Source organism: Anguilla rostrata, chromosome 5 (genome assembly GCF_018555375.3).
Source record: "Anguilla rostrata isolate EN2019 chromosome 5, ASM1855537v3, whole genome shotgun sequence".
Taxonomy (NCBI): Eukaryota; Metazoa; Chordata; class Actinopteri; order Anguilliformes; family Anguillidae; genus Anguilla; species Anguilla rostrata.
The window spans coordinates 18,187,320-18,259,408 of NC_057937.1; the positions used below are offsets into that span (position 1 = coordinate 18,187,320).

The 72,089-nt window shown below is 41.7% G+C and overlaps 2 long non-coding RNA genes across 3 annotated transcripts; one reads left to right on the plus strand and one right to left on the minus strand.

Moving 5' to 3' along the window:
- Positions 1–41,125: 41,125 nt before the first annotated feature.
- On the minus strand, positions 41,126–45,883 carry LOC135254899 (uncharacterized). The gene is made up of 2 exons (XR_010329985.1): positions 45,694–45,883; positions 41,126–41,810 (listed from the first exon to the last, which is right to left on the minus strand). It is a non-coding gene; the product is annotated as an uncharacterized LOC135254899 (long non-coding RNA).
- A 78-nt stretch (positions 45,884–45,961) lies between these two features.
- On the plus strand, positions 45,962–47,351 carry LOC135254898 (uncharacterized). Of its 2 annotated transcripts, XR_010329984.1 has the most exons (3): positions 45,962–46,119; positions 46,362–46,412; positions 46,501–47,351. It is a non-coding gene; the product is annotated as an uncharacterized LOC135254898 (long non-coding RNA). The 2 variants fall into 2 exon arrangements; XR_010329983.1 differs by lacking the exon at positions 46,362–46,412.
- The last annotated feature ends 24,738 nt before the right edge of the window (positions 47,352–72,089 follow it).

Sequence of the window (72,089 nt, forward strand, 5' to 3'; positions counted from 1 at the left end):
CCTTTTTTCAATTGTATGTTCTTTGACCATCCCCGTGTTGATGGATGACTAAGGTAGGTTGGCATGTGTGTCACCTCACATTTATAGTTTATAATTCTTTGACCATTAACTGTTGAAGATTTGGTTCTCTTTAGGTTGGGTGGTCTTGCCACATATGCAAGACCACATGTCAAGAGTTTAGGGGTTATCATTGATGCCGACCTTAGCTTCAAGCCTCATTTTAATTACATAATAAAAACGGCGTATTTCCATCTACGAAACATAGCTAAGGTCAGGCCTCTCCTGTCTCTTCAGGACGCCGAGAAGCTGGTCCATGCGTTTGTGTCAAGCCATCTAGACTACTGCAATTCTTTATACACAGGCCTTCCTAAAACAGCTATTGCCAGGCTGCAGACTGTCCAGAATACTGCTGCCAGGGTTCTGATTAAGACTGGAAAAAATGAACACATTACTCCTGTACTTTTTAAATTACATTTCCGTTCAGAATAGATTTAAAAATTCTCTCTTTGGTCTACAGATCATAGAATGGCTCAGCGCCCTCCTATCTTACCGACGGCCTAACACCTTATGTCCCTGCGTGCACACTCAGGTCCTCTGAGGCCAGCCTTTTGACTGTACCAAAGACCAGAAAGAAAGCTGGTGAAGCCTCTTTCTCCTCTTACCACCCTAAAGCGTGGAACAGCATACTGCCGTCTATTCGCATGTCACAATCATGTGACATTTTTAGAAAGGATCTAGAAGCATATATGTTTAATTTAGCTTTTAAATAGAGATTACGCAACTCAACCCCAGCTCCCAATTTCTTTTTTTATTATCACGTATTGATTCTATTTGTTTTGTTGTTTCAGGTTTTTCTTTTCTATTCTTGTTGTAGTCTTTGGTGTAAAGTTTTGTGTGCTTTTATTGAATGTTCTTATTGATCTGCTTAGATATGTTTTTGTACAGCACTTTGAGCTGCTTTTTGCATGAACGGTGCTATATAAATAAAAATAAACTTAAAACTTAAACTTAAAATTTTCTTGGCCGTTGCGATCACTGAGCTCACTTTCTCTTTCAAATTATGTTCCAAACTGTTGATTTTTGTAAGCCCAAGGTTTGGCTTACTGTTTGCATCATACTTCTCAGCCTTCTGATGGCTTCCTTGACTTTCATTGGCTCAACTCTGGTCCTTATGCTGACAAACGCAAATAACAGACTCCAAAGGCAATCAAAAGCCTTGAATCAAGAACAGATACTTATATCTGTCTTATATCTCCACTAAGGAACACACTACATGGTGAAATGAAAATGTATTAAAATATCCTTCAAGAAAAGCAGAGACCTGCACTTTAACCACATAGGAATTGTTTTATTACAAATCTAAAATTATGGAGTACAGAGCTTAATCAAGAAAAAATATGGCTTAGTCATATTGCATGGCACTCACTGCATAAATGCTATATGTATATATATACAGTATATATATATATATATATATATATATATATGTATATATGTATATATGTATATATATATATGTATATATATATATATGTATATATGTATATATATATATATATATATATATATATATATATATATATATATATATATATACGTAGGCACATACACCCCTCTCCAGGGTAGAGTGTAGAGGGGCGGTCATGGAGCGGTGACAGTCCGACAGCCCGGCCCATGCACGCGATGCCTGGTGGCCTGGCCTTCGTCACAGACCCCTCAATTAGTGTCCGCCCCGGCGCCGCGTCAGCGAAACGAAGCTCGCAGTGTTGTTTTCGGTCGCGCCTCCTAATCGGGGTTAATGAAGCGAGGCGGGTAAATTGGGAATACTCGAACAAGAGGAGAAAAACTGATGCAGGCCTAATTGGATAACGACGGCAACAGGATGCGACGTTGCCATGTGGCTCGGCGAGTGCACGCGTGCAGTCGGAGCAGGAAGTGCCCCCTCGGCTCGAACCCGCTGCCCCCTCTCAGTGACGCCCCTCTGCCACCCCCAACCCCTCCATTCCCCCCCACAGCCTACTCCACTCAACGGCAAGCCCTGCTCTGAAATGACATATGTGTGACATAAGTGGCTGACATTTAGGAATTGCAATGTTCCTGTTAGGCAGCGCATTTGAGACCGGGCGTCGGCCGCTTTCTTTAACAGAGTGAATGGAATTAGGACATTCTCTCAGCTGACAAAGTGTGAAATTGAACAGAGGCACACTGGAGCTGGGGGGCAAGGCGAGCCGGAGGAGTGAAACACTTAAAAACCACAGATGTGTCCGGCGCCCATCCACCCACGGAAGATGAAATGGCGAGATAGAGGGAGAAAGAGAGCAGGGGTGCAGAATGAGAGGGGAGGAGGGGGTGTCAATCAGATTTAGGAGGGTGACCCCAGTTCTTGAACCCGAGAGGCTGGAGGTTGACCCAGTCTGCCTTCCCCTACCCTCAGTAAACAACCCAGCCCTTCTGCTTCCAAGCTCCTTCATACAGTACCTGAGAATAGACTCAATAAGAACATCTATCTATATCTGTCTGCCTGTCCCTTGTACACAGAGGCACATCTCTCACAGATACTGAAACACATGCACAGTTTTACAAGTCATACTCACAGACGGGCACATCTCTCACAGAAACTGAAACACATGCACAGTTTTACAAGTCATACTCACAGACGGGCACATCTCTCACAGAAACTGAAACTCACACACGGTTTTGCACATCATACAGGCAGGCACTCCTCTCACGGAAACTGAAACACACACACATTTTTGCGCATGCACACTGACGGCAGTGCACCTGACCGTCCGTGCAAGCAGTCGATTGGTTCCCTGCTAGTGCACCAGTCCACACAGCATCGGCCTGCTAGCGGCCTGACCATTTACTAGGCATGTACCATCATACCCGCGTTGCGACCGCCACGCCGCGGCTGTTCGCCAGCCAGCTACCGTCGTGCCGATTCGCAGGAAGCTGGGGGACTGACAGCAGCGCTCGCTACGGGATGCTAGCGGGCGCTGCGTTCACTGGCTTGGACTGATCACAGGTGACAACATCCAGGAGAGAAAGCGGTCAAGGAACCCGAAAGGAAGTACTGCACCTGCCAACTCTTCTCTCTTTCTTTCCTTACATCTCTCTCCTTTCCTGCTTCCTGCCTTGACTTGCTTCCTTCCGTGTTTCAGTACCCATGTACAACAGGAGGTGGTCTGTTTTTGTGTTTTTAGTCAGATACTTTTTAGATGATTGCCTTTTGTTTTCCCCCCTCTTGCCCAACATCCACTCACCTCCCTCACCCTCCAACACCCAAAGCAGGCTTATGTTCAGTGCTAATAAGGAACAGGGCATCAATCAGGAGAGGGTCTTTGCACCTAGAGTGGAGGCCAAACTAATGACCAGTAGACCCAGGACACTGCAGGGGTCCTGCTGTGTGGGAGAAATGACGTCCCTTCCTGAGACTGCGCTGTGGGGGGGGGGGGGGGGGGGCGTGGGGGGGGGGGGGGGGGTGGGTTACGGGTTCCACTAGAGAGCCACACGCTGGGACTCTGCCACCCTGGGACTCTGAGGTGTTGATGAGTAGCAGCTCCTGCTCTGTGTGACATGAATATGCAGACATGCAGGGGCTGGTTTTTTTGCGGGTGGGGTGGCCAGTGGAACCGCCAAGCCTGCGATGACAATTAGGGGAACAGCCGCATAATTCACTTCAGGGAGTCTGGGGTAAGGGTGCCTGGCTGCTTGCTGCGTCAGGCTAATGGAAATGGTGGGAGATGATGGACAGTGTGTGCAGTGTGTGTGTGTGTGTGTGTGTTTTACTGGAGAGCTGTGGCACATCAGGCTGCTGAAATTTACATTCAGGAGATGTGTCATTCGGTTTCTCTCTATCTCCCTCTCTACTGAGGGCTGAATAAGCAGATCTGTCTGGAGATTAAAAACACTGTGAGCACTGATCTAGGGAGAAAGGAGTGTCTTGGAGAGGTGTATGCTGGGTAATGCGGTGTGGAGCGTGGCGGAGGGAGAGAGCGCCAGACTCAGCAGAGCAGGGGAGATGAGGCAGGCTGCGTCCTGATGACTTTGTACCTGTGTACCCAAGCAGATATTCTGACTCAGTTGAAAATAGCTGCAAACCAAAGTTTGTAACTTATTTGTCTACGCTCTAGTGTAACTTTGTAACGTTATGTTTTATGCCAGGTCCCCATGACAAAAGAGATTTCAATCTCAGTGGGGTTTCCTGGTTAATAAAGGTTAAATAAAACAAGACCAGGTTAAAACCTAGTATATAGCTGGACCTAACACACGTGATCCGGCTGACCGATTGTGTAACTTCATAACTCAGCCGACCAGTGGTGTAACTTCATCGCTCAGTCACTCAGTCACAGACATTCACATTTGTAGGGCTGGCCCCGCTGTTGCGGTCCAGCCAAAAACATGAATAAAAAAAGTTACTTGTACATGTGTGTGCGACTTCAGCCTAAGGAGATCCTACCTGCTGATCCCCTGTGACCTGGGGCTTCTGCCCCTATCCCTAACCCTGAATCCCTGGACCACTCCAGCCCCAACCCTCTCCTGGCTCGAGCCCATGCTATGACACAAGCTGGAGGCCTAAAGGTATTGTGTTGCTCTGACGTGCCTGCTGGTGCCGCAATTCAAAATGCACCGTCAGATACAGGGAGATTTAGCATTTAATTATTCATGCTATCATTTCACATTTTATTTATCTATCTGTTTAATTATTTATCTATTTATTTATTTTATTAATTAATATTCGAAATAAATTTGCCTCCATACCGGCAGGCCAACGGAAGATGGGCTCCACTTCTAAGCCAGGCCACTCCTGAGATTTCTTCCTATTTCTTTTTCTTTGATTACCTTACTTGCTGTTTTTTTTTTGGGCGGTTCTGGCTCAATCTTTCTCAAATTTCCTATTTTCCTGCCTGTCAGATGTACGTGGGTGTGAGGGTATGCCATAAGGCATGATAGGGTCTGCAACACCCCTCCAAAAATGATGGCTCAGTCACCCGCACTTCTGGAGGAATCACACGTCGCGCGGTAAATCACCGGTGCACTTATGTGCAATTGTGGCTGAGCCCTCAGTTCTGGGCCGTAAGACCAGCCCTCGAGCCCACGGTGTCTTTGAGACAGTGTCTCTGTAAAAAAAAAGCACTACACAAATAAAATGTAAAAATACCTGTTTCCATTTCGCACCACAAGTCAAGTGTGTGATCAGTAAACAAAACATTCCTTGGGCTCTTTTTGGTTACTCGTCGCACGCTTGATCTGTAGAGTCAAAATGTCAGAAAGTATTTTATCTCCCCGTACCCACTTTTTTGATCCCTAATACCACGAAGGACTCATTCTTAAAATGAAACAGGAATTCATTTTTTTTTTTTTATACTGCAGGGGTTTTTATACTTTTTACTCAGCAATGAATTGAGCAATTAAAGCCAAGAGAACAACAGTTGTCACATCACACCTGGTACTTTAATTGTGAATCGATGCTGAAAAATGGATGCTAAAAAATAAAAACCTCAAGACCCAGCTTTCCATGAACCATAGACTCCTGCTCTCTGGCAGTGGTTCTCAGTCTCAGTCCTAGCCACCCCTGTGCATGCTGGTTTAGCTACAGCCAATCTCTTGCGTAATTAAGATTGTTGAATCATTTTCATAATTTTTTCCCCCTAATTATATAATATAAACTTCTTAACACAATGCAGGTTTGACTTGTTATCATTTATGTTGTCTTTAAATTCTTCATTATCTACCAATTATTATTGTTTTATTTTGTGTCCACACTTTCATCTATTAGGAGTCTGTTGATTCACTCCAGTCTTTAAGAAAGAAAAAAAAGAAAGAAAAAAAAGACCAATTTTAAAAATAAGATTATGTCATCTTTTTTGCAATATAGCACAATGTGAATGTGGGACTTCTGTCATTTATGAGATGCATAGCTATATCTGGCAAAATGTGGCTTAACAGGGTAAATAATCCTTTAAAACATGAAAATTATCTTAAAATGAGAAAAATGAACAGCTTGTTGAAATTCTTGGATTGCCACTGTGGTTGGAATTTGAAACCAGAGGTCCCCAGGACCGAGTCTGAGAACCACATCTCTAGAGAATTGCTTGTTATGAGAAGCCAGTTGAAAGTGTTCTGATTTATTTGCTTTTTTGAAAGTTTTATTGGGGGCTTGTTTGGTTGACAGTTGATGTCACACTGGCTTGGGATTGTGAAAGAAGCCTTTTCCCCATCCACGTAGTGCCATGCTTCATGACACATAACGTCTAACTCAAAATGACAAAATGGCGCTGGCTACCTTGACCATTCCTTTGTGCTTGACCAGAAAGATGGTCTTCATGACCAGATATCTGTAAGGTTGGGGCTGGCGAGCAACGTCAGAAGCGGACAATAAATCCACGGGGAGTCTAAAAGCTGGCTGCGAACAGCAGTCAACCACTGAGCGAGGTAGGAGAAAGGAAAAAGGGGAATAAACCCTGGCAAAAGGCCAAACAAAAGGCAATCCTCAAAAACAGGACAAAAGTCTCTTCACTGAGAACAAAACACAACACACACTTAAATAGGCCAAGTAAGATCTCCCAGCTCAAGCCTGAAATTAGCTGGAGATAACTCTATCCACGAATACCTTCTATGAAAGGTGACCACTCTCAAGTGCCCCGGTTGCTACGTGTTTAGCTCCCGTACCAGATAGCCATCGAGTAAGTCACATCGAGCTCTCGAAATACCCAGAGCGTTACCGGCTGCTTGTGCAATGCAAGAGCACCAAGCAGAGGGAGTGAGGTCCCTATAAAGGGTAGACTCCAGGTGGCCCGAATCAGCAATTAGCAGGTAATGAGAGAGCGAGGAGAATCGCCTCTGCTGCCACCCAGTGGCAGCACCACTGCAAGCACAGGCACATTACAGATATCACATGCTGTCATTTGTGGCTTGACCTGTTGAGTGACCACCAGACCTGGATCAAATACATATTTGTTTTGGATTCAAATACTTTTATATGATTTACTGATCTTGTCTGGTGTATTGGAACCAATTAAATACTCTCAAAAAGTGCAAACCCCACCTTCTGGTCATATTGGCAGGCTCAATTACACCAGGCAAGATCAATAAATCAGAAAAGTATTTGAATCCAAAACATGTATGTATTTGACCCAGGTCTGGTGACTACCAGGTTTAAAGTCCGTTTTGGGGTTGTGGTCACTTCCAAGCCTATTGCTTTGGAAAAGACCTTCATTCAGTGCTTCTTCAGGTCTGCGGAGTGAACAGGAACCCAACTGTGAGTATGCTAAGCTGTCCCATTTTTCCTCACTTCTCCAGTGCACTTGGGTGCTTTCCCACTTTGGTGATGTATTGTGATGTGGAATGTAAATTTTAATATGCTGTGCAAGTATTTATCTGGTGCTCAAGTGTGCGTAGAGTTTTAAAACAATTGGGACACACTTTTTGTTCCAAGGCCCAAATAATTTATTGTGTAACATCGATATTAAGTGCAAAGCTTGATGTGGGCTTGCTAATTACAGATAAATTAACCAAGCTTGCTAGCATTATATTCACATTAACAATACCATCATGATGCTACCATATGACTAAAATAAAAATTTACAACCTTTGCATATTTGCAAACATGTTTCTTACATTGATATTTCATAGCTGGCATTTTCAGTGAACACAAAAGCTGGCAACCTTGTGACTGGCATCAACAACAAACATCATCAACTTGGTGCTTTGTGGGTCTGTGTACTTGGCCGAATACCGGTCTGGAGCAGTCTTAGCTAAAGCCTGGTTAAGGTGCACATCAAGCGCACTGCACTTAAGATTTCTTTTAGAAATGGGTCTCACGTGTGCACTTACATTAGGCACACGAATGTGCACCCCAAGTGCCCAAGTGTGCAAGTGTGATTGCGTGAGGATATTGGGACAGCCTCTGCGTCACATGTAAAACAAAGCAGGTGGTGGATCAGGCCTTAATGGGAATTAATAAGGGGAAATGATGTCTGTCAGGAGAGAGCCACTGAACAAATTATCAGTAGTAGCCTACAATGACATTTCCCTCCCCAACGGCTGTGTGCCAATTTACAATTCAGAAACAGGAGCAGGCCACCTGTTGAATAGACTAATGTTCAGTTGGAAAATCAACCCTATTGCTATTTTATAGCGAGGTCAAAGTATTTGACTGACGTAGTACAAAGGAACGATATTTACGGAGTCATGGAGCGTGATGGGGTAAACAAGAATGAGAAAAAGAATATAAAAAAAAAAACTGAAAATGGGAAAGGCAAGCAGACAAACTACAAGAACAAAAAGGATGAAAGGATTGAAATCACATCCATTAAAAGAGGTTTTGAGTACTGGGTGCACTTACAATTTGTTTGAACTGTGATTGTATCAGTAATAATGTGCATTAAAGTAGCCATGGTTGAAATTACTATCAGTACTGAAAAATAAGTACTGGAACCCAACAACATTATTTACAAACATTTTACTATAATTTCAGCAAGCCAAACTTGAACGGAAGCTGTAATACTTTTAGCTGATAGAAAGTTAAATGATCAGTTGCTCATACATTCTAAATATAATATCACAATTTACATATTTTATTAACATATGTATATGTAATGTTTGGATTTGCATTCATATCTAGAAAATACATTGAACAAAAGCATCAATGAAACCCTTTAGGCTATATGTTTGTTGAAATGATTTATAAAATAATGTTTTTAAGACTTGTTTATTGTGATTAACATCTGTATTGTTAATCTCAATTACACTGTGTAGAGCTCTTCTCTATTCTCCACTCTGCTCTAGTGAAGGTCTTTTGCTATTGATTCTGCCGGCTATGTTGCTAAGCTCCTGGCCTTCAAGGATAAATCCCAGGACTGCTGTTCATTTATTTATATTTGACATGACTAAATATGATTCCTATCATATTTCTCCTTGTTCAGTTTTCTGAAGGGTGAGTGGATTTAAGTGGGCAGCTCTGGAGCATTTAAGTAGGGTTGAGGATGATACTTTAAAAAACGAAATAAATAAAAGCCTACAGCATATAATGTTCCCAGTGATATTCACTGCAGTTACATAATCTCTCTTTACAATGCGCAAATTAAATGCAAGGTTTTTTTTCCAGCTTTTAAGTCAATATTTAGTCTTTATATTTTTTTAGTGACAGTGAATTATAAAGTTATAAAATTATAAAGCTAGCGACTGCTTTATCACGATTTAACAGTGTTTTGTCTGCGGTTTTTGCAGTTGTCCATTTAAGAGAAGGAAAGGGCGATAGATTAAGGTGGGCTCTTAAGTAACTTAATATTGAAAGTAAGAAAACAAGACAATTAAAATAAAAAGAGAAACTAGCAATCTTGGCAGATGCAAACAGAATAGATTGCACCATCAGTGGATCATGTTTCATCCCTTTAATGGTCTTAAATGTATGTGTGATTATGATAATCAGTCTTAACCCTTGCTTTGACCGGTATTGTTAAAGATCCATCTTTCCTCCAGCTCGTTTCCTTGCTGTTTTCTTTCTGAAAATTGCCATCTTTTATTCAGCCTACAGAAGATTCATCATTTGGCATTTCTTTTGTGCTCTTAAACACTTAAACACCCCAAAATAAAACACCATTTTCCCAAACTCATACTCGTTTGTGTGTGTGTGTATCTGTGTGTATGTGTGTGAAAGAGAGAGAGAGCGAGAGAGAGAGAGAGAGAAAGAGAGAGCTTCTTAAAAGGTCTTTATTTAAACTGAGATTATTTACAAAACCCTAACAAGAGAAATAGCAAGGATACAAAACACCATTTCGGAACAGAACATTGCTTTTCTTAGCATTAGTCACACCAACACCAACACCTCCATCCACGTAGGGATAACTCATAGAACCCTCTAATGCCCACCTTTTTTTCTCTCCAAACATTTCCAGGCTATTTTAGTGTGTCTGTATCCTGGCAGAAGTCTTCATTTTGAAATTGCACCTGAATCTTTACAGCGTCAGCCCTGCTGTTTTTCCCCCTGCAATTTCAGGATGTCCAGTTTTTCTTTCCCAGAAATGCAAAAAAAAGAAAGAAAAAAAAGAAAAGAAAAAAGAAATAATGTGTTGTACCAACGTGACCTATCAGAAGAAAAAAAAAAAAAAATCCAGACAACATTTTTCATTTATTGAGCGGGAAGAGAGTGCAGACATTCACTGGTGACAGGTGAGATGCAGGCGTACGCAGTCTCTGTTTTCCATCCCTCTCGTGTTTCATGTTCGGCTTTAAAATGCTTGTGAGGCTGGGGACGTGTGTGCGCGTTTGATCTCAGCTGTGAGAAAGGCAGACGGCGCAGGGTTTCACGCATGAAAACAGTCTCAGGTGCTAAGTGTTGGAGGTGGGGGAGGGGTGTGTGTGTTACCACCATTTATGTACTTATTTCTTTATATAGACAGAGTGAGCAAAGAGCTTTCCGGTAGGGACCATGTTGCTTCCCAATTTCATCGTGTTGTTGCATGCCCCCCTGCTTTGCTTACCCTCTTTCTTGTTTCTCTTTTCCCTGCTTGCCGGTTGCCAGTGGTTATCCATGATTGGTGCACCTATTTTATGTTCCTGGATGCCTGGAAGAGGGGAACAGCAACCCACCTGTGCAGCAACTCAGCATTTGCTTCTGTTGAGCTTTAATCAGTTTCTTTCTTTCTTTCTTTCCTTCTCTGCTAGGAGATTACCCCGCATTTGCTCTGTTTGGAATGATCCCTGGACTTCTATTGTTTCTCATACTAGTTCTTTTGTATTTTGTCAGAAAATAAATGTTTATAGCATTGTTAAATGGGTTCGGTTTGAGTACATAACAGTGTAATAGAGTATCCATTTTCTGTACATTACAATGCTCTGCATTTCACTGTCCACCAGAAGATTATTAGTTTGCTTGCTGAAGGCACAAACTGCTGTTCTATAAAATCTTTAGGCTTCTCAGGCCCGAACTTTACCATGGTAACTTCTGGGAGAATTCCAGTGCCGTTGTAGGCTAATCATAACGGTAGATAGATTTGGCCAAATACATTTTACCGTCTGACATGAACAGAACTGGTTCTAGCCTACTGCCAGAACACATAATTTTAAGTACTATGTTACCTACAGCTTGCCAGACACTTACTACTACTGCAGTTTAAAAAATTGGAAGTTGCCTTCTATTTTACTATTTCAGAGCCAGTCGAGCCTTCAGTAAGTTTCTTCTTCCTCTAGTCTGAACTTATTGATTGCTGGCTAGTTAGCAAACCATATATTTTGGACAATTGTGCATGGATTTTGGACTCCTGTGTATAGATTCTGGACTATTGTGCAGCAATTTGAACCTTTGAGTCTTCATCCGCAGCTTTCTGCAGCTCCTGCAGTGCCTATTCTTCCTCCCCCACAAGTGGATTGGCTTGGGGTACACCATACATGCAGTCATTTCAGACTGATGTGGTATATTTGATCCCTGTTTGACTCAAGTCATATTATCAGCAAACACTTTACTCTGCATGAATGCCTTGTGTGAACCCAGTTGTACCACAGTGGAGAGCAGGAGAAATATAGGGAGAGCCGCCTGCTCTCTCTCTCTCTGTCTCTTGCTCTTTCTCTCACTCTCTGCTTGTCTCTGGTGGTCTGTTAGAGACAGCTACGGCAGGAGCAGTAGTATCTCCCACCTCTAATCAACAGGTCTCTTTCCGCACGAGGGTTCTGACCCCACCATTTTACATGTGCGCTCCCAATCAGCCGCTCCTCTTGATCTCAGCTGGACTGTGGGAGCAATCAGTGCACACTTAAAATGGTTGTAGTCTTGGGCGTAAAGGCTCCATGTTGACTGAAGATTGATAATCCAACCTCCAAACGGAGCTACACCTGCTCTGACTCCGAGTGTGTTGAAAGAGCTGAAAGACTTTTTTTTGGGGGGGGTGGGGGCCCAAATATCTACATGACTTGTGGCAGAGGGGAGACTGAAACATGCAGAGAAGCCTCACCAATAACTCAGAATTATATCTGCAAAATAAGAGGGATTCGTGAAGAAGAAATAAAAATTTGCCTTTGGGTTTCGGCTGTGTTTCCAGGCGAAAATTGTTTGTGATCAGTACGGAACAGCGTGGAATCAAAGGAGGTGTGGAGCGCTCTACGAACCTGTCATCATGTTGCAGAGAGAGAAGTGGTGAGGGGACGGAGAGAGAAAGAGGAGCGCTCCGCGCTCAGCTGAAGGCTTCTGCGATAATGAGAGTAAGCAATATGTCTGACGGCACAAAGTGAACGAGGGAAACATTTCATCTTTTCTCTTCTCCCGACCGCCTTTCCCGGCCGGCAGCATTTCTTTTTTTCTAAACTCGCGTTCAACGTGCCTTCTTTCCGCCGAGACATCGGAAAACGCATCTGGCTCAGAAAAGCCTTCGGACCACACGCGGAGGCATTCCCGCCGTCTTTCATTCACTTTAAGAATCTCAACCGCTCAATTTCTGCTTTTTTTTTTCTCTCTCAAATGCTCCTTGATGCTTTATTTTTCCATTTGTTTATTTCCCCCAATTTGTGACGCCCGCTTGTGATTTGAGGCACGTTCCCTAGCTGCGGTTTTGTTTGTTGGTTCTGCGGGGCACATGCTAGCAAATGTGCAGCCTGCCTTCGCTTCTTTGAGATCTACAATCCACCAGCTAAGCCGCTACTGCACCTGAGAACTGCTCACCTGCTTCCTGTGCTATATTTGGAAAGACTTTCTCAACTTTTTCTAATAATTTGTACTTTAAAAGTTTAGAAGACCTTCGGTCCAGAGGGGGTTTCGTGTAGAGTGCAAGTGCGTGGACTTTCTTGGGGTCAAAACCCCTTGCGAGCCTCCAGGTATTTGTACGCTGGTTGAAACAAATGTAGGTTTCTTTTGGAGTGCATAGGAGTTGTAAAATGCTGTCAGTTTCTCTGTGGCTCCTCTGAATGTGTCGACACATTGGCTGTTTATTGTTCTGACTGTTTGTTCTGACTGTTTTATACTTGTTTACTCTTAATGTGTGTTTCATGTTTTCCGATTTCTTTTCTCTCAAATCAGTGGATCATTTCAGCGAGGTGGATCACTTTTGCCACGTTCCACGATTAACGTGAGCTGTGTTCCCAAACTCCTGTCCCGGATCAGCTCCCTGAGCTGCACCAGCAGAGCAGTATTTGTTGACCACCTTCACGTCTACAAATCTGGAATAGGAACTGATGAACTGGGAATTGTAGTCCACAGCAGAATACCAACTGCCTCATCTCATTTTGCATGGCTCAGGTGGGAGTTTTATTGGTAGGTCTGAGCCTTGCTCTGTTATTGCATTTCTCAGAAGCGCTGCGTAGTGCAACTTTCTGCATGGAAAATGCTTATAAACCGTTTTAGAAACTTCTGTGAGTTTCTCAACTTTAGGGAAATTGCTTGGCCAATTGCCACTGCCCCCCCACCACCCAACCCTCACTCTGAACAATGGTGGCTAAATGGACTCCATTTGGCATCAAGCTTGTGGGGTTTCCTGGTACGCTTTGTGCATGTAACTGGCATTATCCAAGATGCAGCGATATGATGAAACCATACCAGGAAACCTACCTCAAAATCTGCAAAAATCCATAAGGTTTGTAATGCAAGCTTAAATCCCAGTGAGTCACATCCTTCAGAAAAAAGAGTGACATTTCTTATGACAGAAACGAGGCCCATAGTGGAGTATTTGTTGGCACTAATTGTGCTGGGTCAATTAACTAATTAGCTGAGTACACCAATGGCAGTTAATTTGCTGATTATCTCTCAGGCGAATGTTTCACAAACAGCAGAGACACGCTCCCACCCCCGGACAGCCCTGGGGCAGCCAGCATCCAGTGCCAAACTCCGGGGCTCATCACTGTACCCAGGGATAATGCTTTAGCTGGATGTGTCACCCAGGAGCCCCAGACAATGTGCTGCTGATAGTCCAGGTCACGCGTGTCACTCCAGTCAAGGAGGGCTGCAGTGCCCGCAGTTATTTGGCTTCCTTTCAGTCAGCAGCCAATTAAGACCTTGAGAGCAAAGGGCTATGGATTCTTTAAACAATCGCCGATTTAACCGAATCACTGGTGCTGAATGTGCTGAAGAACCGGCAGACACTGTGCCGCTCCAGCACCGCGTTCTGACTCCCGTGCTCTCGCTAATCGTAATTACAAGATTACAAAGGTAATAATTCCTTTTCATCTGATGCGTTATGAGTTTCAAATGGCTACATTTCATAAAATAAAAACCTGTCATTTTTTTGTGTGTGCCGTCGTTGTTGAAACATATGACGAGCTGGACAGTACCCCGCTAGCAAATAATACCGTACCCGCTAGCTGCCCATTAGCGGCCTGCTGTCAGACCAGCTGTCGGTCTTCCGGCTCTTTGCAGATCGACACTGCGGCGGCTCGCTAGCGTACAGTCGAGGCGCAGGCAGTCAAGACGAGGATCAGCTGTTAATACAAAACAGACAGCGGATGATCCCGCTACAAGCAGACTGCAGTGGAGCCAATTTGCAAAATGCTAGCCCACCTACAGCTGGCATGTCTATGCTGTCTCTCACTTCCTTTTTCTTCAAAAATGTGTCACAATATCACATCCTATTCATTGTGTTTCCAGACTTTCCACCCATATATATATATATATATATATATATATATATATATATACGTAGCATGAATAAGCTTTACAGCGTTTCACAATTGCTGAAAACAATCCTTGAATGACCACCAAAGTTATTGAAGAACTGTGTGAAGTATTCTGACTGCTCAGCTCCCAACACTAGAAACATTTCTCATTGTTTCACTCAAAATGCAAATGTTGAGGCGCATTTATATAAATGCATAAGTACAATTCCCTACTATTTGCCCAATAATTGAGTAATCCTTGCTGACCAAAATGGATTACATATTTTTTTTTTTGATGAATGCTATCACTCTCACATGTTCATTGTTTAAATCCTTACACGTGAAATTGTACATAAATCAACAGTCAATAAATGAAACCTACTACGTATCTTATAGAAATTGTACAGTGATCTGGCAAATACTTGTCAGTCAAGTCTCGAAATTCAGTTAATGAGTTCATTTTTTCACATTTCGGAGCAACCAATCACACATGCTGTCAAATTTAGCTAACAGATCCAAATCATGAGCTATCAGCTCTCAGACATATTTATACTGCTACAGTACAACTGAATTTTAAAAGACTTCCTGAATGTGGAACATGAACGCATCAGAAAGGGGAAGAGCTTGCTCTTGCCAAATAAAGGGGATTGGTAGGGATAGGGAGGGCCACAGAGGAAGAAAAAGATGCAGAAGACGGCAAAGTTATTTCAAGGACATATTGGGTCTAGCTCGTAGATACAATATTTCTTCATGGCACACCAGCAAACTCAGATTATGTTATAGAATTCATAAAGAATACATTGACTTTGCTATATTCATCAATTCCTATTGTCTTTCAATGTACTGCAGTGTATTTGTAGGATTGAGCTCACTAACCCAAGCCAGTGGCAGAAGAACAGTTTTCACATCTCAGCATTATGTAGAAATCTGTAATATGTTGACAGTAAACAACACCATCAGGCTAAGAGACTTTCAGAGTGCACTCATAGAAGATGATGGGATCTTTGAAAACATCAACACTGTCAGTCTCACCACAATAGGAAACTGAAGAAAAAACAAACATTAAGAAAAAGAAAATGAAGCAGCTGTACAAGGTACCTCCTGAAAGGAATTGTGCCAGAGTGAAGGAGCTAAGGTATCGATATTGTAGCGATTTCAGCCAGAGACATGCCATTTTTGAGCCATTGTGCTCATTTTTTTATGCAGAAGAAACACAGCTTCAGACACAAGCACAGGAGCATGGGTTGTCTGCTCTTTTTATGTTACAACCTGCAGCCCACATTCAAATCTGCCAAACACATAACAGATAAAGCCCAACTAGCTATCTCACAGTTCAATCCCGGACTAGTTTCATCAAAACAAGGAAGTCATTCGTGACCATCAAACTATACACAACAAGTTGCGGCTAGCTAGTTTGCCAGCCACCGTTACAATATGTACAGGCAAGGCCTCAACAGCGTACGCCACACAGCACGTTTCCTTTCAGTATCGCCGAGTATGACCTGCATGTGCTTACTTAAAAAACATACAACAAAATGTGTGATATAAGTACTTCACTATAATTGTATGATTTACAGCATGTAAATGATTTCCTAAACTGCTTTGTATCTCTTGTACTCTTGTAGAGAGTGATGGAGCTGGAAGCAAATTCAACTGGACACATTTTGTGCATGTGGACGAGACAGTTTCAACTTGACCAAAACCAGGAGATGTGCATAGTTGAAACCTAACAGGTCACTGAGCCACTGTGGATGTGCCAGGCCAACACGGGGGGAACATAACAATGTGTGCAGCCACATCTGAGAATGGAATAATTTCCGACAGCACCATCATTGGACCCTACGACACACAAGGTTTCCTGGCTTTCTTGGAGACACTTTACAGGGTGCTCTCATTCCTGAGAACAAGGGGAGGTTGGTGAGGAATGACTTGCCAGTATTTTAACTTTTACTGCACAAATCTCATCAGGGAATGGTTTGCTGTCCACCAACGGATCCAACGGATTTTGGTGCCATTCCTCCCAGGCTACTCCCCATTCTTAATTCCAAAATTTTTGATTCCAGCACATTCCAGAATAAGCGTTGTCACACTTTGTCTCCTGTAGCATTTTGAAGTACGGTTAAAAGGCTTAGGCCTATACAAATCACACAGTAGGTTATGTACAGGTTGACAGTTACCATCTAAAACTGGCGGAAAATCACAGAAAGTGGTAAAAATTGAAGAAATCGCTGCAATGGAAAAAATGGAGAAAGTCACTGAACTGCCAAAAGAAGGGGAAAAAAATCATGAAATCCAGTGACCCGTGAGTTCCACAACAAACACCCAGCCATGCTTATGATCACTACTCTCTACCGGGTACAATGAAGGTTGCTTGTGACGACATCATAGCAGAAGCTTGGAGGCAGCGGATGGTTGCACCATTTTTGAAAAGTTTTCCCTCATTGCACTGCAAGGGAAAATATCAGGTTTGAGGCAGAAATTACAGCCTTTGTGTAGCATAGTTTTTGACACTACTATTCAGCTGGCTACATAGGAAATGTCAGTGATTTGGCAGCGCTGCATAGTGAGTTATTGTATCGGTCTCAATGTGAAATGAGGTGGAGGCACACACTTTCAGGGTACGCTGTCATGTTCATGTTATTTGCTAGCACTTTGACTGTCTTGGCTTAAGGAATGATAAAGGGAACTTTCATTTTGGTGACATTGATTGTATTCATTGACGGATTTATTCAATTTTGAAAAATGAGTTAAACATTTGAGTGTGGGCCTTTTATGAGTGAAGTATACTATTTTGTGTTGTAGTATAATCTGATGTGGGGATTGCACTTGCAGTTCTGGGAGTGTTGTCAATGTTTCATAAAATGTGTTAAAGCACTTGAGAAAAACTATAAAAGTCAGAGAACATTCAGAGTCATCAATTGCATATTTCTGTCCGCAATGCAAGTATTTGTTTTTGCTCTCAAGATCCAATAGAACTGCCGCTCAACGCAAACAGTCATTGCTTGAAGCAGACTGTACAGTGACAGAACTGCTGAGGTAGCAATGCACCAGTATTAATTGTTATGAAAAAAAATCATGTTTAAAAAAGCTTTCCAGGTGCTGAATTGAAATGCTCTCAAATGGATTTGTCGCAGCCTTGGAAACACTATGATGAGGGCGGGTTGAGTGGGGGGATGGGCTGGCATCATTGAGACACTGTGCAGCTACAGTACTTATATTTAACTTGCGAGCAACAAAGTAAGCACTTTTTTAAAAGGGAAGAAACTTGTATGATATTTCCAAATTCAAGGCCAATGTCTCAAACATAAAACGTCATGTACATAAAACCTTCTGCAATGAAAATATATTGCCATACATTGTACTGTAATACAATTAGTTAAGTTTGTATATACGTGGAATATACGTTGCAGTATATTTGCGCATCCCAATATATAGTCATTTTTGCCTAATACATTATTATTTATATTCTGTTATGTCCCAATGAGTCCAAAGTGATAATAATTTATATATATATTTTAAATATGAAAACGACAAAGCACTGCCCCTTCTCTGGATGCGGAAAAAGCAAATACCCTTTTTTCTTTTCACTAAAATAAAGAGACCTACAAGAAATGGGTTTTATTTCTGGAGCCCATGTGCACTGCAATATTACAATAACCCTTACAGATAGTAGTGCCCATTTTCACTTGGAACTTTTCGCAGAACATGGTGGATCGGTAAGTAGGCCTACTATCAGCCAGCTATGATTAAATATCTTTTGTGCTTAGACATGCGGAATCAAAGCCTTTCTTTATCTGGGTGTAATGTCCGTAGTTTGAGACTGCTATAGAGTCTAATGTTATACAGTAATGGTATACAGTAGCTCAGTATTGCAATGTTATTGGTTGATTTTCATGTTTAACTATACAATGGTGAAGCCTAGTTTATGTTGCTTTCTTTCATTTTGTCTGGTAGTGTAAGGTTACTACTCTAACCGGTTCTAACCTAGCTAGCGATTAGGAATGGTCTACATATGACGTGCCTTACAGATATGAATGTTAACGAGTGCAGGACACATGCTCACCCTGTCCTTGTCTGCTGAACAGGTCACAATAATCTAATTGTGTTAATTACAATTTAATGGTTATAATTAGGTTAAAAACTTGAGAAAATATAAAGAAGACAATAAATTGTCACTTCTGGGGAATATAACCACAATCCAGGTTCCTAGACCTTTCATAAACACAAATGACAAAAGTGACTTTCCATAATGCTGGGATATGTACAGCATGTTAACAGTCCAACTCGTGATCAGATCAAGAAATGGGATATTCTCAAGGGGTGAGAGGGTAGTGTAGAGTCACATTTCCCGCTCAGTCTTTCGTTTGTAATTCACTGTGTAGTCACTTCACGTGCAGTCACTGTGGTATGAACATTACAAGAGTGTTTGTTCCTCTCAGGGAAATCACATTTTACTGAGTGGGAAAGCCTGAAAACAGCTTAGCACATACTGTATGTGACTGTGGCCAGGACAATTCACACTGGTAAGGTCATGTCAGGTGACTATACCCTTAATGAAATTAAATGTACAACAATACATTGTAAATAAGTAGACTTTGGAGAATATGATAAATGCTTTATATTTCTTGCAAATTGATTTTTTGAAAAATGTGTAATACATTTGCAGTATTTGAAAGCATAAAAAAGAGAGCTGTGGTCCAGCTTTGGCTAGAATATAAATGTGTGATGGTCATAAGTGGCCCGCCATGGGCAGAGCTGTCGGCTTTGCCAGGGTTCATCCAGACTAAAGCAGCTGCTAGCGCAGTCCAGATGAGGATCGGCTGTTTGAAGAATGCTAAAAAGTTGGGCAGTAGCGGGCGGCTCTAGTGCCGGTTTGCAAAACGCTGGCAGGCTAACAGCTGAAGCTGACATCGGGCCAATAGGTGCTTGCTTGCTGGGGTGTGTCAGTGGCATCCTGGAGTGGAAGAAGATATTCAGCCTGGAGACGCTTCCGGCAGACAGCCTGCGGGGATCTTACACATGGGCGGCGATGTGCGGCATGAAAATTCAGCTCCCGATTAGCTCCTTCCCATTGAACTGAGTGCCATTTTGTTTGATGCATAATGAGCGTGACCTCTCTCTGGCATATTGGGCCTGCTGTCGTGAGTGCAGAATGGTGTGAGAATTACCAGGATCACGTCCGCATCGGTTGACATCCTGTTGGATCGTTGACTCTCTTTGACTGTTTTTCAAAGACCCCTCTGCTTTGGAGATATAGCCAACCTTGTCTCAGTCGGTACACTGGGGAAAAAAACACACTGCTGTGATTGTAATGCATTCAATATCTGTGCATGGAAGGTTTCTGCACATGTAAGTGATTGTTGTGCTGAAGTTGAATGGATTTTTTTTATGTTCAACATCACAGCAATGAAAGGGCAGTGGGGGTGGGGGGCGTGATGTGTTCAATGGTGGTTGCCAGGGCAACGGGACAAAATGTACGTTTTAATATAGCTGTATCCCCCCACCCCCCACCCCCCCAAATACCACCTTCATGCACTTCGGCAGGAGGGACAGATAGCACCCTACGGCAGTCCTTGTTGAATGAACTTTCTATCTCGTCCTAAACGTTGACAAGATCAAATAACTCCTGTCTCCTTCTGAAATATCGTCCTCCCCGTCCACTCCGCTCCTGCTGATAGCGGAATTGAATCACCGTATGGTGAAGACGGAACGGGCGGAAGAGAGAAGCCGGAGAGATTTATTCCGCATCCTCTTCCCTCCTCCAACCAGAGCGAATGACATCGTGCAAATCGCCGCCCCTCGCTGGCCGACCTGCGAGGAAACGTTCCCTTTGTTTTTTTTTCACCCGGGGAGAGCCAGTGCCGCGAGCGTCCGCAAATAAGCGTTGGCGGGCGAGGCCGTGCGTCTGCCCGGCATGGCGAATAATGTACAACAATGAAAAATAACAACAATGGGAAAAGAGTCCGGTTATTTCCCGGTTCTGGAAAGAGGTGGGCTGGTGACCGTTCTCCCGCGGGTCCCCGAACAAGCTGAGGAGCCGCATGCGCTTCAGGCCAATAACTGATGAGCTATTATGGTCTGTCAAAACCATCCGCGCGTGCGTCACCAGTGCTGCAAAAAAGACACCCCCCGAGACCAGCAGCCAACAGCCAACATGGCGGCGGGAAGACTAGAAGTTCTTCGCGAGCACTGAGGTTGGACACACAGGTGTCTGTTTTCAGGTTTTTTTTTAATCAGTCGGTGTCAAGGTTCTATGATAATCCGAGTGAAAAGGTGATTTTGGGATTCACAGACAAAGCCCTTCAGGTATTGTTTTTAAGGAGAGAGCATCCACCACCCTGTGGCGCAGTGCTGGGGTTGGTCACTGAGTCACATGGTGAACAGACCAGGTAGATGCAGGAAGTGGTCATCTGACTGCCTTTTATTATCTCCTTAAACTCAATAAAGTAATACACCAGAAAAGAAAAGATCATGGAAATATCAAAAGGCACCGGCTTCAGACAGCATGTCTCTAAAGAGCAGCAGCCTCTCATGATCACTGGGTTTTGAGGAGGGGTGTGGCCTCTCATAATTAGACATTTGGAATTGGGTGCTCTGATTGGCAATGAGCCACAGCTGATACTATGCCGGTGAGTGGGGCTGACGCTCTCCAAGGTCCTGCAGCTCTCCCAGGTCACTGAAATATTTGAGGCGCTGAGGGGACAGCTCACCACACACAGGAGCAGAGACGCAGCCCTGCCACCCCCGTTCCTGGCGCCGTAATGCCAAATACTGCTTTTGATCATGCTCAGGATTAAATTTGAGGCATTTGTTATATTTGTAAGAGTTATTTACAAGCCATGGTTAATGTCTTTGGTTGGATTTTAGAGTGAAGAAATGTTTGTCTCCTTTTTTGAATTTATATAGTTTGAGAACGAAGTCACTGTGGGAGCATTCAGGCTTTACAACCAAATAAAACAGAAAGCACCACCTTCTGAAACAGACAGTTTATGTTTTATGCTTTCCCCCCAGTAACGATGACTGGCTTAAAGCCCTCTGATTAAGGACCTTGGAGATACTAAGATTCAACCGACTTTTCATACAGACGCATGTTCTGCGGCCTATTCACCGACAGGAGTGCGAAGAATAGATGGTTCTTGGGAGATAATGTAAGATCCCTCTCTCTAGCTCTTTCACCATCTTTCATTCCCTGGCTGTTTACTGCCATTCTGCTGTTATATTTATATTCTTGTCCTTTTCACCCCTTCCATCTTCTTTTCTTTTCAAAACCCTTGTAAGGCACTCACTTTTCACTGAATTGTATCTTACCGTGACTCTCACCGCCAGGCAATTGTTTCAGGTTGTCTTGCTAAATAAGCCTTTGCTTCAATCTCAACAACAGGGAGACAGAGCATAATGACTCTTGAGCGAATAGCACAAACTTATCCGTTAAAGTGTTTTTTAAACTGACAGTTTAAATGTTTCTGGGTTTGTTTCAAGTTCAAGTAATTTTTTTTTCTTTGCTGGGATGGGTCGACTGGTAAGTTGACGCTGCTCTGTTTTCCATTTCAAAAGGGCACAGGCTGAGCTGTTTTTATATGCCTTAAACAATTGAACAAGGAGAAGCTTTCCAGAACATATTTCTAATGAGACAGAGACATTGAGACCAACTGTTGCTTTCTGACTTGCTTTGGGTGCCAGGGCTATCTGTCTGCACAAAATGATCAAATAACTACCTTAGCATTGTCATTATGAACATTTAGGTATAATTGGTGCGATTGACTTTTAAGTTCCCTAGAAGAAGAAAAGTCGAATTCGCAAAGAATGTGAAAATGGAAGTGATTTGAACATGCTAGATGTATTCACTCTTACAGGTCGGATCTGTGGCTTGCTAGTGTCAAACAAACGTCTTTTCCAGCATTTTAATCCAAGAACACATTCCTGGTCAAAGGTGTTTTGGACATAATAGTCCAAGTGTACAGATTTGCATTATCTCAACTGTGTTGGCATAGTTGAGGTATTTCAGATATATCACATGAAAAAGTCTATAAGGCTACTTGCTGTTCTCCCACTCTAGGTTAACTTTGCACTGGTTAAGAACCACTATCTGTCACAATGGGATATTGGTAAGAACAAACACTTTGTATTTTAACGGCACACGCAACAAAACAACATGATTGCAATCTGGGATTATTAGTATAGTTGAGTGTCATAACCGAAGAGAAAACAATATATATTAATACAATGCCTTATACAGTGCATTATATTATATTATTATATTATAATATATAATATAATTATTATATAATATTATATTATATTAGCCAGGCAATGAAGTAGCACCAGTAAAACTTTAAAAACATTCTAAATGAATGTGCATCAACAGTCTAACTTGATAAAACAAATGATAGTATTTGTTGTAAATTTTTATATATTATATATTTGTATTATATATTCCACCAAGCTAACAAGGCAACTGTTACAATTTCATACTTGTAACAGGACTAATGATCACCAAACCACATCTCACATAAGGGATGTTCATGAATAACTGTAGACCATTACAAGGATAAATATAACAACAGTTCTTAAATATTTTAACATTATACTGCCGACAGTATTTCCCTAGCAGACAGTGACATGCATAAGACATTCTTTGTGGCACTTACATAGTAGTGACATAGTAGTGACGCACACCGCATATAATAGCCTTTAGAAATTGTTCATTCTGTTTGTGTCAGGAATTAGGGGTAAAGGACCCAGGTGCAGAGTGGGAAAACAGGACTCCAAAACGGAAAATAGAAACAAAGACTTTACTTCCAATACAGGGAAGAAACAAAGGCAGGGAACCAAAAACGAGGCCACACAGGACAACTCTCAGAAAACACAAATATCTTCAGAACAGAGAAAACTCTAAATACAAAACACGCAGAGCAGAACTCGGGCAGCGCGGAATGCAGGCTAGCAGAAACACAAGCAGGACAAAACTCACAGGCAGATACAGATGAAGATACGTACACAGATACACTGGCAGAAACGCAGGCAGAAACACAAGGAACCAGCACCCGAGTCAGGGAAACAAAGACACAGCAGAGATGGACAGGTCAGAGGGCCTATCATGACCTGCAGTATGAAACGGGAAACCTACCAAGCAGGTTTTAGAGTTGGGGAATGGATAGATAGTGACTCCAAAGTACAAACTGAGTTCCCTTTGTGACCCTGTTATACAGCATACTTATTTATAAACTGTGACAGCATACAGTATGTCAAGTGGGTTGTTAGGACTATGAATTTGTATGGGGCAAGGTTGAATAAAAACGAATTTGTCTGTTTAAGGTAATCCTAAAATACAGAGCTTGAAACATTGCTAAAACTGTCAACTGTTATGCTTTAATTACATGTGCTGAACCCCATACATTGTTGTCATGGTTTGATGAGTTAAAATTTTAATTCCATATTGAACATAGGTTAAATTACAATAAGGGATCACAGAATGTGAATTTGGCCATTATGCAAGTTCTGGGCTCAGAGATTTTGGGAACAGGTCGGATATAGAGGCTGGTTTTGAGACAGCAGAGAAGTCAACCTTGCAAAGGCGACTAGCTACAAGAATGAGAGTGCCACATATATTGCCGGAGTTTGAGAGTTAGTATACAGCAACATAGTGCTTGCATTTAATAAATCATTATAAGCCTCTTTGTACAATATTTGAAATGAAGTGATCACATCAACATAGTTGAAAACAGCCCTCCCCTCTCTTTCTCTCTCCCTAATCCCCCTGTCCCTCTTTCTGCCCCCACACTATCCCCCCCCCCCTCCTTACACTCTCTATCTTCCTCCCTCTCTGCAGAATTGGTCCCAATTATAAGCTTAAATGTGCAGCTTTGTCTGAATGGCACCCCTGCATTTCCTCAGTACATGCAGTATTTATTGTTTGGAGCTTCATGGCAAATCTTTTCTGACATTAAGAACTCTATCTTCTCAATGCAATGTCCCAGGGTTTTTCCTTGATAGTGCTGGCCTGTGTCTGTGGGCTTTTCGTGAACAATACTGAAAATCCTCTCAGTGTCCGCATTGCTATGTGGACGTCACCATGGACACCAGGGCAAACTCTGATCAGTCGGAAGCTGCATGTGTAGTCATGCCTACCTTTTCCCATGGTTGCATCATTTTTATTTTTCATTATTATAGATTATTTACCATGTCTGACAGACATATGGCTTTGTCTTTCAATGCTTTGGCTCATAGTATTGCCTCTCACTGGAATATAAACATTTCATTGCGGGTCAGCCATTGAGGGATGTCATGGGGAACCAGCCAATAACAATAAACAGACCAGTGCACCAAGCATGGAAAGCAGGAGAGAAGCTGCAAAACCAGAGAGGGGAGTTGAAGGAGATTAAAAAATGTTGCTTTGTGACCTTTCACCGCGGAACCATGGCAGAGGCTCACCATCATAGCCGCTGCGGCCCTATCTTAGTTAGGCTCTTAGGGACAGGAAATGCAATGTGTTTGTGGGCACTAGTGGAGCAGCAGCTACAGCGGGCAGAGTGTGTTGTTTGGTGTTCTTTAAAGCCCCAAATTCATAGAAGGTTAGGTCTAAAAGAACCAGCAACCTTCATTCTAAGGAGGTCTAATATCACAGTCTTAGCTAACGCCACTTAGCTTCTGCCATTAGGCAACTGAAGGCTGTAGGATGGTTAGACATGCGATTAATTCTTTTGAATGCCTTTCCCCATTTTTTTTTCCCAATTTGGAATGCCCAGTTGTGTTCATCAGCTGTGCACTCATTGCTACTCCCTTCTCTACCCATTCAGGACAGCATGGACATGCATGTGCCCTCCTCAGAAGCACGTGATCTCAAGCCGCTGCTTCTGATTACACTGTAGTCCATAATTCAAGCTTGTACAGCTTTAGCAAGAATACTACAGGAACTTTATTGGCCGCCAGGGGTTGCCAGGGAGCGATGAGACATGGTCATCCCAGTCAATGGAATCCCTCACTCCCTGGGCAATGGCACGGCTAATTATGTGTTGCCTCATTGGGAGCGATGGAGCGGCCAGCCACAGTTGGACAGGCTTAATCTGAATCTGATATCAAGGGCACGGGGCCTGTCCACACACTGGAGCAGTGCCTTAACAGGATGAGTCACCCAGCAGCCCCAAGGCTGCAAATACATCTCTGATTCTTGGAGGAAGTCCTGTTGTTCAAAACGCTCCCCAGCCAATCAAAGAAAAGAGCAAGGGGGTGCATATGCAACACTAGCCTGACGAACCCTGGACAGCATAAACCCAACCTAAACCTGGCATAATGAAGCCAATAGAGCATCACAAACAGGGCCTTGTGGTCTCAGTTAGCAATGGTGTTACCTCCCCAGACTCTCACTAGCAGTGCTTAGCATGGCTGTGCTTAAGTGGATTGTATGCTGTCCTGCCTGTGGAGTTCTTTTTTTCCTGGCTTGGAACATCGATAACAATTACATGCACCCCCATTTGTGTTCCTAGCCATGAGAGCCATTGGTCAGTTAATTGTGCCTGCTGTATGGAGTAACAGAGCAGGAGGGTGGTGGTAATAGAATGCATTGTTAAGGAACCAAAGCTTCCTTCTGTGGAACCAAGGACAGTGTAGGAATTCTCCACAAAAACAAGCACTTCACAAAACAAAGTGAAAGTCTATTGCATGTCACACCGGTGTGCTGGAAGATCACTGAAGCACAATACAAGTTTGCGCTGCAGTAACCACTGATGCACTGGTCTTCTATCCTGGTTTAAATGTCTGTTAAAGGGCCTGATGAGCCTCCCTTGTCCACTCCTCTGTGTTTAGGAATGGCATAGGCTTTGTTCATAACAACACATCCCCTTACGTCTTGTGACTCACCCAGTACCGTATAGCTCAACCCAGGCCCCTGTGACCATTCCATACATGGTCTACTAAACACACACACACACTCACACGCATGCAAGCACGAATGCGCACGCACACCCGCGCACACATGCATGCATGAATGCACCTGGAATTCTTTACCTGTGCAGTTTAAAACCGACCATAATTTTGAGCATTTTAAGTATAAACTGAAGCAATTTTTAAAATGCACTCAGTCGAGTAATCATATGATTATGAATTGCTAGGCTTTTATTACATTTTCTGATATCTTTACTCAATTTGAATGTATATAATAATGCTCTAGTAGTTTATTGTATGTATTTTATGATTATATGATTTGTGCTGTATGTGTGTATGTTTGAAAAGCCCATCTAGGGACAAGCATCGGAAATTAGCATATGCTATAAATGCTGTGATACATTGCATTGGATATTGTTTGACAATAAGCTATGTTTAAATGTATCTGTCCCTATCAAATAAACATTAAATAAATGCATGCACACAAACACATGCATGCACAAACATGCATGCACACACACACACATGCATACACAAACGCACGTGGGCACACACACAGACACACACACACACACATTTAACTTGTATCACAAGACAAAACTGCAAACCCATTAGTGTCACGGCCCTGTAACACAGTGACATTGGGCAGGAGAAGAAGCTGTTGAAGGCAGAAGAGAGATGACCGAGATCTCGTGCGTCTAAGCGTGACTGCTCACCCCACACTCTGAAATTAGAATAATCTGCTTGTTCATTTCTTGGGGGAGGTGGGGGTAAATAAACACGGGCCATCCTATCAATTCTGCTGTTTATATATCTCCTGTCCAAAGGACACATTGAGCTCCGCAGCTTGAAGATTTGCCTTCATGAAATTCAATTATGGCAAAGTTTGTCAAGCACTGGACTGGAACTCTGTCTTTCAGAAATCCTGTAATTGAATCAAACAAACCAGGTGTCTGAATTTTGTGATTAAAACCAACAACCCATTTTTTTCTTAATTCTTTTTGATTATGCTCTCTTGCATACCACCGACCGAAGGCAGACCCGTCTTTATGCCCAGTTCATTTGCCTGTATAATCCACATTAAATCATTTCACAGTCATTTTTTTTCAATCCTTTTCTCCCATTGATTTTTTATTTTATTTATTTCATTTAGCTTTTTTTGTAATGAATGGTGACAAAAAATCCCCGCATCTCACCACAGAAAGCCCATGCTGGATAGAATGGATGGGGAGGGGGGTGGGTGGGGGTTTCAAAATAAATTCGACCGCCTAATTCACACAATGTCTGGGTTATTAACTCGTCCTGCTGCTGCGGTAGGCTACTCCAGCTCTGGCAATTTGCGAAAAGTGTCACAAGCTGAGAAGCAGGCAAACACGGCCGTAATTAAAACGCAGTTTTGGGAAGGAAATTGTTCCTGCCGATCAGTGACGCAATACCACAGGTCTTTAAGAGACTCGTAGCCAGCACTGCGCTGTTTACCGGATTCAATCACACGCACAGGGTGCATTTTGTATTTTGCTCTATGAAAGGTTTGTGGCCTTCCTTTAAAATATATATTTTTTCCACACAGAGACATTTTTGTAGGAGGCTAAACAAAATCACAGGTAAGGTCCTTGTCATAATTATGAATGGGTTAGCAAAGGCACCCATGCCTATCCTGCGTTTTAGTGGCCTGTAAATTGGAAATTTGGAAAAACTCTGGAAATTGACGGGAAAGCGCTGGTCTGGTTTTCGTCCTCTCATAGCCGTTTTTGCGCGGCGTCTAATTATGCGCTTTTGGACATTAGACAAATTGAAGCCCGGGCTGTTCCGCCAAATATTAAAATATTATCCCCACTGTCGCCGAGCAAAGAGCTTTGGAACGTGCCTGCCGCATACTTCTACATTTTTCAATTGCACCCACGTACATCCGTCCCTAACCAGACACATACTGATACCCGAAACGCCCTCAGAAAATGAAAATGCCCATGTACTCAGACTACCTATTTATAGCATTATCAAGTTTAATTAATCCCACTCCCAGTATAAATTGTTCTCTAAAAGTTTTACATTACACGTAATAGCTTGGATCAGTTTCCTTCCGCATTTGCACTTGCCCATGACTTATTTTCAAGATCACAGACCGTCTTTCTCATTTTCTGGTATTGATATTGATATTTAATTTTTAAATATTATAATCCGTCACGGCGCTGCAGACATTTAAACCGTCGTCCAGCAGAGCTGCTTATTATATGCCTGGGGTGTATGAACTGCTGCTGGTGGCTATAGCTGGGTGATGAACAGGAACATATTGTTTAACATTTTTTAACCAGGGTTTTTTATTTTTTTATTTTTGAATTTAATATGTGTGGGTGGGTTGGGGGGAGGGGGTATGATATCTTGCTCTTGAAAGAAAGAAGTACAATGAGAGAGAAAGTGAAAGAATGTTTCTTGGTGGCAGTAGCATACATCATTTACAGGTTACATTTGGGATGTACACAGTAAAATACCCAGTGTAAATTCAGCTCTTACAGAATACATATGAATCCAATAGGGACCAGAATAGGATATATGTACTCTGTAAGAGTTGATTAAACACTGAACATTTTACTGTGTGTGGCTAAGAAAACTACTGTCCTCAAAGTTTGCTTGTCCTCACTGGTTGCTCAGTGGTGGAAGGACGTTCTTAAAACCCCAGAGCTGTGGAATCAATCTCTTAGTCTTCTGGCAGTAACTTAAAACCCACTTGTTTTGTCTACATATTGTTTACCAGAACCTGGATGCACCCTACAACTTTACAGTAAAATGTGCAGTGCTAACTGAACTCTTACAGAGTACATATGAGCCCAATAGGAGTTTATTTATTACTGAACATTCTACTGTGTAGCTGCTACTGTTTGAATACACAAGTGCTTCGAGCACAAATTGATTCAGAATGTAATGACACTCATTGTTAGATGCCAAATTGCATGCTGCAGGGTAAGTGGCCATATTTTTATTCTGCTTTTAAATACTGTTTTGTAGTGACACAGTTACAGAAATTATACATCACCCTTGTTAAAGCTTGATGCCCAAACTTTATGAGATATTGCCATTTTTCCTGTAAGTCTTCTGAAATAATATCTATATCACTACAATACAGTAATGTAGACTTGATGGACTCACACCCTCCACCTAATATCCTATATATGTATATACAATGAGCCCCATATTATTTGGGACAAATACTTTTTTTTGGCTCCACAATTGTAGATTTATAATAAAAAATTCACATGTGGTTAAAGTGCACATTCTCAGCTTCTATTTCAGGGTATTTTCTATGCATTTTGCATGGACCATATAGAAATTACAGTACTTTTCATACATAGTCCCTCCATTTCAGGGCTCGATAACATTTGGAACAAATGACTTCACAGGTGTTTCTGATGAGTCTGGTGAGATAAAGTGCTTCCATAGTATATGAACAACAGAGCTTGCAGTATCGAGGCTTTTGTTTGCCTTTGGAATCTCTTACTGGCATTTGTCAACATAAGGACACAATTCTACGACAAACATGACTACTTTCATTTACATGACATTAATATGTCCCTGAAATTGAGGGCTATGTATAAAAGTGCTGTAATTTCTACATGGTAAGAGTCAAATTAATAAATATGTCTTTGTCCCAAACATTGTGGAGCTCACTTTAATTAACTTTTTATTGAAATGAATGCTCTTGACTTACAGAGGCGTAACTAGCGGGGTGCGGGGGGTGTGGACCGCACCGGGTTTCACCATCAGGGTGGGGTGACACCGAATTGACTGTTTTGTGTAGCGACGGGTTGAAACCGCTAATTTCTCCGATGCAGTTAACTGCCGGTTCATTTGATTAGCGCTATTAATGTAAGGAGAAGCGCTTTGTCGTTTCAACATCAGGTGACACCAACGGTCGACCGCACCGGGTGTCACCAACCCTAGTGACGCCACTGTGGACTTATGCATTATTTCGTTGGGATTACACCCCTCCCGTTGTTTATAAACATCTAGCATCAGTTCCAGCAAGGCTCTTCTCTGTGTCTTTGTGTCTGCCTGTTTGTGTGTGTGTGTGTGTGTGTGTATTTAAGAGCATTGTGCAGACATACACCACCAAAATGCGAAGGGAGATCAATGTTGAGACCCATAAGTCTCTTCTGATAATACCCATATGCTTTTTTGAGGAGCAAGAGCGGAAGGAGTGTGGGAAAGAGAGAGAGAGACAGAGAGAGAGAGAGGGAGAGGGGGGGAGAGAGAGGGAGAGATTGTGTTCTGAGCTCATCACTCGTTAAATCTCCCTTGAATTACAAGGCAAGGTATATGATGCATTGTACACAGCCATTAATCTTTCCCCAATTTCCCTCTGAACAGCTTTCTCCGTGCACTGCTGGAGACAGACTGGAACCGAAACCTGACAACCTGAAATCCCCGGCTTCTGTGTCAACTTTCCTGCTCATTGCCATTGTCATGTTACCCCCTCCAGCTCCAATCATGGCGGTGGGGGAGTAACGGGGGGGTGATTACATCTTATCAACAAGCTTTTCCTGTTGTATTGCTATTCTTCTCTCCGCTGTTGCCCAATATTCCTGTTTGTTCTTCAGCATAAACACGGTGTGTCCCATCCTGGGGAGTACTCGGCCTTATCCAGAACCTTCTAGAAGGAGAGGGTTGCTAATAAGAGTGCGAGTGTAGCCGCAGTTTTCCTGCTCAGATTTTTGGAAGGCAAGGCCAAGTGGAGAGGGGACTGGAAGGCAATCTGTTCTGATCAGCAGCACTTTAATATGGAGCGCAGTCATTGACTTGTGTTGACCACACCAGCTCGTTAGATAAGATGCTGCTCGACCCCTGAACCCTCCACATTTTTAACTGACGGGATATGCAACATTAATGCTGCTAAGACAAATAACCAGCACACATATGTAAATGAATATAAATAATGGAAAAATCTCAGTTTGCCAGGACAAAGTTATTTTGGACAAAAAAAACCTTGACATTATAAAAGCAGAGATATCAAAATGTCAGTAGGAATGAGGAACTTTATTGACTTTTCCCAGCATCAAGTGAAAAGACTGCATGTGTGCTGACCTTTTTCATTGTGCATAAATTATGACACATAATGACACTTTCAGCAAAGTAATGTTATTACTGGACACAGTAGGAATGTGCGAAACTGCTGTTAGGTGCACTGCGGGTGACGATCCAATACGTTCTCAAAGTGTATTTTTTTTTATGACAAATGAAGGCTCTTCTAATAATCATTGGTATGTGTAGTAATTTAACTACACATTACCAATGCTATGAAGACATGACACAGACTTATATGTGAAATAAAAGCTGTTGGTCAAAATGGAGAATATATTGTAATGTGCACCGAGGAATGATTTAAATAATACATAGCAGTATATTACAAAATCTACTGTGCCAACTGTTTCCACTTTCGTATCATTCATGACAGACTGTATTATTAGTAGGGGTGTAATGGTTCTCCAACTCCACAGTCTGGTTTAAAACTTGATTAAAAATTTTTTTAAAGTATTTTTCTTGTTAAAAGGTAAAGAATAAACATGTTTTTTTTAAAAATTTTTTTTACTAATGTGTTTTATTCAATCATTACTTTAAATATAAATAACATTTTCTGACCTTATTTAATACAGACACAAATAACTGCTTTGTTTATATTGTTCATGGCTTCAAGAAAAATTCTCATGGAAACTAAGAAAAAAATCTCACTGAGGACAATCAGAAAAACAACTGTGTTGTGTTTCGTGTCCAGCTAACCGCCCATGGTTCAATTAATTCTCAATCACATTCCCTGCTGAAAGGGTCGCTCTCTTTGCTGTGACAATATCCGCTGCTGTCGGCGTTTCTTTGAATAGCCGTCTTTGAGAAGAGAAGCCAGTGTTGGCAAGGCTGCTCGACTCTTGTAGCTGCTGAGTTTCAGATTTGTCGCTGGATTATGTGTTAATGTGCGTACTAGAGTGACATCACAATAATTTCAGAGTACAGCCACAGATCATTATATTTCTGTTGCACATGAGATGGAGCCTGATTTAGACTAAGTACTGTATTTGCAGACAAATACAAAAGTATTGAATGAAAGCACTAATTAATGAATGGAGGAGCGAGTGAAAACTCAGCTGCGGCTGTTCAGTGAGAAAAGCAGGCACAGCTAGCCAGGGTATTCCCAAGCTGGCTCTAGCCCTCCCCCATCTACAGTGTGCCTCTCTTTCTCTGTCTCTCTCTCTTATTCTCTATTTCTCTGTTTCTCTGCCTCTCTCTCTTTCTCTCTCTCTCTGTCTCTCTCTTTCTCTGTCACTCTGCCTCTCTCTCTCTATCTCTCTCTGTCTCTCTGCCTCTCTCTCTCTTTTTGTCTCTCTTTCTCTGTCTCTCTCACTCTCTCCCTCTCTCTCATGGGCAGGTGCGCTCGGCCCAGGGCTGGCTACCTGGCGGGGTCTGACCAGGCAGCTGCAGCTGACAGCTCTCACTTGCTCCTCTCCGCTCATTCACGGCACCAGTAATTGAAAATCTGAATTGTCACAATGCCTCTGCTGGTAAATAATAACATGGAGACAACAGTGTGGTCTTACGGTGAACCGTACTTATCTGAAAACTGCTCTCTAGGCCAGCCTCGATTGTTTGTGTTTCACCGAAAGGAGGAGACAAGGTATTAAGGAATATGAAAGAAGAGAAAGAGAAAAAAATAAATACAAATAAAATTGAAATGCCAGTGGTACGGAATGTGGAAACTGCGATCTTGGTCCTGTAAGTTATAGAATTATAGTTGGTTTTGGGTCCAGAATCATTATGCCCTTAATAATGAACTACAAATGAAAACACATGACAATACAGCGGATACACTGGGAAAGCTAATGGGAACGCCTCGATACTAAATGTAAATTAAGATGCATTATTCAGTGTTTTACAGGACTTACTTCAATATATGGCGATGCATTTCCATTGTGAAAGGGGCGCTCTAGGGAGAGGAGGCGCTTTGCGAATGTCAGCTTCTGCCATTGAAGCCCATCATATTTCACGAGGCCCGTCAGAGAACGCTACCAGGGGACTACAGTCTACAGTCTCGGGCACAACAGCTTCATTTTCTCCTTTCTTAAAAAAAAAAAAAAAACGGAGGCTCCAGGGGGATGATGATGATGTCGTATTGATCGACGCCGCGGAGCGAGATGCGGACGCCTTGCGACCGGGTTCGGTAACGGGCTCCGAGCCTGTCGCTTTGGCGGCCGTTCGATCCGGTTAGAACGAGCTCCGTTTTCTGTTCTCCGAAGCCGCCACTGTAATCACTCACGCTGACGCAAAAACACATCAGACTTTTTATCCAAGGTCCTGAAGGAGCATTTTAATGCCGTATTCAGTGTCCTTAAAGCCGCAGGACGGGATGATTGTGCTGTCTGAGTCACTCGCGCTATGTCTGTGGGTTTTGCCGTCGCTGGCAAAGGCAACGGCATCCAGTGCAACAGATTTTAATTTCAATCTGTCCTGAACAGTGTTGCAAAATGGTGGGTTATATTTAGGCTGCGTTTCCCACTCTTGTCCTTAGAGACGTTGCACAATCAATATGATTATTTTTGAAGGAGATTATAAATTTAAAAAAAAACAAAAACAAAGAAATTATACTCAATGATATTAACAGTATTTTATTCACCTGAAATTTTGTACTGCCTACAAAGCTGTACTGCCCGCTACAGTTGGAATTTCTGTTGGTTTAACCCATGAGCACTGCATGCATTTAGTGGGCTGCAATTCAGCAGTGAACTTGAAGTGAATGTACGTTAGAGATTTGACATACTGTCTCAAACCTTCAGCTTTCATGTTTAAAAAGGACACACTTTACATTAAAATGTTTTTGTTTTTTTATTTTTTATCATTGCCCAATTTATATATTTGAAAAAAAGAAGTAATCACAGGTTTACATGGCTTGGCTGGTAGCTTAATGAAGAATGAGTCTGAATTCAAACAGTTCCACCAGTGTGCAAACTGTTAGGCAAATTACAAGTCATGGTCAGGGAAGGTAAGATAGGCATAGGGCATGGCTGCATTTCGCCTCCCCCCAGACACTGGTGTTTAATGAAATTGTCATCGGGGGTTATACTTCATCTATTACTTCAATTATTACTATTACGGTTATATCACATGCTTGTCGGTGGAAGAAAACACTGTGGGGAAAAAAAAAAAACTTCTGGAAACTTCTGTGTTTATGGATGTGTCGTACCCAAGCGTCTCCCAAACACAGCACTGGCCAATACAGTGGCGTCACAAGGTTGGTGACATCCGATGTGGTCGACCATTGGTATCACCCGATGCTGTCGACCAGGGGAGGAGGGGGGTGCTGTTGGATGTTGTCGACCAGAGTTATGCATTCAAACAACAAAGCGCTTCTCGTCACAATAATAGAGCTAATTAAATCAACCGGCAGTAAACTGAATCGGGGAAATAAGCGGTTTCAACCCGTCGTAACACACAACATTGCACAAAAAAAAAAATTATTGCCGGTCATTTCGGTGTCAACCGCCTCTGATGATGTCACCCGGTGCGGACTGCACCCCCCTAGTGATGCCTCTGGGCCAATACTGGTATTTATATGGTGGTATAATGTTTACATTACGCAGAAAATACATTGTGAAACTAAATATTCAATTACAATATACATTAAAATTGAATCTTCATTCATTGAATTTTCTAAAGGTTGATGGCACTTGTCATAGCTACCCTGGTGAAACCTTATGAAAATCAACCCATTATAATATGAGTTGTATGATCTAGATGTTAAAAGCCCTCTACACATGCTATATAAATGTGAACATTTGCTGATTATACAACGTACAGTATATTTGGGTGTTTTGGTAGGCTAATCTGTAATATGAGTCACTCTTTCACAAATATAGAAACAACTTTAACACAAACAACTTTAACATAAATAAATTCAATTCTTAACAGATAACAGATTGGGACCAAATGTTACCTGTTAAGAGTTGAATTAACACTGTTAGTACTGTGAGCCCTTTTGAATATTAGAGTTTTTGAAAAGTTATGTTCATCATTTCAATATACAATACTTTCATATTTTATATGAACATCTTAATATAGCATAAATGGAGAACAGCAAAGGATGTATTTTTTTACCTCAGGCAAAGGCACAGGTGGGATTTTTATTGACCTGAGGCAAGGCACTTTATCTTTGTTGATAATCATGTTCAGATAAAATAGAATACAGTTTTTAATCTGTTAGTCTGTTAAAAAGTTTTTTTTAGACAAACAATTTTTCATGCTAAGAGTGAACCAATCAAAACTATTATGTGGTGTACCTTAGGGTTCAGCAGGGCCTAAACCCCAGGGTACCCCTAGGCCCCATGAAAAGATCGCACATTGGGCCCCACCACCTCAGGCCACCCCATTCCTTCACAATTATAGCACTATTTCTTGAGGGGCCCTTTCAGTCAGGGCCCGTGGACTCATCCTAAATTCCCCCGGTCCGTACTAAGCCCCTGAGGTTTAGTTCTGGGACTTCTGCGTTTGCTAAAAATCTTACTTCAGAATTCAAAAATAAAAAGGTAATGAATATTCAGATGACGCATAATTATATACCGCAGATGAGAAATATCACCGGTTGTTGCCTTTTCTAGACTGATTTCTGACAGTTTGCAAAAGTGGTTTGTTGTAACTAAGCCTTTGCTGATAAGACGAAATTGCACACCCTGTTCAGACACATTTCTCAAGTATGTTCAAAGTATTAAATACTGAACATTTGAGAGTGCGCTGACAGCAAACTGAACTAAGCTAAACTAAAAAGTAAACTAATAAGGAATGCCTGAAAATATGACAACAAGGTAAATGTTTATGCCTGTTCTGTATCATGTTATATGAAAACACGTTTGGTTTAAAATTACAGACTGGATATTGTTGTATAGTAACATGTGCAGGTTTGTTTTTGGCTGCTACTAGCAAGCTACTGTGTTATCCAATTCAATTTTATTTGTATAGCAATTTTTACACAGAACTGTTGCAAAGACTCTTTTTACGGAGTAGCAAGGCAAGAGACAGAGCAAACAGAGCAAACACCAGGCCTGAACAACCAAATAACAAGCACATGAGATAAAAAAAAAACTCCCAGTGGGGAGAAAACCCTCAAACGGTGCCGAGAACAAACTCCCCAATGAGAAGAAATCTGGAGTGGAACCTGGCTATAGAAGATCCTCCACTGGCCACCCTGGTGTAAAGTTGTGGTAGAATAGAATGTAGCAGAAATGCTATAAGATCTATCAATGCTCAGCTACATAACCGAACCCTCTCAAGAAGATGGCAGTTGAATTGTACTAAAAATGTGTCTACATGAATGCTTCCAGCGATTTAAAAATATTCATAATTCAGCATGACAGTGATTATTATCTGAAGAAAATTTGAATAAATGTGTCATTCAATGTCCCAAGGGTATGCAATGAACTTGAATGAGTCAGTCAAGCCATTATAAATTTGGCCATAATCCTTTGTTACCTTTTGGATGTGGTGTTCTTTTCTATGGAACAGGAAACCTGTAGCTCATTTATTATATAGCACAGTTTCTCTTTGTCTGCGTGTATTACGCACAAAGAACTTCCTGTCAAAAAATATCTATTATCCAAATGGTTCAATGAAAAAAATAAATAAAAAATCCCTCCAAGATTTCACATTACCTTAACAAGGAGGCAAATATGTCCCAGCAGATTGTCAAGATCCATTACATTCAGGCTCTCCAGGAGAGGAGCGCATGGTCCATTGGAATAATTAAATAATTACACCGGGTAATAGACTTCAGGACAATAGGATGAATGTCTGTGCCTCAGATGCTAAACAGGGACAGGGAAATATCGGAACGGGTTGCAAATCCTGCCTGCGCTCACGCGCCATGCCACCGACGTCCCACGAGCGTGATTAATTACCGAAATCCCTGAATCCATTCAGGATTTCAGACCGATTTATGGATTATCATCATCCTTGTTTCCTTCATTTTTAAATAATTTTGAGAGACGTATATGGTGAGTCCTGGAACAGGACCTCCTCTGCTTTAGAGCTGGCTGTAATGATCACGGTGGTTCATCTGTCCTCCTGCCAATGTCCCCTCCCTGATAGGCTCTTATTATCCTCCGGCCGGTGAAGTGGAATGACTGATCCGCGGTTCGCTTGCTAACTGAAATTTCCCAGGAGAACATATCAGAGCATTGGGGGTGGTGGTGGTGGTGGGGGGTGGGGGGGTGGGGGTTGTGGGGTTCAGATGTCAGGCAGATCCAGAGAGAGCCCAGTGGCCCTGCCTTGCATCACGCAACCGTTGCCGGGCAGCGGGGTCTGAATGTTAATAGATGTCGGGTGATCAATGTCGGCAAGAATCTGAGAACAGGAGCAACAAGGTCTCGTCATAACAACGCAATTAAATAAATTGGAAAAACAATTGAACCCATCTCTCATTTTGACACTCCTGGAGAAAGGGAGGAGCGGGACCGAAGAGGATGGCCCCTGTGTGCTGGGGGGCGCTGTCCATTCAGCACCACGGTTGTTCCCACTACCTGGGAGGGCTGCAGGACCATGGACAGCATTAGGCCCCACTCACAGTCAGGGCAGCAGCCTGTAGGTGGCCTAGTTCCCTCGCACCATAAAAAGGTGACAAGACACAACTGTTCTCTTGTGTGTTCTGTTACTTCACCACCTGACACAGAAGCCACCCCCAGCACTGTGCCATACCACCGAAAACAAGAAATGCACTGTAATTATCAAACAAAGAATTCACCAAGGTCTGGATGCACTAAACATTTGACATTAGCTGACTTACTAAGTGGTGCCCCCCTCAAACTTGCTGAACTGTTTGCTGATGGGAGGGGAGACCAAATGTACTTGTAAGGCAAAGTTAAAAAGACCATTTTAATTCAATAACAGCATACAGAGAAATCTGAAAGTAAACTATTGTCAATATTTTTTTCCCAAATTGCCCTGTTGCCATGGTTTTAGGCAATTAATCTCACGTGAGGAACCATGGAGTTCTGCCACAATAGGTAGAATTATTAGGCTGGAGAGAAATTATAATTCTTTGCCTGAAAGCATTTCTTTCTCTAATTTTCACCATGATGCTTTTAGAATAGCACACACATATTACAGGCAATCAAAGTTAAATGGACTCAGGTAAGGGTTGTAATTTAGTTATGTTGAAATTGACCATTTTTTGCACACAAAAACAGATGGAGCCATTCTAACAATGCCATATCTATATTTCTAACAAATGCCCACAGAATACCACTGGGTTGTCAACGATTCTGCAGGAGTGGAGACATTCAGCTGAGACAATGCACATGTAAGTGTACGAGAGTGCATGTCCAATTTTATGTCTTAAATTATATGCGTGCGGTACTTTGCGTGCAAGTGTGAGAGATAGATCAATATATGGAACAAGGTAGAACGATATGAGAAACCTGGCCATATTTTGTATAGCTTTTCTTGTTGAGCCTGTTCCCAAGTACAGTAAGAAGGTATACAGGAGCATGGCAGAGGGAAGAATGTGTGGGCGTATGTGTGGGTGGGGGACAGGTTACCGGATCAAATGCCAGCTTCTTGAAGCATAGGGGTCTTCCACCCAGCTTTGATTGACACAAAGAAAACTCCTCCTCCCTCCCCATCATGAACCCCCACTCTCAAATTCAAGCTGCTTTGTCGGCTAGAAATTCATTTATAGATGTTGCTAATGCATTCATGAATCGGTCGGTTTATGAATATCTGCATATGAATAACTGTAAACAAAAATCTCTTACCCCGAGGCTTGCTTTTGTGGGGGTACGCATTGAAGCATGTGGTGAAAAACATTTAATAAAATTGGCTATATAAATACCTCTTTAATCAATATATATAAAAAAAACAATGAGCAGGATGGAGGGGGGCATCGTAATCGGCGGAGCAGACTCATTGTGGACGTCAGCTGAAGAAAGCTCACGGAAGCACCCACTGCCTTCTCGTCTCAAAACCTTTTTAAAAGCCGTTAAAGAGGGTTTTTGGCGCATAATTTGCTGGAGCAGCCCATGCGTGACTCCGTAGGAAACGCTTGGGTCTCTCATTTATGTCATTCATGCCAGTCATAGACATTTCAGCTGCAGCCCCTTCACCTTGCCGTTAAGTCTCCAAAGCTGACACTGAGTCATCTCACCCTGGTGGCTCTCTTCTGCACACACAGAAATTCAGCTATGCACATAAATGGCAAAGTTTTGGGGCAGCGACACAATTTGTGTTGTTGTTTTGATTTTGGGATTTTGGATATGAAATAGCACAGGAAATTAGCTTTAATTTGAGGGTATTTACATCTATATTGTGTGATTAAAGGGGGCCTTTTATGCATGGTCCCCACATTTTAGGAGAGCAAACATAATTGGACAAATTAGCATAATCTGAAATAAAGTTGTCATACTTAGTATTTGGTTGCAGATCCTCTCTTTTTGATGACTGCCTGAAGTCTGCAACCCACAGACATTAGCAGATGCTGGGTATCTTTCCTGCTGGTGCTCTGCCAGGGCTGTACTGTAGGCATCTTCTATTTCTGTTTGTTTCCGGAGTTTTGCCTTCAGTCTTACAAGCAAAACACATGTTCAGTTGGATCTGGTTGGGTGATTGACTGGGCCAGTCGAGACTATTCCACTTGTGGGCCCTGAAAAACTCCACGGTTGCTTTAACAGTATGTTTGGGGTCATTGACCTGCTGCAAGAAGAAGCACCATCCAATGAGTTTTTAAGCATTTTTTTGGATCTGAGCGGATAAGATGTTTCTGTGCACTTCAAAATTCATCCTGCTGCTACTATCTGCAGTCCTATTGTCAATGAAGTGAAGTGAGTCAGTTCAAGTGGCAGCCATACATGCCTAAGCCACAGCACTACCTCCACCACATTTCCCAGATTAGTGGGGTGCTTCAGATCATGAGCAGTTCTTTTCTTTCTCTACACGTTCCTCTTTCCATCACTTTGCTGCAGGTTAATACCGGTTTCATATGTCCATAAGACTTTGTTCCAAAACCATTCTGTTTTTTTAAATGTACTTTTTAGTACATTAAAACTGATTGTTCTAATTGATTTTTCTGTTCCTGAGGCTTACCAGTGCTTACCAGGATCTTGCGGCGAACCGTTTGAGGTTCTGCCAGTGTAGTCTTCACTTTATTTTAGTCTACGACATGTCTATATGCCAACATCCTGGGGAGTGTTCTTGATCTGTTAGACAGTTAAGAAGAGATTTTTCTCCATAACTGAAAGTATTCTACAAGCATCCACTACAGTGCTGATCTATGGTCTGCAAGGTTACCAGTGTGTTCTTGCTTCCTAACAATGCATTGAACAGTTGATTGTGACGCACCTAATGTCCCTGATCGATTTATTCTTACTTTTCAGCCTCATGATGGCCTTCTTTTTTTTGGCATTAACAGTTATTTGGCCTAGTGTTGAGAAACAACAGTGACCGACTTTAAATGAAAAAGTCACAAATAGAATAAACTTTAGACCATTTGTTAGCTTTTTTGTGCATGAACTAATGACACAAAGACACACAGCTGGCCAAGAAACAGCTGAGCAGCCAACTGTCCAATTACTTTTGCTCCACTTAAAGGGGGTTTTGGTATGGCATAGATGTCAGTACACTCAAATTAAAGCTGACAGTCCACACTTTAATCTCATATCAATAGTTTTATTTAATATCCAATGTGCTGGAGAACAGAGCCAAAAAAAACAACAGAACAAATTATGTCACTGTCTAAATACTTTTGCATTTAACTATATATATATAAATAGAAATATTGTTTAGCTCATTCTTTGTCACTGCTATTGACAATGTGGTATAGACCTTGCTGTAAGGAAAGCGGGAGAGGGGAGATAATGATATTATCCCCTTTTGAATGACTTAATTAGTACTCTGAAGACATTCTTTGAAGACATGTATCCATGACAACTGCAATCCCAAACGGAGTTAAAACCGTCAAGTCATTTTCCCCACTCATTGCTGATATCCCCACGCAACCCTCAACCCCCCTCACACCCCCACCACCCACCCAAAAAAAAAAAAAACAAAGCTTTTGAAAGCTCAGGTCTCTGAATTACATCTCTACGCTGAAGGCAGGTGTCATGGAAAGCCAAATCCAGCTCCTCTCCTTCGGGCTCGGGCACCACTTTGCGAATGCATCTCGCTTCTCTCAGATTCCCTGCGTGAGTTTTGTAGATGAGGTAGGAGGGGGCGTTCGTGCCTAGCCAGCCGCCGCTCGGTTCGGAGAATCGCGGCAGATGATTAAGGCAGGAGTTATGCCCGCTAGACACGGGCTGTTTCCCCGGCGCCTGATGACTTGTTTGTCGTGATAGACGTTCCTTTATGGTGACACGGGTGAACAGCGGGGAGAGAGAGAGAGAGAGAGAGAGAGAGAGAGAGCGATTTGCTTTGGGGCCTCCGCGCGTTGTGCGCTGTGTTAATTTCTGGGAGTGTTTCGACCCCCCCCCCCCGCCCTTGTTCAATGCAGCAGGTGGCCCTGATAAGCATTTTTCGGAAGCGGGGCGTTTAAGTCCCTCAGCCTCATTCGCAGAGGCGTTCGCAAATTCAAATTCGAATACGACACGCGCTCCCTCAAATTACGAGAAGTGGGAGGTAGGAATGCATTGGGCCACCGCCACCCCCCTTTCTCTCTCATTTAAATTCAAATATGCTCACGCTTTATTTGCATGAAAAGAAACTTGTTTTGATAGCAAAAAAAAAAAGCTAATTTATAGATTATATTAATCCCACAAAAAAATAAAAGCTACCCACAACTCAAAAACCTAACTTTGAACAAAAAAACTAACTCTTTCCTCTAAAAATATATGGGGAACGCAATACTCATGCAAATGCAAATAAAAAGGCTATTAACCCACCTCCTGTGGCAAATAAAAATGTATTGTGCAATCAAAGTAATCATTTTGAGAAAATCAGAAATAGAGTTTGATTACTTGGGCCAATGACTCCCTTTGCCACGGACTTCCTACACAGTTCACACCTCCATTGCAAGACATGCTTTACTCCTGACCAGCCTCTTATGCTAATAAACAAGTTTAATATTCTTTGTGTTCACGGTTCGCCCTTAAAAAGCCTCGACACCCGTGGGTTTCGTGTTTAAATAACAGGATGGATGTGTTTGTAAAGTCTGTGTGTGTATGTTATGTAGAGAAAAGAGAGAAAGAAAAGCCAGATCGAGAGCTTGCTTTACTGCAAGTGCAAGACATTGTGATTGTTCAAGATGTCATTAGGCAGCAGTATCGGAAAATCAGTCTCCAATGGTAGTAACTGAGTAGGAGAGAGTAATTTTCAGCTCGGAAACACAAAGTGCCTGCCTGTTTCTTTATGCATTTCACTTCCTATTTTCACCCTGAATTACACCAATTGCAGTATAGAAAAATGAGGGGTAGAAAAGATTTGCTGACTTGGTAATCGCATTGCAACATCTTGTCAGGCAAGGATAAAATCTTGGTTCCTCCTCTGCAATTACTGATTTTTTATCTTAACTTTTTCATTGACATTTTCTTCATGCATTTAACAAAAACAAAAACTAAAAGCAATATTAATCAGTGTATTAGCCCATATATTGTGAAGAGCTGTAGTACTGTTTATGATATATATATATATATATATATATATACACTGAGGTTGACTGATGACAAAAATCCTCCCTCCCTGTAAACACCAAGTAGGAAACAACCAATAATTCGGCATGCTGTAGATACCAATTGCAGATTTTATTCTGGAGCAGTGGGGCCCTGTCATGGAATCTTTGAGCTCAAAATGGCTGTAGGCAGTCCCTGTTTCCTGTTTCTGAAAGTGTAATTTAACTTAGTGACAGCTGGTTTGTTTTCGGTGGGCAGCCCCACAATGTCATGCCAGGTAACCTAAGGCGGAGCTCTCCCCATTGGGATGTTGTCAAGGCTACCTGCACCCCCCCAAATTTTGGGGGTGCTTTCAGGAAAAGAGTAATGCTCCATCCATAGGCACACAAGCCTTAGGTGCTTGGGCCCCCCTTATAAAGAGCCCTGTTCTCTATTAAACTGTTCTGGTCTATAATTAATATCTCTGTTCTCCAATAAAGGATTTCATTCTATGATAAATATCTCCATTCTCTTCTAAAGTATTCCAGTCTGGAGTAATTATCTCTGTTCACTGCAAAAGTGCTCCAGTCTGTAATAAATATTTTTGTTCACTGTCAAACTGCTCCAGTCAATAACACATACAGTATCTCTCTTCTCTGCTAAAGTACTCCTACGGATTCAACTGTCTTCAGAAGAGTTCACTCCCCGTATCTCTGCAGTCATGTAATATTCATGAGCAGTTTAACCCAGAATGCATTTTGATTGAGTGACTGGGTCACAGTAATTGAACACCTATTACTAGTCATAGTCTTCCTGGTTTAACGTGTTAATTATTGAAACACTTACTATAATAGGTAGCTTATTAAGTCCAGAAACACACGAACAGACCTGTCAATAAGCAAATTTGTCACTATTGATGACAGTGCAGTTTTTTTCTGGAAATTCTTGCATCTGGTCAAATCCAGTTGTTGTCTGAAGTTCAGAATATAAATGGCCAACACAGAACAAATAAAACACAATATCATTCATTATATGCAAATGAGGCCAATTCATATTTTGGACTGCTGTGCTGTTTATTTAATAACCAAAGTTAGTGTCATAACCTCCATTCACTGCAAATTCTGAAACTTCATCAAATATGAAAACAGCAAAGCATGTTTGCTGTGTTTGTATAAAATCCCTCCACATTCCCTCCTGCAGAACATTAGAATGCTTGATGGGAGATTCAGGTTCTACAGTCTTTTTAAATTTTTTTTTTTTGAGTAGAATTGAAGTATGAAGTTGTTTCTGAATTATTTCAACCTCCTGAAAGCTCTTCTACAGAGAATACATGTGTCAAAAGGCAGATGACTCCATTCATAAAAACCCTGGGCCTATGATTGTTTATCTTGTACAAATCTAATGTCAACGCTGCACACGATTGGACCACGTTGTTTTCACAGCTTTCCCTTCTTGTTAATTCATTTTTACAAATTGATTCTTTATTCTGAGTTAGATAATTTCATAAAATTCCACTTTTTGAGAATGTCTCGCAAAAGTCAAAAGGTCCGTTGTTCTGAAAGATGTGTTCTGAAAAGTTATTTTCCTGAGAATGTTTTTCAGAGAACTCACGGGTCATTTCATACCTCTAAGCTTCATGTAAAAGCAAACATTTTTTTTCTTTCATCTCCTCCTTTTCATGCAGTTCTCTGTCATGAAAAAAAGCAATTGTCACTCAGCATGAGTGATCCCCTGTTGGGATGCCTGTCCATCACAGGGTTGTCAGCACAGCTCATCTGAACACTGAAACACCACAGAGCTTTTCAGTCACGTTTACCCTCGTTACGAGAACAGAGAAATATACTGTCTAACAACCAGCAGCTAATCAATCCAAACCATTACAATGAAATACAGTGTCATGTATCGGCTGAAGATCATTGTTATTCCCTCTGTATATGGTATTACGAGGCAATGCGACTTTGCTTTTATAGAGCATTGTTGAGAGCCATCTGAACACTATAATGTAGAATTGCATTACTGCTATAGATTGTTAGGCTCTGTGGGTAGGGTCTCCGTATTTTTCTCTGAAAGATAATCGGTACGCTGTGCGCGTTAAAATATCGGGCTGAAGGAGTAAAATGTATGTAGGTCATCGCGCCACGACTAAATTGCCCCAGTATGTATTCTTCAGTATAAATGGATGATATGTACTAATGCACACTGTGTAAATTTCCCCGCATATACAAAGTTAATGTACCAGACTGATTGGGCTATTTAAGTTGTGTACCGCTAACCAATTGGTTGTTGGTGGTCTGGACACATTCAATCACAACAGGATTTGCTGGTTAACAAATTACGCTTATGGCACTCACACCTCTGTCAATTCACAATGATTGGGTTTAGCAATATGAGTTTTTTTTTTTTTTTCGGGGGGGGGGGATAAAAACTTAAATCTTGAGAACATTACCCAGACAGACGAAACCATTACTATCAAAAATGTGATTTCCGTTCCATCGATCGAATAAAGGGGATGAAACTTCCATCCGAACTGATGGTCGCGCATTATAATTTTTCCCGTTCGGTTGCTCCTCCTTGACAGTCGGCGCATGAGGGCGATAAAACGTGGATTTAGGAAAGAATTAAAGTGGATTTTTTTTTATACCAGTGGGAATCACGGTTTGCATCTTCCTGATGTCCTCCTGCACAGCAACAGGTAAGGCGCACCTGTAAAATCCCTCTGAAAAACTCCTGAAATAAAGTGGAATGGTAAAACCATCGAATCGGATTATGTGCGCCTTCACATCTTCTTCTGACCGCCCACAAGTCCCATAATATAAAACAGCTGGAGTGAGTTTGTGTAATTTAAATTAAGTTTGGGTAAGTGATTAATTTAATCAAAGCAGTCGGCATTAACAGCCGGAGCTGAAACGTCTAATTTTCTCTATTATGTTCACCACAATGGCTAATCAATAAAGCTTCGGAAAATTACCTGAAAACACTAATTACATTACCTCCAATCTCAGCAGAGTGGAGCTCCATTTCAGGAGCAGGACGTGAGGGTGGTTGTCGCTCTCCTGTCCAAGAAGCGGTAATTGTGGCCTGCTAATTTTAAACGTTATTGAAGTGGTAATTTCCAGCTTGTTGTATGAGCCAAAGACTGGTATCATTATTTTCATTTTCGTAATAAACCGTATTTATTTTTTTTTTATTTTTTTAGCTTTCACTCTATTGGTTTCAATGCCTGCGCGTGAAGTTACCTATTTTTTCTCTTTTGTGTGTTTAAATTGCGTCATGTAAATCATGTTGTGTTTTCTGTGGTGTCGCCCACAGCGTCATTAAGTAATATTTCATCTAAGTTCAGCTAAATTGTGAAGAATTTAGGTATGTTGTGAAACATTTATATCAATTGCTTTAACAGTACCTACTGATAGCTTCACTAGCTGACTAATAAGTAAATTTCATGTTGCAGATGTCAGTGGGTTTTGGTACCTGGAGGTCTTACCAAGTCGTCTATAAAACATGGAATTTAGAATTTGAAAGCAACCATACAACCCTCCCTTTCACAATGCTCACATTGAAATGGGCTGAAAGCTTTTTTTTAAGCACATTTCCCATTTTTTTTTTCTCCCAATTTGGAATGGCCACTTTTTGTCACCTCTCAAGCTCATTGCTACAAACTGTGATATTAATTTAGGATACATGTTAATTAACCTTTGTTTATGCATGGTATGTTGACTGTGCATGCATGCTCTTTTAAAGCAATGCTGTGTTAATGCCCCCCTCCATATAGTCTAACCTGTACATCTTTTGGATTTTGGGAGAAAACCAGAGTACCCGGATGAAACCCATGCAGGCACTGGGAAAACACGCAAACTCCACACAGAAACGCCTTGGATCTGAACTCATGACCTAGTGCTCTCCACTGCCTCACCGTGCTGCACATTGCATGCTCTGCTCTGAAACATGATGTCAAACAGATGCTTCTTGCATCCAAGCCATTTCAGTTGGTGAGTCTGCGCAGACATAAGTCGGAGGATTACTTCATGTGAAGGAAACGGACGTTGGGCTCCCAAAAGCAAGGGTCTCTACATAGTGGTGAGAATTGGTGGACCTGGCCAGCTAGAACCTCCCTCTTTAACCAGTTTGAAGCATGCTGCTGCCACATGATTACAGCTGCTTAAAACTGCAACTGTGAGCAACAGAGTGACACATAATTAGCTTCAGAATTACCCAGAGGACCTGCTGGCCACATTACTCTTTTATGCAGTTTTAAATAGACTGCTCCCACTTCATGAAGCATACAAAAAATTGGATCATAATTCAAAGGTTTATTATCAACCTTTGATCATTTGATTTATTATCATGAATTTTTTTATGTTTAATTGTTGTCTTTGATGTGCCATCATTTGTAGCTGATGTTTGGTACTCTGGCCATGCCTCTTCTTTCATACAGATTTAATTTCAACAAGTTATTACCTGGTTAAAAAAAGCTGAAAAATTTAAATAAATAAAAATTCTCTCAAAATGAAACTTAAAATGTAAATCGATTTTTGTTTGCATTTCCTTCATGTAAAATTAGCTACACAGCTAATTATATGAGGCTCCATGAGCTGCGTGCCATGATTAATGAAGCAAATAACTGCTGCTGGTGCAACTTTCTTCAGCCCACCTCAGTATTACAATCAATATCTTTGTCTTCAATAGGAGTTCTGTATCCAGGTACAATCTGCTTCTCTTGTTTTGAAACAAGATTGTGAGATTGTACTATGTCCAAGTGGTGCTTGGGATTGTGCACTTATCGTGGTCATGTGAATATCCAATAATGTCTACATGTGTGGAACATTACAGCTCGTTCTGTGCCAAGTAAAACATTTTTGTTGTCAAATACGTACCAAATAAACCTACACATGCTGTTGAATGAGTGCTAAGTTTGAAGAATTCTGTGAATGAAAAGCCGATATACACATTACATTTAAACTTCTAAATCAACAAAGTCATCTCCCCTGCTGTTTCAATCCCATAATTCCAAGCGCATCATGTGATACACCTCCTCCTGCAAGGACATGACATCAGGCAAAATTCACTGAACATTCCTGGTGATGCAGGGTTCTGTGGGTGCTGGCCATGTGACTCAGAGGTTGGGACCACCCACTTCCTTATGTTGTGAACAGCATGTCAGAGAGGCAGTGTGACAGGGTGGTGTGGCAGCCAACTGTTAAGGTGACAGAAGGGTTTTAAATGTAATTGCTTTTATTCATTTATGTATTTCTTTCAATTGGATCATTTACTTTGGTTTAATTTGCTACAATGCTAAGACGATATGTTAGATTTTTCCTTTCAGTATGTATGATGACAATGTAGGACAATGTCATATAGGATGCGTGTGTGTTGATACATATGTACACTTCTTCTTTTTCATCTTCTTCTCCGCCTTAGTCACTTCTGCTAACAGGCAGCTATTCTGCGAGTGTCTCATTTCTCTACCCTTTCTTCATTTCTCTCCCTTACTTTGCATTCCTTCTCCTAGTGCCCCCCCCCCACCCCCCCAATGTGATCCATGTGAAAACAAATCTGCCCATGCCTTGTCACTTGTTTCCTATTACCTATTAGAATATAACACTGGCTAGTACCACGGTGAATGAAAATCCATAAACTGTGCATAAAATCACTGGGGTGTGGTCTCTGGATCACAGTCCAGACAGGACATGGGTTATACCTGGGTCCTGCAGACAGCCTTAATCTAGGTTGGCCAATTGAATGTAATTGGATTCATTGAATTTATTGTGCCAATGCAATTGGAACATTTTGCTTATCTCATAATTCACTGAGACTGGGGCAGGGGGGGGGGGGGGGGGGTGTCACCAGGGTCCCTGTTTTCCTATGGTGGAGAAATTGCTCTTGGGCCTAAATTGCTTGCATGGAAACCCAGCGGTATCAATGATGTAAGGAGGGTTTGTGCTGTTAACTCTACACTTGCTGATTATAAATGGGACCTCTGTGCCTTCTTGGTGATGTTGCGCTTTTGGATTGCTGAGTGATGCTCTCCACTACTATAAGTAGCTGTGCATAAGTGTCTGCTTTGTTTGTTTGTGAATGGGCAGGTGAATGGATGCCTCCCCACAGTATGCTCCCACCCCCCCTTCCCCTCCACTCCCCATGGACCTCTCTACACAACCGCATTTTAGAAATACAACTTATCTCTTCTTTTAAATCTCTTTTTAAAGGCCATTTACCTGGAAATTGCAGACCAGGTAAAAACAAAATTGTAAAAAACATTGTTTTTTGTTGAATACATTTTTTATTTTGAGCCCCCCATCCCCCATTATGTTTCCTTTACATGTACCACAGTTTTCATGGAGGTGTTCCATTTTTTTTATTTTTTATTGCAAACCACTTTGAACATTATCTATTGAAAGAAATGTACTGTATAAGCACACTGATTATTATTGTATGTCACTGTGTTCCCCTATTGGGACCAAGCCATCACTGTCACTAAGCCCCACCCATCTAAAGTCACATGACTTCTCCAGAGCAGTAAAGAGATGCCATTCTGAAAGGAGTGTCAGCTCCTTTTCTAGATATCACAGATGAAGGCTGCAGAAAAGGTTTCACCCTGCTCTCTTTTTAAATGTTTTATTTCTTATTTTTTAGTTTTCTTGGTTTATATTTTTAGAAGGAAAGCCATAATTTCACCTCAGCGAACCGAGGCGGTGGAATCTCAGATAGCAGACTCCCGGCCATCTGCCGGAGGTGTTTTTTTTTTTAAGGAGCGGGCTATCAGGGGCTGATCATGTGTCAGGGAACCTTGAGTGAAATGTTGGAGGAGACGGTCGTACCTGGAAGCCGCTCCCGTCGCAAAGGGAGCGGGTTAAGGCTTGACTTATTCATGAGCATCTGGGGCACTGACTGCTGTCACCTGTCTCTTCACAGGAAGCGACAGCTGTCTGACAGGAAGTTCCACCTTAGCGGGGACTCCATATGTTAGTTTGGAGTGGGGGAGATGGAAGATGTCATTCACGTATCTCTCTCTGACCAGACCCAAAGGACAATGTTTTTTTCCCCAGCATCCCTAGAGGCTTCGGTTCCCTGTGCCTGCCTGTGTTAACGGCTTTGTTCACTCTCTTTCTTCTCTAAAGATGGAACTGGAGGAGATAAGCAGCAGCCTAGCTAACCTGCCTGGAAAAAGCCTAACTAGTCTAATTACATTTTTCAAGAATATTAGGGCACCATCTACTTTAATTCCCATTTGGATTTGAGGCAACATCAAACATTCTGAGCATTCTAAAAACATTTATTTTTCATGTGCTGTCATAGAAAATGGTTCGGGCATATCATAAACTAACTGGTTTATCACTTGGTCATAAAAAAACATTACAGTACAGGCCATGATGAAGTTGTAATGTACTTCAGAAGTATTGAAATGCCAGATTTGTGGACATTACATTATATTACATTACAGGCATTTAGCAGACGCTCTTATCCAGAGCGACTTACACAACTTTTACATAGCATTTACATTGTTTCCAATTATACAGCTGGATATATAGTAGATGTATACCCTTGCTCAAGGGTACAACGGCAGTGTCCTACCATGGAATGAAACCTGTGACCTTTGGGTTACAAGACAAACTCCTTACCCATTACAAAAATCCAAAGATTCCTGAAAGTTTCCTAGTTATTTGCAACAGTCAAGGAATATCTACGATTTTGGATGCATTGCATTCATCGTGCAGAGGCCCTTATCTGGAATAACTACCAACAGCATCAGGCCAGACTGTGAACATTTCTAGACCATCTTATCAACACCACAAAAGCACAAAATGTAAGTTAGTTATGCAAACATAGAGCCACGATACAAATCGCAAATACAACACATACAAGGAACCATTTTCCGTAAGGTTCTAGGAATGTTCTGGAAAGCGAAAAGCATTCGCTGAGCTGGCACAATGGGACAGACTGAGCTGAGAAAGAGATGCTCTGAGTGAGTGAATTAGAGCTTGAAGGAGTGGAGGGTGTTGGGCTACTGGCAGCAATTAATACAAAGAAGGATGTTAATGTTTTAATATGGTTTTCCCAATGGCTTTCTGATTGAACATTCTCTCAGAAGCACCTGAAAAATGAGGGTCTAAATGATGAAATAGAACGCACAAACACACACACATACAGAAACATACACACAAGCAGCCTCACACACACAGAGAGACACACACAGAAGCATACACACACAGGCAGGCTCACAAACACACACGCACACACACACACACACACTCACAGAAGCATACACACACAGGCAGCTTCACAAACACACATGTGCACACACACACTCATGTGTGTCTATGTGCGCGTGTGTACATGTGTGTGCATGCTTGTGTATGTGTGTGTGTGTTTGTGGTATGTCTTTGTGAAGCGGCCTGTGTGTATGCATTTGTCTGCATGTTTTGTTATGCATATGTGAATGTGCATATTTGTGCTTGCTCGTCTGTTATGTGGTTCTGATTAGATGCCCTCACCTCTGGGTCCCCTCCCTCTTCAGCCTGAGTCTCTGGCTATGTACACTCAAACAGGGGCTATGTTTCACATAAGAACTGAACTCAGACCCTGTTATATACAACAGCTGTGACTCAGCTGCCAGCTGCCAAACCTTCACTTGAGTCACTCAAGCTGGGTGAGATGGAAGCTGCCAACGTTTCTTTGCCACAATGCCGATTCATCAACCCAGCTCAGATTGAACAAGTCCACAAACCGAGAGCATGCACTGTCCGCCCCTCACACCCGAGCTCACATCCCATTAACCCTCCATATAAAAAGAAATAAACTACGAAATAAAAAGATGCTTTTTCCAGGCAGCAGAATCGCCCAGAGATCTGCCAGCCTGAAGAACAACGAAATAAACAGGTAGCTTACACCAATTTTCTCAATTTCCCTCAAAAAGGCTTGCTCCCTGTGAGTCATTTAAGGTTTTTTGGAGCTTTTTATGTGAAGAGTGTTGTCTGTCTGTGAGACTTCATGTGGTGTGTGTGTATGCATTTGCCTGTGTGCTTGTGTGTGTGTGTATGTGTGGGTGTCTGTCCAGAAACGACTGTCATGAACAGACTGTCATGATTACATTAAAAAAAATTAAAAATTAAAAACAGACATCAGTTGAAAAGGTGAGTCTGGGAAATATTTTACCAATAAACTGATGATAAACTGGTGATTAAAATGTGATTGATAAATACAATGTTTTTATTTGATAAATGATATTTTATCATTAAAAAGTGATTGATAATGAAAAGATATTTGATAATTACACAGTTTGATAACGCTCAGTGGCAGCTGCTACTTTGCCTCTGGGTGCTTTGCCTGTCTTCGCAGAACAGAAGGTTTCAAATCCATTTGCTAAAGTGCAGCTGATTCTACCACCTTCCCTTTTTGGCAGTATCAGAAGCGATTTGAAGGGGGGAGTCTGTAAACACACCCAGAGCTAATTTGTCAAAACTGGAAAAAAACACAAAAAAAAAAAAAACCAAACTAAAATCCCAGAAGCGGCCTTTTCCGCGCGACTTTCCTGTGGGAGCGCGCCGTGGTGACAGCTCAGAGTTTGATTGGGTGAGTTCTGAGCTGCCTCGAGCCAGTCTTTCCCCGGAAGACGTTCCCTGCTCCGGTGCCTCATCGTGGTAATTGGGGGGGGGGGGGGGGGTGGTGCGGTGGAGGGCTGTGCAGGTAATCGATGCTTGGCGCTGTGACATCATAATAAGATTCCTCCAGCAGAGTGCGGTCCCGCCCCTTTGTTCCTGTAGTTTTTCCGAAGGCGCCGAGCCGTGTCTGTCTGTCTCTGCCGCTGTCATGTACACCTTTGCTTTCCGGCCAATGGGCCTGATAAAAGAGCACGCTGATTAGCGACTGGTTACATTGTCTTCCTAGTGAAGGGGTCAAATGCCAGCCTCCTGGTTAGAGGTGGGGTCAGGCAAGGGAGCACGATGAGTGTGCCAGTGTTCTGTCACACTGTCACATGCAACATGGTCACCGCCCACAACCAGGTCCAGGGAAAAGACTTGGCCGTTGTGATGAGCGACACAGATGGTTCCTGCTTATTTTCCAGAGAAGTGGACGCTGCAGGCTGTTCGAGTCCACGGACAGAACACAAGACCACATTTTATTTTCAGCACCACGGACAGATCCCTCCTCTCCATAACTTGACATAATTTCCAAGACTTTGAGGCCACTAAAGGGACAATACTTGGGTGCTGTACTTCTAATGAATATCGGCTGTTTACGAATAAACGTGTTGCGTACACAGACCTGTCATATGGAAGTACATGTTTCTATTTTATGATGGGATTTCTCATGTTATAAAACGATTTTGAGCCAGGGGTTCAGAGACTCAAATCAAAAGTAGTGGAGGTTATAGGTGACTCATAGGGTCTTATGTTGAAAACCATGATACAGTACATACAAATATGCCGTGAAGAGCCAGTTAAGGTGAAAAAGGAGTAGGAGGAGTAGGAGGAATTTGAGAAGGGTTCGGCTTATCTGGGTAGGAAAGGAAAAAGTGAAGGACGGACAGGAGGAGTCATCTGTTTTTTGGCTGCAGGAGAAAGAGCCCGTGTGAGGCAATCGATTTACCGAAACACTTTTTGATGATAAGCGTCCGTTACAGTGGAGATTTGGAGCTCTCTTTATCCGTGAGTCATTATTAGATCTGCTTTTTGCACAGTGTTAATCCTGCGGGATGCCTGTAAACAGCCTCTGGGTTTGGGGGTGCGCCTGTTGGTGGGATATGGGGAGAGGACGCGGGGTGCTCCTATTATATTGTCTGGTCTGGTCTCTCAAACGCATGGCAGTTCTGTCTGAATTCTGGTTTTATTAGTGCAATTGTGGAGGCGGTAGCTATCCTGCTGTATAACTGTACACAGTGAAAAATCGGGAAAGAAGCATGGGACAGACAGGCCCGGCCCTAGGTTGGTAGGGAATTACGATTCCAGAACCCAGGTTGGGGGGTTGGGTTATGGGAAAGGGTTTGTGATCGCAGACAGGGTGGGGGTCGAGGGGGAGGGGCGGAGATTGCAATCGCAGACTGGGGGATATTTTTATTTCTATTTTTCCCCTGACCACCCTTGTTAGCCCATGCTTCGAACCAGCCCTGGGAAGAGACCCAACCAAGGGGGAACTTTAAGAGACCTTAAAAAAATAATGTGACTTGTGCAGGCACTTGCTTGTGCATTGCTTGTTGCATGCATGCTTGCACAGTGCGGTGTGTATATGTACGCAATCTACAATGTGCTAGTGTGTGAATGCAGATTTGAATGCATAGCTAGCAAGCCATGAACACCTGCATTTGAAATGGAGGACAGATTTCATGGAAATAATATAGGTTTATAATGGAGCATTGGAGTGTTGCGACAGCGTGCTGTGCTACAATAGCTCCAGCAATGATTATTTTTCCCGCTTCAGCATCTCTACCTGTCACTAGAACATTCCTCAAGATAATGAATCACACCAGCATTTTGGAGTCCAGTCTGTTTTTTAGAATTTGAATGTGACTTCCAGAGGTCTTTGAGAGCAAGATGGATTCCATAGCCAATCAATGACTTGAGTGAACCACTGGTAGCCAATCAATGACTTGAATGAACCACTGGTATCCAATCAATGACTCGAATGAAGCACTGGTGCAAAAAATACTCCGGGAACTAGCAGACACCATGGGCCTCCAGGACTGGAGTTTGATGCCTGTGCATTAGAAAGAAACAGGGGGCAGACTATGAGTTAAAAGAAAGCTGGTTCTTGTGGTGTCATAAAGCACAGCATCAGTGAAAGAACATTGCAAGGGGAGCAGCAGTATGGTGATGCACAAGCCTCTTCTGACTACCCAGCTGAACTCAAACTGCTTCTATGACTGTGAAAGAATAAATGCATCTGTCAGTGTGTCAAGACATGCATTAAAGCGTGTTTTACTGAATTATCCTAAATGATGTTTTAATGAACGATTATCTCATGGAATCTTGCCCCCGTCTCGCTGATCTTAAATGTACCCGTCAGGCACTTGTAGACGGATAGGTATATTTCCATTTTTTAATCAATGGAAAGTGTTACAACTTTCTGAGTAATGCTCACTTTTTCAATCAATTATGACAAAGAAGACAATCTAATTACTGTATAATAAGGAGCTTGAGATGCCGTAATTTCTTATGCTACTTCTGGGTTCATGCCCTGTTTAGTTGGCCACCACTCTGTTCCTGGAGATTTACCACCCTGTAGGTTTTCGCTCAAACTCTCACAAAGCACACCTCATTCAACAACTAGAGATCGTGTTGAGCTGTTAATTGGTAGAATCAGGTGCACCAAATTAGGGTTGAATTGAAAACCTCCAGGACGGTAGATCTCCAGGAAGTGGGTTGGGAATCACTGTTATAGTGTATGTGTGTTAATATGTTGCTCTGGTAACTGAGAAGTGCATCTGTCACCAGTCTTGGAAAAATGGGAAACTTTGGATGGAGAGGTCACAAAGTCACTCCAAGAAATGTAATAAAGCAAAGAACAATTTTTTGACTGTACTTCAGGGCCGAAGTGCAAAGTGGCCAGGATAACTTGATCTGCACTTGGACAAAGCCCTGAAAAGCCCTACTAGCCCTGGGGCAAAAGCTGTCGGATGCACAGAGCATGTCCCAGTCGACAGTTCTTGCAGTCTCTGCGACGTTTTAACTGATGACAAGAGGCCAAAAAGAAATGGCACTCCATGTGTGGGCTCTGTGGTCCTTGAGATGATATTTTCCACGATACTGGATTGGTTGGAAGTAAATCCATTCGATTGCAGTTGATGCACCAAGGGGTTAGGCTGTGGAATTTTCTGGTTTGCCACTGCATGTGTGTGTGTGTGTGTGTGTGTATGTGTTGTTCAGATGGGGTCAGGCAGATGTCAGCGGTGGGGCATTTTGAGAGAAAATGCAGGTTCTAGAGTTCATATCAGAACACAAGATATTTTATTTGTGTTGAGATGAGCAGTAGAGTTCATTTAAAGTCAAAACAGAAGCAAAGGTCTCTACAGGCCATTTTGTTTAGATGGGACAAAAAAGAATAAAATAAAATAAAAATCATTCAGGGCGGACTTTTCTGCAACTGTGAAGGTTTGCTAGAGTGTACATGTAGCGCATCACATATGATTTGTGTGGACATGTGAATTATAATTCACATGTAGAGTATATGAATTATAACCTGTTTAAAATAATGACATCATCATAGATAACTTGTGTGAAGTGTTGAGTAGTGTAGAGTAGTCATGGACAGAAAATAAAGGAAATTACACTTATTCATTGAGAATGACAAATTTTTTGTATAACTTTACTATTTTTATGCCTTTTTTTAAGTAGTTTAACTTGTATTATCCAAATTATTTTATGTAGCTGATCTAGACAAAATCTTTATAACCGTTTTCTTGTATACTCACTTCTGTTGCTTTTTCTTATACTAAGAACAATATTTTTTAATATATGTAAAGTATGTATGTATGTGCTGGATATATGTGTGTGTGTATATATATATATATATACACTCACCGGCCACTTCATTAGGTCCACCTGTTCAACTGCAAACTGCACCCGTTAACGCAAATATCTAATCAGCCAATTATGTGGCAGCAACTAAATGCATTTAGGCATGTAGACATGGTCAAGACGATCTGCTGAAGTTCAAACCAAGCATCAGAATGGGGAAGAAAGGTGATTTAAGTGACTTTGAATGTGGCATGGTTGTTGGTGCCAGACGGGCTGGTTTGAGTATTTCAGAAACTGCTGATCTACTGGGGTTTTCATGCACAAGCATCTCTAGGGTTTACAGAGAACGGTCCGAAAAAGAGAAAATATCCAGTGAGCGGCAGTTCTCTGGGCGAAAATGCCTTGTTGATGGCAGATATCAGAGGAGAATGGCCAGACTGGTTTGAGCTGATAGAAAGGCAACAGTAACTCAAATAACCACTCGTTACAACTGAGGTATGCAGAAGAGCATCTCTGAACACACAACACGTCAAACCTTGAAGCAGATGGGCTACAGCAGCAGAAGACCACACTGGGTGCCACTCCTGCCACCTAATGAAGTGGCCGGTGAGTATTATATATAAATATATATATATATATATATATATATATAAATATATATATATATATATATATATATACTTTTTTGAGTACCTATTGTAGGCAAGGATTCATTCAATATGAAGCAGTGAGTTAGATTAATGAATTGAAATCATTCATTCTTTTTTGAATGCAGGCTCACTACTTCTAAATTACAAAACAGAAGACATTAGACAAAACATTAAACAATTAATTTTGAAATACCAGAAAAGAGAGAGAGATGGATAAGCAAGACCTTGCCAAAGTGTTACCTACTTCCAGTTTAAATGCCACAGGATGAAAGAAAACCAGCCCAAAACACACAACCCAGGAACCACCACTGAAATAAAAGTGAAAAACTCTTATTCTCCAAGGCTCCAAAACCAATCGCATCACACAGACTTTTTCCTGTGGCCATCTTAAATACCTTACCCAGCATGGCTCGAGGACGTTTGCCCTGATTGGCTGATGCCGAGTTAAAGTGTAGGAGAGAAGGGAAGGGGGGTCAGACTAATTTATGACAAGGACTGGCCTACCTAAAAGCTGATCATGTGCTTGTTGATCAAAGTAAACCTGTGTCGTTGGAAGCAGGCTAAGCACTATGCTATTATCATCAAACGATTCCTGAATTAACTTTCTTTCAAACCAGATCAAACATGAATATGTAAGGATGTTATTCAGTTCAGCTCTTGGATACCTATAAAAAGCATGGAAGTTTATCTCTGCTTCTACAGAGATTCTAAAATTTTTCACTGGCCAAGTCAATAATCTGATTTGAGTCCAGCTGAGCGTACATTTCATATGCTGAAGAGGAAATCTAAGGCTACCTACCCACCGAAACAAGCAAAGCAATTTTTGATATGGCAGATACTCGAGTTCAACACATAAACTGGACATTGTTTCTTTCTAAAAGATCCAAAAACACAAACGATATAGCCCCGCAACCTGTTTGTTCTTCCACCTAGTTTAATCCAGTTGCAGGACAAATCAAGCATATTATTCTTAAACTCTGGCATGTCCTAAATAGTGACCTGTCTCTTCATGATGTCACATTCAACTCCCTCCAGATATGTTTCAGAAGACCTTACAACATTAACAATAATGTCATAAAGAGTGTAATGCCCCTGAAAATGCCTGCACATTGGCTGCCAAACACCCCTACTAGTTTTTATTGATGTGCCCACAGCGCACATTGTTCTAATTCCACTAACACAAAATATTTTCATTACCGTCTGAATGGTACAAAATACAAGTTCATCAACTGCAGCTCACGTCATTTACATGATAAAATGTCCTTGTGGCCTCATCTATATTGGCAGAAGGCTGCAATACTCAATAAAAAACATGGATTATGCCATTGCACAACACTACCTGGAGGCAAACCATGGATCAATGAGCACTTTAATGTTTTGGGGCATAGAAAAGATCTCACTGCCTCCAAGATGGAGTGATATTATAAATATGCTTCAATGCAGGTAGGCCTTCTGGATCTTTACTCTGAATGCAGCCTTATTTCTCATGTTTTTTTTTTGTGATTCCATATGCCTTATTCTGTGTTTAATAACTGCAGATGGTACCCTGATTTGTTTGTACATCTTTGTGTGCTATTACTGGGAGCAAAAATCGCCATGGTTATGCACACGTCAGACAAAGGTTTTCCCTCATTTTGTATGCCTTTTGTGATTAATAACATAATGCAAAACTGTATATATTACAACTTGTGGCATACTGCTACAGGAACGTGGCACAGATGAGACAAACAGTGCGGAAAAAGTGGCAGTGAAGGTGCATGTATTTAGAAAACACAAGCAGGATTACAAAATGACACAAACAAGGCTTTCGCAAACTCAAAGTTAATAGTGGGGAGTAAGGCTGTACAAGGGCAGGCAGGGGTAGGAGGATATGTCTTGGGATACAAGGTTCAGGGTTCAGGCCATGAGGAGGGGCATGTCTGTAGAACAACACAGAAAGTCTCTGCAATAGGGAAGCCCAGCTCTCCCTTGGAGTGAGGCGGTGAGGCCTGTATAAGGCCAGCAGCCAATCAGGCTAAGTGCTGACAGGTGTGGTGCATTCCGGGCATGCTGCTGATGACCTGATTGTGGCCTGGCGCTGTCCAGGTTTGAGCAGGGAGCGCTGGTGCTGAAAACCAGCCTTATCTCGCTGGCGCTGTCCAGGGTTCTGCAGGGCTGGTACAACAAAGGTGACCACAATATGTTGACACTACCATTTTTTCAGACATTTATGTTCATTCTTTGTAGTATAAGGTATATGTATAATTAATAATATATGCGTATAGCTTATGGATGTATGTATGTATATGTGTAAACATGTATGTTTTTTCATACGTCATTGTTATTCACATGCCAGGTAGACATGCTATGTCACACATGGGAGCACACATATACCTCATCCCTTGTCCAGTTTACCTGTTGACTCTGAGGAAGAAGCTAAACAGACAGTCTTATTTAAATAAACATGATTTATTTTATATGAGTGCTCCAGTGTCTACTTTTGGTTGTCTCTGTGAAGTGTCCAGGTATATTTTTTGTCTTTAAGCACTATTCCATACTGAGAGCACCTTCTTTCTTTACAAGCTTTGACTGATGGACACGGGATAGTATCTATTAGCGTGTTTAAATGTATATTTTTATGAATTCCTTACTTTTATTATGTTTTCCTCTTTTTCCCCCCATCAAAAATTTTATGAACTCTGTTTCTATGGCCTATTGCAGGTGCCCACACGTACATCAGCTGATAATTATTGGTACCAAGTTCATATATAATGTTTTTTTATTGCATCTTTTATGCCCTAATGGCTTTGCCAAACTGTGTTGTATTTTTTATAATCATTCATTCAAATCTGCTGTGGAATGAAAACATTTTATGTGTGCTCCATCGAAGAGTGCCTTGTTTTTTTCTATGTGTTATTACCCCAATGCCAAAGAGAATCTTCTATCATTATCCGATGATATCTTTATGGTGTATCCAAGCGGTGCTCCGTCCCCCATTTTCTGCAGGCCTGAAGATGTACTCAACACGATCAGCAAATTTTTGTTTTACTGTCTTGTTGTAAAATGCATTCCTCTGCACTGTAGGCTAAAGCCAATTAATGTATTACCGCTGCCCATATAGGACTTTTTGCCGTACTGAATAGCAGAAATTGTGCTTATTAGCCTTAAAGATTGTTTTCATTTTTATTCAGTACGAGACAACTCCTACTTATTCAGAATGAAAGTACATTTCAATAAACAACTAATGAAGCAATATCATGACAGCTGCTTTTGTTCACAAAAGATTTGTACTGAGTGCGCAGAGATGCAAATAGCCTTTTTCTTCCCTAATTCATTGTGTTGTGTAAAGCATGCCTTTTGTATATTTGTATATTTCTCCTTCATGGTAATTTTTGTTTTCAAATAGTTCAAAAAATTCAAAATTATGCTGTTTTATAGTTAAACACTCCTGCCTACCGTACACACATTAATAATAGATGCGGATGGAATTTTAATCATTTGTCTGTCATTGAAAATCCTTATAGACATATTTACGGCAGTTGGACAAAATAATGGAAACACCTAACAACATGAATATCAAGTAAGTAATAAGAAGTAGGGTCGACCTTCACCTTCAGAACAGTTTCAATCCTTATACATGTTTATACAATTTTTTAACTGCTCGTTGGGGGATGAGAGAGGTAGAAATCTACTTTGCATTTTGTGCTCTAGCATAAAGGAGGTCATATTATCCTATAAGGTTTGAACATGAAATAATATTCCCCATTGTAAAAATGTTAATGTAACATGTAGCTGGTAATCATGATACAATAAAAAAATCCTGGAGTCATGATATTATTATGCATAGTCTCGAGAATAAATGATAATTTATTGTAATTAATTCATTAACATTTGTGATAGCATAAACAAAGACAAAATTTCAAATTCATGCCTAGATAACATGGGCCCTATGATCCAAAACTGACTAGGCTTTTTGTGGGTCCCCATGATCACTGAGCTCTGGAGGATAATTTTGTTTGTGAAAATTATATTTTGATACCAACATGTAAATGACAATGACCATGTACACAAGTAAAGAGCTTTGCAAAATGTTCTCATTCACTCCCAGGTCATTGTAATCCCTTACAATGCATAAAATGTTGAACCATTTTAACAATATTATCCTTATTTTCATCAAATTTTTCAAACACCATGCAACAATATTTGGTATGTGTCCACATCAACCTTCTTGTGTTGCCACAAATGTTGTCGCTTTGTTTTCATTTCGGTCCGGAACATAGTTCTGGAATATGTCTGGCATAACCAATCAAGGAAGTGGTAGTCCGTGGAATATGTCAAGGAATCAAGGAAGTCACGTGATCTCACTTGACCAAATGATAATCTGTATGATCGTTTACTGCTGATGGTGGGGAAAAGAACACAGAGAAGATTAATGTCAATGTAGGTTTGATGCCAGGAAACTTCCATTAATGAATGCTGTTTCTGGTTTCAGAATTCTAGGTGGAAACTTGCTTTTCAGTAAGACTGTTTGACTGCATGTTATTAGTTGCTTGGGTTTTTTTCTTTTTATTGAAAGTGTAGTGTTTTTAATCAATGCGTCAGGGACCATGCCTGGAGCTTTGGAATAAAAACCGGCATACAGTATACCGCTCAGCTGTTCAGCACATCATTTTTCATTTTCCGAAACTAAATACCATCAGGACCACATGATTTATTTGGCCCAGTTGATTTAAGAGCCAACCCAAGCATTCCGACAATAATTTTGATAGCATTTTCCAGAGCTAATGACTTTTAAAGCTTACTGCCTAGGAGGAAGTCATGCTTTTCAAAAATGTTCCATTTATTAAGTAGAGATGCATCTCACACTCCATGTATGCTGATAAACCTCCCTCAAACTTGAGAACTGTTAACAGAAGACCTGCTTTTCATGACCTGCTGATAGAGCCAATAGAGTTACAAGTGAACTCTGTTGGCTCTAACATGTTTAGGACAAAGACATCTTTTTCTTGATTTGGCTCTGTACTCCACAATTTTAGATTTGCAATCAAACAATTCACATGTGGTTAAAGTGCACATTTTCAGCTTTTATTAATTTAGTGTATTTTCATAGACTTTAGTTTCACCATGTAGAAATTACACCACTTTTTATACATACCCCCCCTATTTTACTGCACCATAATGTAATATTAATGTTTAATATTAATGTAAATGAAAGTAGTCATGTTTAGTACTTTGATGCATATCCTTTGCATGCAATGTCTACTTGAAGTCTGTGACCCATAGAGATCACCAGGCACTGTGTAAAACTCTGGCAGTGCTCTGCCAGGCCTGTAGTGCAGGCATTTTCAGCTCCTGCATGTTATGTGCTTTAGTAGTATGTTTGGAGCATTGTCTTGCTGTAAGATGAAGCACCATCCAATGATTCTGGAGGAATTTGGTTGACCATCAGTAGATAAGATGTTGCCCTCAGTAGTTATATCATCAATGAAGACAAGTGAGTCAGTACCTGTGGCAGCCATACATGCCCAAACCATAACATCACCATCAAAACCCCCACCACAATGTTTCACAGATGACGGGGATGCTTTGGATCTTGGCCAGTTCCTTTTTGCCTCTACAGTTTGCACTTCCCACCACTGTGATACAAGTGAATCTTGGTCTCATGTGTCCACAAGACATTTTTGCAGGCTCTTTCTAAGCAAAACTGTAACCTGGCTCTCCTGATTTGACAGCTAACTAGTGGATCTTGCAGTATAGCCTCGGTAGTCACTGACACATCCACACATACCTCCTGAAGAGTGTTTCTGATCTGTCTGAGAGATGTTTTGAGGTTTTTCTTCATTATGGTGAGAATGCTTCAGTCATCGGCTATAGAGGCAGGCCCTTTGCTATTACAAGGCTCACCAGTGCTGGCTTTCTTCTTAATGATGTTTCAAACAGTTTATTTTGGTTTGGCCTATACCTCTGACTGTTTTTCTTATTTCTCAGTCTCATAATGGCTTCCCTGACTTTCATTGGCACAACGTTGGTGCTCATATTGACAAACACCAATAACGGGTTCTAAAGGCAATAAAAAGATTAGTTACTGAAAGCTGTCTTACACTTGCACTAAGGAAGCAATTCAACACACCTGATAAGAAGCACCTGTGAAGCCATTTGGCCCAAACATTATGGTGTCCTGAAATAGGAAAATATGTATAAAAGCACTGTCATTTCTACCTGGTGAAACCAAAATGAATAAAAAATACCCTTGAATAAAGAAGTGAGAATATGTACTTAAACACCACGTGAATTTTGTGATTCCAAATCTAAAATTGTGGCGTACACTGCAAAAAATAAATAAATAAATAATTAATTAATTAATTATAAATAATAATAATAATAATAATAATAATAATGTCTTTGTCTGAGAAATTGTGGAACTCACTGTATTTTTTCCTTTCTGACAATATGCTTAACTTCCCTGTTTTGCTTCTTTTCTTCTCCTATTCAGGATATGCTTCAGATCTTTGAATGCCAATTTTGTTGTTTGGGATGATGGTGATTCATCTGGAGAGGAAAGTACAATAGGAAGAAAATGAGACTTGATTAAATTAAATGTATTTGCTCATTTAAGCAACTGGATGATTGGGTAAGCAGTACTCAGATAATAAAGTCTAACACCCTCCCTGAAATGTGTTAGCATGGGAGCAGACTTTCGCGATTCTCTTCGTTGTCACAAAACTATTTACCCACTGGTTTGCAGGCACAGATGTGGGGGAGATATGGAGCTATATTTTTGGTCAGAAGTGTCAAGGGGGTGATTTGAGGTGTTTGATGTTCCAGACGTAGGGGCATGCCACAGGTCCAGAACTTAAATGTTGATGGCTTGTTTTTTTAAATGCTTTTTAAAGACTGTCCAGTAGGGGTTGCTAGTGAGCAATGGGACAAGGTCACGCCAGTCAGCCAAAATCGTCACTCCTTGGCAGAGGTGGAAATCCAGAGGTCAGTAAAAAGTACTATCATGCATTTCTTCAACCCATGAACTCTGCCAACTGATTCACTAATTAGTTCAACTTTCTGGCTGAAGAAATGTGCTAATTAGCAAATCTGGGTGATTGGATGAAATACTGGGGAGGACTTTTAATTTCTAAACCTGGGTTTTCCCCCTCTGCTCCCTGGGCAATGCTATGGCCAGTTATGGGTCCCCACTAGGGTTGCCAGGCACCACTGGCACGTGCACTGGCACAGTCTGGATTTAATACCAGACAGTGGGGCCCATCCACACACTCAAACAGTGCCTCAATAGGATGAACTGTTCCACAGCCCCCATCATTCATATCTGATAAAAATCAATGTTGCAGTGATTCAATTCTCCAGAGTTAAAAAAACACAAATGAGGCAGACAGGAGTTCAATACTGTTACATAAATTTTGGTTAGCTTATAAGTATGAATAGCACTTTCGCTAACCTTCCACCTCCAATAACCCTGCCCACACCCCTTCCTGAACCTTTGTGTGCCTCTGACAAAGTGCCCTAGCATATATCAATACAGTTTCAGTCATTCTCAGTTTGCTCCAGTCTCAGCAAATTGTGCGTCCATTCTGCTCATGCCTGTTAGCTGACATTTGCTTGAAGCTAGTCCAACTTTCTGTCCAAAGTGAGCAGACTGCCAAAATGACGGGGAGGAGTTTGGTTTGGTTGCTTGTCCATTTCATTTTCTGTTCCTGACCACTTCTATTTATGTTTTTTTCTCTCTTTCACTGGCTCTGTTGCAAAAATGTTCAAAGGTGCTTGCAGGAAAGCCTCATAGCTATGCAGTGCACTGGTAGGCAGTGCTCTCTTTGTTCTGTGGAGAGTGCCATAGCCTGTTGAGGGTACAATAAACAAGCCCCTTGTCTGGACAGAACCTCCTGTAGCACAATTTACCCATCTGTTCCCCGAAGCTCTGGGTTATACTTCGCCGAATTTAACATCTTATTCTAAAGACCTCAACTCCTGCTGCACAGCGTCCCTGTCCCTGCCCAGGATTTACACTTGGTCAAGGTTTAATGGAAAACATTACAGACTTCACCTTCTGTGGCACAGTGTCCCTATCACTGCTCTGGGATAATGTATTACACATGGCAAAGGGGGGGCGGAAGGAGAGCTCTGACTAGCATCAGTTTGTCTGGGGTTGTTGTTGCTGATGGTTACTAACCAGAGTCTGAATGGAGATGAGAGGAGGATCAGTGCAGAGCGCATATCGGGGCGTACAGTGACGCCGCCCGTTCAGACTGCATGTTCAGAGGATGGGGAGATCAAGCAAGGTGGAGAGATGAAAAGCTTTTTTTCGCCCCTTCAGTTCCATTGGAACAGGGGGGGTCATGGAATTTACTGTTTCAATTTCAGAACCAGAGAGAGCTTTAGCAGAGAGAGAATATTGAGCATCTCGGCGGGAATATTTTTTTCTGAGGGCGGCGATGCTCCAGGCTCGGTCCGCGGTTAGCCGAGAGCACGCCGCGGTTACTTCCACTGGAATATTCATGGCTGCGCTGTAGCATCTGTTGCCGAAGTGATCTGGGAGACAAAATGATATCACTGCAAACCCACACCATTCGATGGCAAGGAGGGAAACGTCTGGAGCACGGCTTACACAATTAATCTGCTGAGTTAAATAATTAAGCTTGTAGCCGTTGTAGCAGCAACAGCTTGTTAACACTTATTTTTTTTGATTAGGAATATAAAGGAGATGGGTGTTATCTGGGCTTGGTTGCCACTGCCTTGTTGTCCTTAGCAACTGAGCACCGCGGAGCAATGGACACTTGAATTCACCGCTAATGAATGACATCAATACACTGCCAAGGTGTCTAATTTGAGCCTGTGGAATCCACTCAGCCCCACAGACAAGGAAGGCCAGATTCATTCACAGACAACCCGCCAAACTGTGGGCAACAGACTGGTTTCAGACATACAGTTTGGGACTTGGAAATTCCTCTCTGTCTTGCAGGTCAAACTCTGCCCAGTGGTCTCACAGATGCAATCCCTGGCACCTTTCCTGCTGGTGACACTGCCACTACACAGCCACTCACTCTCCTGGAACTAAATGCACTGCATCATTAATATAATTCAGAAGCACCAGTCCCCCCCCCCCCCCCCCCCCCCTTACACAATATAAATAAATATATACAATTCTGAATGTATGGAGGCACTCATGATGTACTCAAAATGCATTTACAACATACAGCAATACATTTGCAATTTTAAAAAATAATGCATTGCCAATTATAATCTGATATATTTTTGTATATTATTCAACGTGTTGTGTATGTTGTTAAATATTTAAAATATCAGCAAAACCTTCCATTTTCACAAAATCTTGATAATCAAGAATGCCAATAGCCGAGCGTTATGTCGCACAAAGCCTGAAAGTTACACTATCCCACAAAAACAGTGTTAAATCATGATATTAGCTGTAATTCTTCTTACTTTACAAGGAATCATATGTTTAACTTTGCCACCGAGAAGCCACTGAAGCAAAGGGGAGCTGTGTGGAGATTGAGATGACATAACTGTACGTGCTGTGCGTGAAATCAGTTTTAATGCTCTCCCCTTCCCTAGCCAGCCAGCTCTCAGATCCACAGATGTCTCTGTCTGTAGTTTAGTTTGTGGCCAGTCTTTAACAGTTGGAGATGGAGCTACCACCCGCATCTCTTAATCACAATTGCAACTGGTGGAGGCTTCTCTACAAAGCAGTTCAATACTGTGTGTGTGTGTGTGTGTGTGTGTGTGTGGGTGTACGTGCTGATGGGGATGTTTGCATAATTGTTTGTGTGTTGGGAGGGTGTTTGTATAATGTGTGTGTGGAGGGATTATTTGTGTAGTGTGGAATATGTGCTTGTGTGTGTGTTGAGGGGCTTTGCTTAGTGTGCCGGTGTGTGTGTGCATATATGTGCAATGTGGGTACAACGTGTGTGATTTTGCGATGCGTTTGCACGTTTGTTTGTTTGTTTGTGGGTGCACACGCGGTGTGCGCACGCGCCTACCTTTCCGTGTACTTGCCGCTCAGTCAGACTGTGAGGCCTTCGTCTGAAGTTTCTGCTCCAGCATCATTACGAAGTCCAGTCACATAAATCCGCCGGTCAGATCTGGAGGTGCGATTCCTCTCGGTTTTCTGGTTTCAGGTGCGCCGTATCAGCCGAGCCGGGCTTGCAGGGGGATTTCAAAGCCTTTTCAGACGGTGGCACAGGTCCCGCTGCTGCACAGACAGCGGGAACTTCCAGCCCCTGCCAGCTCATTTCCAGCGGAGGCATGCAAAGGCTCTCAACAGGTGCGATTGCTCCTCTAATAAAAGTTGTTCTCGTTAAAGCCGAAGCGTAGCGAAAAACCTGCCTCTTTGATTTATGGCACCTTAATCATGAATAAATAAATAAAGCATGAAATATGGATCAGTCAGCTGTATAATATTTCTGACTCCCTTAGAAGACGCTGTATTTGGCTGTGCTCACTGACCCCGCGTCATTATCAACAGTTTGTGATATCAATCTATAAAAACTCATTTATCCGGCATGATTGCACAGCTACAGGGCTGTGACACACCCAGAAAAGCTATTTTATCTGAGCTCATTGTCCCATTTATTATTATTTATATGTTCTCTGGATATCATATTCCTAACTTCAGGAAAAGTGCACACAAGGCCGTTGTTTTTTCCCCTACACTGTTCTAAAAGGTAGGCAATATTTGAGCTGCCTTTTTTTTTTCCTGGCTGTGTCTAAAAATAATTTTCACTTCTGAATAGGAGAAAGGTACAGAGGTACTGAAAATTTGTACAGAGTCTTTCCACCTGGTTTGGATGTCATTGCCAGATTTAAATGTAAAAGAAAAACAAACAAACAAACAAAAACAATAGCACTAGTATTGTAAGCACATAATAGAAGGGAAAACAGATGCAGAAGCAGTGAATTCCTGAAACAAAAAGCTAAAGATAAACAGAAATAAACAGTAAATTTGTCCTGTGGGGAGGAGGCACCAAGGAGAGAGGTAGTCAGTTGCAAACAAGGGTGAAGGGTAAATGTATCTGTCGCACCATGTGCATGCAGGAAGTCATGGAGGCCTGGAGGTTTTTGTGGTTTCCTTTCGGTCAGCAGCCAGTTTTGGGTGTCATGAACAAGTGTGGGGACCCTCGAGCCAATCAGAATTTGAAGTGCTGAAACACACCGAAAATAAGAAGACACGGTATTGGCTGTCCAGGGTTTGTGTTCGAGATCCCTGCATATTCACCCTGTGCTGTACATTTTACAGTAAAATTCCCACCTTAACGCAGTGCTGAGAGAAATCTGTTCATTTATTCCTCTTTAGGTTTTACCTTCTCAGCCTTTTTTACTCAATGGCCCATAAGGTCTCTCTGTGCCTAGGCACATTATTACCATAGCCACTGGAGCTGTGGCAGTCTATATTAAATCTTGGCAATACAAAAAGATAGAGACACAGGTTTTTATCGTTTATGGCATTAAAAGCCATTGTCTCATTAATTGAGAGTCATTACATCGCTGTAAATGGCAAGTATTTCTCCATCTTAGTACCTTAATGAATTGGCTTTTTTTTTGCAGCTAAAGGCTTCAAAGCTGCTGTTAACAGAATGCAATTGTCATCCTTAATGGACCGTTATTCCGCAATCTAAATCATTTGGGTAAGTCTTTTTCCCCTCTTGCTTTTTTACTCAGTCTGGAGAAAAAGAGATGCAATCTCAGCAGCATCCTGTAGGAAGCACTGCAGAGTTCCTGTTTCTCTGCTCACCTGGGCAGAACCAGGAGGGACTGGCTCATTGGGATGCTTAACATCTCAGGTAGAATGATGGGCCTTTTGTGACATCATCCCTCTGATGATGTCACTGGCATGAGTCTGTTATAATGGTACTGTTCTCTGTTTGTTTCTCACTGTTCTGAGGTCTTTGATGATGGCATTGTTTCTAGGTTTTTAATGACATCACAGTGCTCTCTGGCTTCTACTGATATACCTTTCTAGTGCCACTGTTCTCTAGTTGATGGCACCATTGGCAGTCTGTTTGTTGTGCTTTTGACATAGCGCCCAACACGGTCTATCACAAAATGCAGCTTTGCTATGGAACAGGGAACAGACTTGGGTGCATGACAGAAGAATGGCTTTCCTGGATGTTGGAGGCAGAGCTTCAGTCAATGAGAGTGTGGGGTGTGTCACATGCTCCGCTCATAATTCTGAACCAATAATGCTCAACTGACAATGACCAACCGGCCCCCGCCCTGTTTTTTTTTTTCACTCAGTGGCTGCTCTTCACTGGTACGTGTGTTCTGGTTTAGATTTATGCACCGACTATTGCAGTCAGTTGCGACAGTTATGACGTGGCTTCCTGTCTTTTGTGAGCCCCATTGGATAAGAGGCATTTCTAAATGCTCAAAAGTGGTTAATGTGGGCTGCTGGACTTTAATTGTTGCCCACCCTGTAGCCCATTTATAGCAGTGCTAACTGTGCCCACACATAACGCAGACCCCTGCTGAAAGCTCCTGAGAATAGCCCCTTTGAGTGTTGGTTAACGCGGAAGCACAAGTACTCGGCTTTTTGCCAAGAGAGCCTCTGACTGTGTAAAATGGGTGCAATCAGTGGTGAAGTAATGAGTGGAAATTGTGGCCACGGGCATGGAACTCTTTGTAAAGACAACGCTCACCCGCTACGGGTCACAGGTCTTGCTTTTGTAACCAGGATGTGGAAGGTGTCAGGGTTCTCGGAATGTTTGTTAGGCACTGAGAATACTTGTAAGGATTCTGGAGGGCTGTCAGGATTTTGGAATATTTGCCATGGTTCTGAGCGCTTAATCACCACTCATAGTAGTTGTAGTGTGTTGAACATTTAACAGATCCCCCAGCACCCCCTTGCAAGCTAGATACTGTCAACTGATAAGTGCAAAGCATTCATTTAAATGCTGCTTTATTGGCAGGACAACTTGAGCAATATTGCCAAAGCTTAATGCAGAATGTATGAGGAGATTTTAAATGTCTTGACTATGTCACCCTCTCTCTCTCTCACGCTCTCTCTGTGTCTCTCTCCCTCTCCTCGGTATATTTTTCTCTCGCAGCTCTCCCTCAGTCAGCTCGCCTGACAGACGGTTTTCGCCTCAGAGAGGTTGTTAAAGTTGTTAAACCTGAGGAGCACAGAGCCTGACAGAGTGTAGGCAGAGCGCAGTCTGCTAGCATGCCACGTTGTTTGCCAGGAATCTATTTTAGCATCAGGAATGCTAACAGAATGCACGACTCAGCAGGGGTACTGTCCTCCTAACTCGCACAGTGTGCCAGCCTGGCAGTTTGTCATGCCCTTGATGCATGGGTGTGGGTTTCCATGGAAACGACACGCGGGTGCAGGGTTCGGATGCGGGCAGTGGAAGGGACAGGTGTGATCTTTGCCTTGTCCGAGGATGATCTGATTATCTTTGCACTTGCACATCTTGTATGTTTTGTTTCTTGAATCTTGATACTCTGAATATCTATCCTGTTTATTCCAGTACACAGTCATATATACACATGATAGGTCTTCATCATTTCTTGTTTCCCATTTAACCACAATCTAACTGTAACTGCTTTCAGATAAGACTGAGCAAGGAACTAGTGAATCAAAGAATCATGCTCAATCCAACTGAATAAGGAGATCATTGTTAAGTAAAGCCTGCTTCCTCTCTCTCTCCCTCTCTCTTTCTAGCCATCTCACTCAATTTCTATTTCTATTTCAATTTGCAGGTTATTAATAACAATAATAATAATAAATATTAACAACAACAATAATAATAATAGTAATAATAAAAATATTCACATAGTGTAAAACAAAAATAAACATTAATTAGGGTGTTAAGAACATAACAAAAATTATATTACATTTATTCTTGTGAGGGAGTTGGAGTTTTGGGAAACCAACCGCGACTGAACAGGGGGATCTTTAAGCTATTAACCAGAGGTAAAATAGCCACAAAGTCTCAAGAGACAAGGGAAAGGAAAACAATACTCCTTAGGGAGAGTATCCCAAAGAAAAGCTCTACACAACCCACGTACTGGGTAAGAAAGAACTAAAGCTTAAGGAGTATGAAAATAAAACAAAACTGCCAGAGCAGAAAACGGGGCAACTCAAAAAAAAGACCTCGAACCGAGGCTGAAAAAGTAACACCCTAAAGAAAGAATACTGAGCTTAGATTGTGGCACTAACTTGTTGCCAACAATCTAAAAAAGCTAAAGACTGTTGTGCTAATTTTATAGCCACAACAATCCAATATCGCAGCTCATTCCTTTACCTTTACCTTACCTTACCTTTACTTATTCACACTCCTTTACCTAAAAAAATAACCCGCTGTCAATAGCCTCGTGCAACATAAGTGACACTGAAGCAAAGCTACGCTGTCAGTTTTAAATAGAACACCAACAGTGCAAATGTAGCCGTTATAATCAACTCAATGGCCGTAATAACTGAAGAAAAGGTGCATGAAAAAACCAATGGCCGTAATAACTGAAGAAAAGGCGCAGAAGGAAAAGAAATGGTGGCATCAGCCAAAACCATGACAATTCTAATATAAGCAAATATGTATAGTATAGGTTTAAAAAAAAAAATTATGATAAGTTATCTTTTTTGTAAACAGGTCAACAAAATAACAAATAAATATATCCCTTATCCTGTGGCTACATATTTGGCTGCTTGTGGGGCTGTAGACCCTTCTAATTGATAATTTTTCATTGTCATTCATATTTTGGATGTTGGGGAAAACAATGTTTATAGTTTTTAAGATTTCCTACATTTTTGGATTGTAATATGTACAATATAAAAGAAAATTAACCTCTGTCTCTACCTGTTTGCTTGTGCGCTGATTGCACATCCTGTACTCCCTGGCTAGCTTGGTATGTCCTTTTCAATGGCCAGACTGTGGTCACTGACTTGGTATTTGGTCAGGATCTCTCTCTGTTTCAAATTCTTAATGGTGACTAGATATTCT